This window comes from Mustela erminea, chromosome 5 (assembly GCF_009829155.1).
Source record: "Mustela erminea isolate mMusErm1 chromosome 5, mMusErm1.Pri, whole genome shotgun sequence".
Taxonomy (NCBI): domain Eukaryota; kingdom Metazoa; phylum Chordata; class Mammalia; order Carnivora; family Mustelidae; genus Mustela; species Mustela erminea.
The window spans coordinates 52,892,957-52,965,045 of record NC_045618.1 but is presented as its reverse complement, the minus strand read 5'-3'; the positions used below and the strand labels follow the sequence as shown (position 1 = coordinate 52,965,045).

At 35.7% G+C, this 72,089-nt stretch overlaps 3 protein-coding genes and 1 pseudogene across 3 annotated transcripts; all 4 read right to left on the bottom strand.

The window, feature by feature from the left end:
• Positions 1 to 10,591: 10,591 nt before the first annotated feature.
• On the bottom strand, positions 10,592 to 11,293 carry LOC116589948 (annotated as a pseudogene).
• Positions 11,294 to 25,080: 13,787 nt separating this feature from the next.
• LOC116589947 (olfactory receptor 4K1-like) lies at positions 25,081 to 26,016 on the bottom strand. Its single transcript, XM_032341681.1, has one exon. The coding sequence runs from the start codon at positions 26,014 to 26,016 to the stop codon at positions 25,081 to 25,083; it is 936 nt and encodes a 311-aa protein (XP_032197572.1).
• Positions 26,017 to 37,353: 11,337 nt separating this feature from the next.
• LOC116589946 (olfactory receptor 4K5-like) lies at positions 37,354 to 38,321 on the bottom strand. The gene is given in 3 exon segments (XM_032341680.1): positions 37,354 to 37,708; positions 37,710 to 37,792; positions 37,794 to 38,321. Coding segments are annotated over 3 exon segments (966 nt in total).
• A 13,114-nt stretch (positions 38,322 to 51,435) lies between these two features.
• Positions 51,436 to 52,362, bottom strand: LOC116589945 (olfactory receptor 4K15-like). The gene has a single exon (XM_032341679.1). It carries the CDS (start codon positions 52,360 to 52,362, stop codon positions 51,436 to 51,438), a length of 927 nt encoding a protein of 308 aa, XP_032197570.1.
• Between the last annotated feature and the right edge of the window lie 19,727 nt (positions 52,363 to 72,089).

The window sequence follows — 72,089 nt, the reverse complement described above, 5'->3', positions numbered from 1 at the left end:
GGCTTAATATCTAATTTCTCTGATATAAGGATTGCCACTCCTGCTTTCTTCTGATGTCCATTAGCATGGTAAATTCTTTTCCACCCCCTCACTTTAAATCTGGAGGTGTCTTCGGGCTTAAAATGAGTTTCTTGGAGGCAACATATAGATGGGTTTTGTTTTTTTATCTATTCTGATACCCTGTTTCTTTTGACAGGGGCATTTAGCCCATTAACATTCAGGGTAACTATTGAGAGATATGAATTTAGTGCCATTGTATTGCCTGTAAGGTGAGTGTTACTGTATATGGTCTCTGTTCCTTTCTGATCTACCACTTGTAGGCTCTCTCTTTGCTTAGAGGACCCCTTTCAATATTTCCTGTAGAGCTGGTTTGGTGTTTGCAAATTCTTTCAGTTTTTGTTTGTCCTGGAAGCTTTTAATCTCTCCTTCTATTTTCAATGATAGTCTAGCTGGATATACTATTCTTGGCTGCATGTTTTTCTCGTTTAGTGCTCTGAAAATATCATGCCAGCTCTTTCTGGCCTGCCAGGTCTCTGTGGATAAGTCAGCTGCCAATCTAATATTTTTACCATTGTATGTTACAGACTTCTTTTCCCGGGCTGCTTTCAGGATTTTCTCTTTGTCACTGAGACTTGTAAATTTTACTATTAGGTGACGGGGTGTGGGCCTATTCTTATTGATTTTGAGGGGCATTCTCTGAACCTCCTGAATTTTGATGCTCGTTCCCTTTGCCATATTGGGGAAATTCTCCCCAATAATTCTCTCCAGTATACCTTCTGCTCCCCTCTCTCTTTCTTCTTCTTCTGGAATCCCAATTATTCTAATGTTGTTTCATTTTATGGTGTCACTTATCTCTCGAATTCTCCCCTCATGGTCCAGTAGCTGTTTGTCCCTCTTTTGATCAGCTTCTTTATTCTCTGTCATTTGGTCTTCTATATCACTAATTCTTTCTTCTGCCTCATTTATCCTAGCAGTGAGAGCCTCCATTTTTTATTGCATCTCATTAATAGCTTTTTGATTTCAACTTGGTTAGATTTTAGTTCTTTTATTTCTCCAGAAAGGGCTTTTATATCTCCTGAGAGGTTTTCTCTAATATCTTCCATGCCTTTTTCGAGCCCCGCTAGAACCTTGAGAATTGTCATTCTGAACTCTAGATCTGACATATTACCAATGTCTGTATTGATTAAGTCCCTAGCCTTCAGTACTGCCTCTTGTTCTTTTTTTTGTGGTGAATTTTTCCGTCTTGTCATTTTGTCCAGATAAGAGTATATGAAGGAGCAAGTAAAATACTAAAAGGGTGGCAACAACCCTAGGAAAATATTCTTTAACCAAATCAGAAGAGATCCCAAATTTTGAGGGGGGAGAAAGGGCATAAAAAGAGGTTCAAAAAGGAAGAACAAAAAAAAAAAAAAGAAAATAAAGGAAAAGAATTTTAAAAAAAAGAAAATGAATAAAGAAAAATATAAAAAAGAAAATATATATATATTAGATAAACTAGTTAAAAAACGTTAAAAAGGAAAAGGGTAAAAGTTAAAAAAAATTTAGCAGAAGAAGAAAAAAAATGAAAAAGAAAAAAATTAAATTAACTGCAATAAAAAAAATCACAGGGAGAAATCCATGAGTTCCGTGCTTTGCTTTCACCTCCTCTGGAATTCTGCTGCTCTCTTTAGTATTGAAACCGCACTCCTTGGTAGGTGAACCAGGTCTTGGCTGTATTTCTTGTTGATCTTCTGGGGGAGGGGCCTGGTGTAGTGATTCTCAAGAGTCTTTGCCCCAGGCGGATATGCACCTCCCTTACCAGGGGCCGGGCTGAGTAATCCGCTCGGGTTTGCTTTCAGGAGGTTTTGTTCCCTGAGCACTTTCCTTAGAGTTCCGGAGGACGGGAAGGAGGACGGGAATACAAATGGTGGCCTCCTGGTCTCCGGCCCGGAGGAGCCGAGAGCCCGGACCCCACTCCTCAGTGTGCCCTCAGAGAACAGCGCCCAGTTACTCCCATCTGCCTGACCTCCAGCCGTGTTCCGAGCTCACCGAGCCTGTGGCTGGTTCAAGGTAACCCCGAGCTGTGATTTCACTGTCGGCTCTGTCTCTGTAGCCAGTTTTCCTGTTCCAATATCCGCAAGCTCTGCGACACTCAGACACCCCTGATCCTTCTGTGACCCTGCGGGACCTGAGGCCACGCTGACCTCACGTGGGCTTCGCCCCGGTTTAGCCTCTGGAGCGATGTCTCTCAGTGGAATAGACTTTTAAAAGTCCTGATTTTGTGCTCTGTTGCTCCGCAGCTTGCCGGGAGCCAGCCCCTCCCCCCGGGGTCTATCTTCCCGTCCCTTTGGATTCACGTCTCCGCCAGTCCTACCTTTCAGAAAGTGGTTGTTTTTCTTTTTCCAGAATTGCTGTTCTTCTCTTCGATCTGCTGATGCATTTGCAGGTGTTTACAATCTTTAGATAAGCTATCTAGCTGATCTCCTGCTAGCTGAAGTAGTCTCAGCCTGCTACTTCTCTGCCATCTTGACTCCTCCGTGATACCTCCAGTCTTGTTCTTCTTTTTCAATGCTTTGGCTATTTGGGGTCTTTAGTGGTTCCATCGAAATTATAGGGTCATTTGTTCTACTTCTGTGAAAAATAATGTTGGTAATTTGATAAGGGTTGCATTAAATATGTGGATTGCTTTGAGTAGTATAGACATTTTAACAATATTTGTTCTTCCAACCTATGAACGTGTAATGTCTTTCCATTTCTTTGTGTTGTCTTCAGTGTCTATCATCAGTGTTTTATAGCTTTCATAGTACCGGTATTTCACCTGTGTGGTTAAGTTTATTCCTAAGTATTTTATTTTGGGGGGGTTCAATTATAAATGGGACTCGTTTCTTAATTTCTCTTTCTGTTGCTTCATTATTATGTATAGGGATGCTAAAGATTTCTGTACATAGTTTTGTATCATTTAACCTTACTGAATTTATTTATCAGTTTTAGTAGTTTTCTTTTGTTTTTGGTGCCTTTCAGGTTTTCTATATATATTTACCAGCTCATCTGCAAAGAGTTAAAGTTTTACTTCTTCCTTACCAGTTTGGGTGCCTTTTATTTCTTTTCCTTATCTGATTGCTGGGGTTAGGACTTCCTGTGTCATGTTGAATAAAAGTGGTGAGTGGACATCCCTGCCATGTTTCTGACTATAGAGAAAAAACTCTTGGTGTTTCCCCTTTGTGGGGTTTTTGTATATGATGTTTATGATGTTGAGCTATATTCTCTCCAACCCTACTTTTTGAGCATTTTTGTAATGAATGGATGTTGTACCTTGTCAATGCATTATTGATTTATGAATATTTAAACCATCCTTATTGTGATGGTTTAAACCTCACATCATATTGGGAATATTAAACATCCCAGGAATAAATCCCAATTGATTGTGGTGAATTGTTTTTTTAGTGTATTGTTGCATTTGGTTTGTTAATATATATATATATTTTTAAAGATATTATTTATTTATTTGACAGAGAGAGAGAGAGATCACAAGTAGGCAGAGAGGCAGGCAGAGAGAGAAGGAAGCAGGCTCCCTGCTGAGCAGAGAGCCCGATGCGGGACTCGATCCCAGGACCCTGAGATCATGACCTGAGCCGAAGGCAGCAGCTTAACCCACTGAGCCACCCAGGTGCCCCTGGTTTGTTAATATTTTATTGAGAATTTCTGCATCTAACTTCATCAGGGATATTGGTCTTTAGTTCTTTTTCTGGTAGGGGAACTTTATCTGATTTTGGTAATCCTAGCTCATAGAATGAATATGGAAAATTTGCTTTCTCTTCTGTTTTTTTAATGTTTTAAGGAGAATAGGTATTAACTCTTTTTAAATGTTTGGTAAAATTCACCTGTGAATCCATCTGGTCCTGGACTTTTGTTTTTTGTGAGTTTTTAAATTACTGATTCAATTTCATTGCTAGTAATTGGTCTGTTCAGAATTTCTTTTTTTTTTTCCTGATTCAGTTTTGAGAGGTTATATGTTTCTAAGAATTTGTATGTTTATTCTGGGTGGTCCAGTTTTTTGGCATATAATTTTTCATAATATTCTTTTATAATCCTTTGTCTGTGGTGTCATTTCTGATCTGTCATTTCTGATCTTATTTATGTGGGTTCTCCCTCCCCTTCCCTCTGTGTCTCTCTGTCTCTCTGCCTCTTTTCTGAATGAGTTTGACTAATACTTTACCAGTTTGGTTGACCTCTTCAGAAAACTAGTTCCTGCCTTTATTTACTAATCCTTTTTTTTTTTTTTTTTTTGGTCTTTGATTTACTTGTTTCTGCTTTAACCTTTCCTTCCTTCTACTCTTTGGGCTTTGTTCTTCTTTTTCTAGCTCCTCTAGATGTATATATCCTCTAGATGTATACATCCTCTAGATGTATAGTTAGCTTGTTTATTTAAGACTTTTCTTGCTTTTTGATGTAGGCTTCTATTGCTATAATATAATCTTCCCTTTTAGAATAGCTTTTGCTGCATCCCTAAGATATTAGACCATTGTGGTTTGATTTTTATTTTTCTCCATGTCTTTTCTGATATCTCTTTTGATTTTCTGGTTTATCCATTCATTGTTTAGTATTATGTTTTTTAACCTTCATGTATTTGTGTTCTATCCATATGTTTTCTTATGATTAATTTCTAATTTCAAAGGTTGTGGTCACAAAATATCCGTGATATGAGTTCACTCATTTTGAATTTTTTTGAGACTTGTTTTGTGGCTTAATATGTGATCTTCTGGAGGCTGTTCTCTGTGCACTTGAAAAGAATACATATTTCACTGTTTTTGTATAGAATGTTCTGAATATTTCTATTATATCCATTTGGTCCAAGGTGGCATTCCAAGTCCACTGTTTCATTATTGATTTTCTGCCTGGATGATGTAAATGGAGTTTTAAAGTGCCGTGTTATTATTGTATTACTAGTGATTTCTTCCTTTATGTCTGTTAATAATTGCTTTATGTATTTGGGTGCTCCCATGTTTGATGTATAAATATTCACAATTGTATCTTCTTCTTGGGTTGTTCTGTTATGATTCTGTAGTGTCCTTCCTTGTCTCATTACATTCTTTGTTTTAGTCTATTTTATTCTATATAAATTTTCTTCTTGGTTTCATTTGCGTGTTTTTATATCCCTTCAATTTCTGTATGCATGTCTCTTTAAATTGTAGTTGAATCTTTCATAAGCAACACATACATATGTGTTTTCCTTTTCTAACTATTCAGTCTCCTTGTCTTTTGATTCGAATATTTAGTCCATTATATTCCAAATGACTATTGATAGATATATACTTATTTCCATTTCATAACTTATTTTTGCAATTGTTTTTGTAGCTCGTCTCTGTTTCTTTCTTCTCTTGCTCTTTTTCCTTGTGGTGTGCTGGCTTTCTTTAGTGATCTACTTGGATTCCTTTCTCTTTATTTTTTGCATATTTGTTAGAGGTTTTGATTTGTACTTACCATGAGGCTGATACATAATATCCTATGTCTATAATAGTCTGTATTAGGGTCAAGTTTTGCTTAAATTCAAATCCTTTCTGAAAGTACTAAATTTTATTCCCGCTGCCATGTTTTATATGTATGACATCAGACTTTACATCCCTTTATTTTGTCAATTCCTTGACTGATTTTTTTGGATATAGTTGATTTTATACCTTTCATGCTTTAACCTCTGTATTAGTTTTATAGTGATTAATCTATATTTTTTATATTTTATATGTACTTGTGAAATTATTTTCCTTTTCTTATGTTCTTACTCAAGATTATGGCTTTTTCTTTCCTTCCCTAGGATTCAATTTAATATTTCTCATAAGACTGAGACATTCCTTTAACTTATGTTTGTCTGGGAAACTGTATCTCTCCTATTCTGAATGGCAGCCTTGCTACATAGAATATTCTCTGTTTCAAGGTGTTTTGGTTTTTTTTTTGTTTGTTTGTTTTTGTTTTTGTTTTTCTTTGTTTGTTTTTGTTGTTGTTGTTTTCTTTTTACCACTTTGAATCTGTTATGCCACTGCCTCTGGCCTTCAAAGTTTTTGCTGGAAAATTAGCTGATAGCTTTATGGGCATTCTCTTCTATGTAACTGTTTTCTTTTCTTTACTGCTTTTCCTCAAATTCTCTTTTTATCAGTATTTTTCTGTTATTTTAAGTGTCTTGATGTGGACCTCCTTGGGTTGATTTTTATGGGTTCTCTGTACCTCTTGGATGGATGTCTGTTCTTTCTATGGATTAGGAAGTTTTCAGCTATCATTTCTTCAAACAAATTTTCTTCCCCCTTTTCTCTCTCTTCTTCTGGAATCTCTGTAATGTGAATGTTATTACTTTTGACACTATCATTGAGTTCTCTTAATCTTGTTTTTTACTTTTTCTTGTTGAGCTTGGTTGCTTACCATTACTCTGTCCTCTAGCTCACCTCTTCTACTTCCTCTAGTTTACTGTTTATTCCTTCCAGTATATTTATGATTTCAGTTATTGAGTTCTTTATCTCTAGCTGGTACTTTTTAGATATATTCTATCTCTTTGTTGAAGGTCTTGCTAAAATCCTCTACTTTTTCCTCAATTCTAGTAAGTAGCTTTACATCAGGCATATCATTTATCTCTGTTTAATTTAGTTCTTTTGCTGACGTTTTGTCCTTGTCTTTCATTTTGGACATATTTCTCTCTTTTTATTCTTCTTTTGTCTCACTCTCTGCATTAAGAAAATGTACTCTGTATTAGGAAAATTAACTATATTTCCTAATCTTCAGCATAGTGGCCCTATATAGAAGTCCTAGAGTGCCTTATAGTCCATTGTATCCTGTTCACCAGAACCTGGTGCTTCAGGTTTGCCTACTATATGTTTTGTATGCTATGCTCTCCTATTGTGGTTGAGCCACATTTGCCTTCAGTCCCATTGACTACAGTGGTCCAGTTTGCCTGTTATGGCCTGGATTTCTTTCTGTGCTGTTAAGGGACCAGTCTGAGGCTGCCTTGGGCTTGCAGTTGGGTCAGACCAGGTGCCTTCCTTCAGCCCCTTTGTGGAACTGTGGTAGCACTCAACTGCAGGGCACTCTACCTATGTTATCTCCTGAGAAACTTTTATTGGTAGATGGGGCCTGCAGTCAGGACCAATGTCTGCCCCTATTTTGTCTGTTAGGGCTACAGTAACCCCTAACTGTAAGGCTCTCTTCTAATGCTACTTCCTGTGAGATTTTTCTTGGTGGATGAGGCTGGCAGTCAGATCAAATATCTTCTCCAAACCCGCTCCTGGGCCAGCAGTCAAACTTGTATCTATGGTTATCTTCCCCTCTTCCCAGGGCCTGAGTCACTTTGGAGTGGTCCTGGCCACTGCTGGGGTTGCTCACAGAGCCATAAGGGGCCACTTTGGATGGACTCCTGCTGAACAGAATGAGTTCAAAGGGCCACATATAGGAGAAATGGTAGTTCAGTTCTCAATGTCAGCAAGGTATGTGCCATTGCCTAGTAGGGCTGCTTGAAGGATGAGGGCTGGCCAGAGTCACTTGCAGGGGCTTCTGTGAGTGGGTGTGTTGAATGAGGTGGATCTGCAAAAGAATAAGAAGGTGGGGCACATGGTATTAACAAGTTTCATGGGAAGTGTTTTTTCTAATCTCAGCAGGTGTCTGGGTCTAGGCTGGGGGAATGGGAAAGAGAAATGGCACCCTTTAGCTCTTTTCTTCTTGGAGAAGACGTCTAAAGATCCCTGCCGCTCTAGCATAGTTTCTGAGATTAGTAAATAAATAACCTTCCCTATATCCCAGGTACTTTTCAAACTACTACTTCTATGCTGTACCTTGGAGGCATTGTTTGGTATATACTGACTCTTTAAGGACATGGACATAGTTTCCTATCATCCTCTGGCTCTCCCAGAGCCAGGCCTACTGATTTTTAAAGTTCTTTCTGTTAAGCCCTATTGATTGTAGTAACGTGCAAAGTTAAGCGTCTGGTTTTCAAAGCCAAAAGTTATGAGGACTAGTCTTCTCAATGCAGGTCACCCATGTCTAGGGTGCTTGGTGTTGAGTCTTTTCCTCTGTCTTCTATATCCTTGTGGTGTCCCTCTCTCTCATAGTTAGTCTCACTGTTGAGTTTGGTTCCTGACCAGGGCTCTGCCCTTCCTAGAATTTTTAGATGTGACCACCTCTCTGTGAACTGTGAAGTGTCTGTTCTAGCAGTCTTCGGTTCATTTTCTGGATTAGTTACACTGATGTGGCTTCTACTTAAGTGTATCTGTGGGAGGAGGTAAGCTTAGGATCCTCTTACTCTGCCATTTCCCCAGGATCCTCCCTGTAACTTTGTTTTTGAGTGACATTGGACTAAATTTTCCCTTATTATATCATACTTGTAAAATTTTAGAAACGAGGTTATTCTGGCTTCATTGAATGAGTGGAGGAATGTTCTTCCAGTAAGGGCAAAAGGAGCTGACTCTGTTTTCAGATGGCACTCTTATGCATGAGAGGAGTTACAAATTATCTTCTTATTTATGACTTGCCTTAACAAAGTCTTCATGGGGATTCTATTTCCTAGAGTTCATGAAGCCCAACATAAACATATCAAATTTTGTGCTTGAGAATAAGGAGATAAATTACTCAAGAGAAGGACCCCCTAGAAGTAAAACTACTGGATCTTGAATATAAGCATATCTTGGTAAACATACCAAATTGTTTTCTAAAATTGTTCAGTAATTTTTGACCAAACAGAACTTCCATATTTCCGAATTTTCAGTCCTGTTTAGTATTATTCTTTTATCTTTACCAGTGTAATAGGGGATATGGCACATCTTTCTTGTCTTAATTCATATTTTATTACCTGTTAGATTGAGTATTTTTTCTGTTTTTGTTTGCCATTTGTATATATATTTTTTAAAGATTGTATTTATTTATTTGAGAGAGAAAGAGAGCATGAGTGGGGGGACTGTGACAGAGGGGGAGAGAGAAAAGCAGACTCCCCACTGAACAAGGAGCCTGATGGGGGGCTTGATCCCAGGATCATGACCTGAGCCAAAAGCAGACATTTAACTGACTGAGCCACCCAGGCACCCCTGTGTATTTTTCTTTAAATTTGCTTGTGATATTTGACTCTTAACCTTTTAGATAATGAAATAAGGTTGTCATTTGAGAGTTAAGTTCTCTAAGCACACATAATGGATAGGAAAACATATGCCAGCTCTTGATTAGAATGATTCCTGGAATGGTATGTCTTAATTTTAAACTGGTGAGAAACATTAACACACCTACAAAAAGATTGTATGTAGTCCTGAATGTATAGATAAATAAGAGGAGCCACTGAGACAATTCATTAAGTTAATGTCAATTATGAGGTGTTTTTGTGACTGGCCAGCTAAATCTCCTATCCTAGCTGTATCATTCTATAACCTTTATACAGAATAAGTCCTTTGTCATTCAAAACTTCTGTGGATCTCTGCTTTGTTAATATTCAGTAATTTCCATGAGGCTGGAAATATTCCTTAATCTTTATGTGTCTATAATACCTGGCATACTTAATTTAAAAAATTGCAGGGGGATGTTTTAAGTTAAACAAAACTGAACTGAACTTTAACACACTGAGATTAACTCAGTATATGTTTTATGTCTATTATATCCTACTTGCCTTTATTATCTAATTGCTAACATTTTTATACCTATCTTGATTGATTTGAAAGCTTTTATTGAACATGGGATTATGACTTTTGCCTCTTTTGTAATACCTGTAACCACTTATTTTAATATTCTTACAAACTGTTTTTGATCAGTGTCAGTTTATTTAGGTAACATCCAATGAAGTAACCTCAAACATGGAAAACTAAATATGAAAACTACAGAGTACAAGGACTCATAAAAATCTGAGACCTAGATCTGGACCATCTAGTTTTCCACTGGCTTCCTATTCTATCCTCCAAATTGCCTTCTTTGTATGAAACAACAGTAGAATTTACCTGGAGATTAATGCTCTGTGTGCTTGTATTCTCCTTAGGGCACTTACTGCATATGCTAGCCTGTTAAATTTTTGGCAAATGGACACATATGGTAAGAACTAGAACAATAATGGTCTGTTACAATCTGTTCTAAGTCGTAAAAACAAAACCATAATCATATCTTCACTTCAAAAACCACAGATTTGAACTTAAAGCTGACATAAATTGAGTAAACTCCTCATGGCATGTAATCAGTGATGCAGTGATGATTCTGTGACTAATAATGGACTGAATCAATCATGCTCACCTTCCTTCTCCTATTCTTTCCATGATATGGTAGGATCCTCCTCAAGTTGCATTTAAAATTTGAGAAAAATAAATGCTACAGGATGCTTTTTAAAACAATGCCTATATAAGGGGGAAAAAACTACTTAGGAATTTTAATATATATAGTTGATTGTTTTAGGGAAAATGAGATGAACCTTAGAGTATTAGAACTAGTATCATATGAGATTTTGCACTGCATTTACCAGCTTTAGATCACCAGATGAAGGTCCTCTAGTAGCAAAAGACTAATTGTGACAGAAACACAATAATAAAAGCATACACGCTTTGCAAAGGACATTAAGTATGCATTTGTGTTACAGCTTCACAGTTGTCTAAAAGACTTCCTTGGAACCCACAGGTCAGTTCCTTAGCTTTTTCATGGCTTCCTTTACATCTTTATTCCTCAATGTGTAGATCATGGGGTTAAGGATAGGAGTAAAGACAGTAAAAAAACACAGAAATAAATTTATCAATTGGGAAGCTCTCAAAGGGCCAAATATAAATGAAGATTAATGGACCAAAGAACAGAACCAAAACAGTAATGTGGGCAGAAAGGGTGAAAAACATCTTGGACATGCCACCAGAGGCTTGGTGGTGGACAGTAGCAAGGATAATAATGTAAGAAATGAGCAAAAGGAGGAAGCAGATAAGCGAGAGCAGACCACTATTGGTGAGCACCAGGATCTCTAAAACATATGTGTCTAAGCAGGCAAGCTTGATCACAAGGGGAAGGTCACAAAAGAAATTATCTACCTTATTGGGTCCACAGAAAGGAAGATTGACAGTGAATGCCAGTGGTCCAGGAGATCCCCATTAAAATAGTGCGCACCCTTTGGCTCATGATGGTCATGTAGTGCAGAGATTTGCATATAGCAATGTATCTATCATAGGCCATGGCAACAAGAAGCACCATCTCACTACCCCCAAAAACATGCAAGAAAAATATTTGTGACATGCATCCCTGGAAGGTGATGGTCTTGTGTTCATTGAGGAAGTCTGCAATCATTTTGGGAGTGGCAAATGTAGCCTGACACGCAAATAAAGGAGAGATTGCTAAGAAGAAAATACGTTGTGGGGGGCGGGGCGCCTGGGTGGCTCAGTGGGTTAAGCCTCTGCCTTCAGCTCAGGTCGAGATCTCAGGGTCCTGGGATCGAGCCCCACATCGGGCTCTCTGCTCGGGAGCCTTCTTCCGCCTCTCTCTGCCTGCCTGTCTGCCTACTTGTGATCTCTGTCTGTCAAATAAATAAATAAAATCTTTTACAAAAAAATACATTGGGGAATGTAAGTGAGAGTCTATAATTACTGTGAGGATGATAAGGATGTTTCCCAACACTGCAGCTCCATAAAACACCGAAAAGTTAAAGAAAAGGAAGAGTTGGATGTCCCAAGAACTAGAAAGCCCCAACAAAATGAATTCAGTAACCAATGATTTATTGCTCCATCCATTAACTGACTCTGGGTTGCTGAAATTATCTGAAAGAAACACAGATAATTAAAAAGGATAAGGAAACCAGGAGATTCACAGACCAGTACCCCTGGGGCTAAAAATACATCATGTGATATTAAAAATTTTTAAAAAATTAAACAAAAAGGATAAGGATAAGCATTTTACCACTTTGCAAATGGAGTAGATGCTTCAGTTCTAATAATTATAAAAATAATATAGTGAGACTATAGGACAATGATTATTCACATTACTATTAGGAATTGTTATTTTCCCTGTGATTATTTACATAGTATATGAATTGTTCTTTACTTTTGCACTTAATGAACTGGCATGAGGGGTAGAGAGAGAGGAAGAAGGAGGGAGGATAAAACAGAGATGGTTATCTAACACATAAGTCAATATGGAAGGAAGGAGGAAGTTGAGTATTTGCCTTTGTGTTGTAAAGTGTTTTTGTAGAAGTGTGCAAGACCCCTGTAATACCTTTAAAGACACAAGCATTGTACTTACGCATTCAGATTATAAATTGCAGAAAATGAGCCTGGTGCCCTTTACAGAATCTTGAAGGGAGAGAAAAGTTAAACCAAGTACAAAGAGGCAGAAATCAGCCCAGTTACTTTAGTAAATAACAGAGAAAGGAGTGTGATGTGGCCATGTATTTGAGATATCTGCAGTTATAAGAGAGAAAAAAGTTAATTTGTAACAAGTCAAATTAGTGTGAGCAACAGATTGCATTCACTATTCTATATTAAAACAATTAAATTTTATAGCAATGAACTTTGTGATTTAGCAGTGAAAAATTATCTTCCCAGAACCTCAGAAGCATATATTTTTCTAAATCAAAAATTATTAATTTTTGAAAATGGGAAATGGATGCAAACAAGTATCACAGAAGGAGAACAACAAATAGCCAATAGGCATTTGAAACAATGATCAACCTCACTGGTAACCAAAGAATAAAATTTCAGTGAAAGCATTATCCATCAACAGAAAAATTGATAAAGAAGATGATACACACACAAACACACACACACACCCCACACACACAATGGACTATTACTCAGCCACAAATAGGATGAGATCTTGCCATTTGTGACAATATGCATGGGCATAAGAGGGAATTAGGCTATGTGAAATAAATCAGACTGAGAAAAACAAAACAAATGGATAAACAGGCAAACCAATAGTCTTTTCGTATCACAGCTGTACTATTTACTTGTTTCAATGTGATTTTTCTTTTAGAATAATTTAATTCAGTACTAAAAATAGTCTGACTAGCTACCTGCTCATCAAATATGAGACTGAAAGCAATTTTAATTAGCATGTTTGCTGATTATATTTGTACTATTTATGTTTGCTGCTGATTTTATAACCTCTTCTTTCTCTAATGATGTTACTATCACAATAACAGAAGTATTTTTCCAAAGCCTACCTAATAGAGTAATTGATGTAATTAATTCATTCAACAAATTCTATAGGTTGCCTTCTCTGTACCGTGAACTTTTATAGACTCTGGAGACAAAGAAATGGAAAAAAAGAAAAGAAAAGAAAAAGTGTTCAACCTTCATGTAGCTGGTGTTCTAAAGGGGGTAGAAGGGATGAGAGAAGCTATTAAAAATAAATAACATATACATTTATGTCAGTTAGTGACAAGTACTAGGGAAAAAATTAAGCAGAACAAAGATATATGGACTAACCAGGTGGTCAGAAAAAGCTTCACTAGGTGGGTTATATTTTCTCAAAGATTGTGGGAAACTAAGAGCAAGCCTTGATACTAAGAGCAGGATAGCTAGCATGTGCAAGAAATTATTTAGATGAAATAAGCATTCTCTTGGGAAATGTCAGTATAATTTTGTCAGTTTTATTAGAAATTAAATGAATGGGACATTGGCTTTTAGCCTTATTATGGAATTGACAAATGTATAATTATCTTTTCTGAACAATATTCTACCTCATAGGCTTAAATACATCTACAGTTTTCAGGAACTATAAATTCAGTCTTACAATAAGGACATGCATTTTAAACTAACCTTTTTATTTTCTAGAATAAAATGTGGATATTACAAAAATTGCTTTACAAATTTTATATCTTCATATATATGTAATCTATAAGCAGATTTGAAAGGCAATTTTATATAGTCTTGTATTAATATGCTAATTTTATCATTCAAAAGAAAATTGAAATGATCTGTGATTTCCAGGACAAATCCTTTGAAATGAAACTCATACCCAGATATCTAGCTGGGAAGACCTCCCTGTGTAACACTTAGTGACAACAAGATTAGATTATTTATTTACTTATTTATGGTATGACTTTCAAATATTGAGTCTATTTAAAATATAAATATAAAAAATAATATAAAACTTGTTAATTACTGTTTTAATAATACCCCCATAGACTCAGACCCCCATAGACTCTTATGCCTATTGAAACTTTTCTGTATCATTTCTCTGTGTATAAACACCTGACAAGAATTTGCTAAGTGAGAAATGTATTAAAATAAAGGGATGCCTGGGTGGCTCCGTTGGTTACGTGGCTGCTTTTGGCTCAGGTCATGATCCCAGGGTCCTGGGATCAAGACTGGCATCATGTTCTCTGCTTGGCGGGGAACCTCCTTCTCTCTCTGCCTCTGCCTGTCACTCTGCCTGCTTGTGCTCTCTCTCTCTCTCTATCTCTTTCTCTCCCTACCAATAAATAAATAAAATCTTTATAAATGTATTAAAACAAAGTTTTCTGATCTTAAGCCATCCTTGTTTATGTCTCGTTAGTTGTATTGAATTGACTTGGTTTAGTTCTAGATTTATAGGCAGAATTTCTCTAAAATCATCTTAAAAGGATTTTTCCATATTAAGTGATAATCATATTTTTATTCACGGTTATGATATCAGCCAGTCTTCATAGGAAGACAGAGTGTGAAAATTTCTACAGTAAAATATTAATAGCACTTGTTTGAGATCAGAAAATCTGGACTTAGTTCCAGATTAGTGTTTGCTCATTAATTCTCACTTATGAGCACCTGCTATGATACATGTCAAGCATTCTATAGGCCTGCAGATATAATAATGATCACAACAGAGAGGATTCATGCCTTTGTGCTGTTCACCACAACTCTTTGAACTTTGTTGCAGCATACATTTGAAAGACATTTATATATACTATAAAGTGATAACTTTTAGTTGAGTGAGCATACTATTGTACTAAAAATCAGATAATAAAGTTTTACCTCTACTTGGTAAAGCCAATCTAAACAGAAAAATACCTGCTTCTGAGCAGATTGATAATCTAGGAGATTTTAAAAGACCAAAGAATAATGAGGCATATATCATCATGTGAGATATGAAAGAGCTGATGAAAGACACAGAGGAGAAAGAAGATAACTTCACAATAAATATAACCATATTTATATAAGGAAATTATCATCTTGTCTCCGTATATAAGTAATTAAATTGGATAAAGGCTTTTGGATATGTCGGACTTGATTTAGTTGCCTTACCTTATTACATGACTAATAATTCCATAAATATATACCATATAAGAGAGTGCAAAAGAATAGAAGCTGGAAAATGTTCTCTCTCTCTCTCTCTCTATATATATATATATATATATAAATATATATATATAGCATTCTGTACTTGTAAAATGCTGGGAAGAAAGAGCATCTGTTAATCATATCAACCAGAATTTTCTTAGTCAACTTCATACAAAGCACCATGCTAAGCACTTCATCCATTATCTCATTTCTTCTTACAACAGTGCTCCAAAGGAAGTACTATTATTATCCTACACAGTAGAAACAGCTAAATCCTAGCAGTAAAGTTAGTGTCACAGGGCATAGCCAGACAGCAGGGGTTTGTGTATTCAAAACACACCTGTATGTGACTTAATTAGAGGCCTGATCACTGAGAATCTATCAGAGGAAGTCTACCTGGTCGTTACAATGACAGTTTTGTGTCCCATTCTATTCTCTATCCTCATCTCTATTCTTTCAGATTTATGTATCAGTATGCTCACCTTACCTGGGCGTCTCAATCCATCACCTGTGTTACTAGTAAAAATAATCAGATGGTTCGATACTGTGTTTGATTTAGAATCTCATAAACAGACTCCAAATTCTTATGCTCAAGAGCCCATGTTGTCTTAATTCTAGTGATAACTTTAACCCAGAATCCATTTAACTTTCTGAATGATGACATGTGAACTTAATTTTTTACCTGATGTGATTAACTTCCACACACCAATTATGAGAGAAATTCTAGGGGAGTAATAACAGGTTGAAGAAGGGAAACCTCCAAACATTTTCATAAAGACTGAGTCACAAAGCCCCCCCCAAAAAAATGTTTAAGTATCATACCACACACCCATACATCTTGGATAACCACTACCATGGATTGCAATAGGTAATTAAAGAACTTTCTTTGTGAAATGAAGTCATCTTGCTGTGGGAGTTATTAACACAATTTCAGTTGCTTTTCCCAAAAACAAGATGGAACGGATTTTTAAAATGTTGCCCATAATTACACATGAGGCATATATCACAAGGGGGACATTTAGTGACCCAGAAGCTTGCAGCAGCTACATTCACTCTCATTTAATAATCTTTCTCCCTCCATGTGGCTTCCTTTTTCTATACTTTTTTTTTTTTAAGGGAAAGAGGGGGTGGGAGTGGGGCAGAGAGAGGAGGAGAGTGAAAGAGAGAATCAAGAGCAGATTCCACCTCAGCATGGAGCTCCCAACACAGCTTGACAGACATGACCTGACCTGAGACCAGGAGTTGGACACTTAACCAACTGAGCCACGTAGGCTCCCCTCTTCATGTGGTTTTCCACTGTTTAGAGTGACTGTGCCCATAAGTACTAGGTCACAAGTTCCGGAAAATGTAAATCTGGCAATGGGCCTAAGAGAATTGGAATTTTGTTTTCTCTAATCCTTCACTTCTTTCTTTTCACAGAAATATTTATGATAAAGTTTTTTAAACTGCATGCTATACAGTATGCCACCAAAACCCCAAAATTTTTTAGTTGTCATTGATCAGTACCTAACCATACAATAGAATCAGAAAGAAAGCTTAGTTGGACATAAGTGGGTAGAACACCTGTCTTCCTTTTGGACACTGGAAAGATACCTAAGAGCAGTTAGAAGGGCTGAAAAGGTCTACAGAGAAGAGCAGGTGACAGAAAGAAAATAGTTAATGCTGAGAAACAGAATAAATGCCCAGAAAATATGGTGAGTCTGAAGAGCCTTGACTTCTCTGAGTTCTTGACTAGTAGACTAAATTCCTTCGTTAGCTCCTTCCTTTTCCTTATTCCCTTTCTAAACCCTGCTTTACCTTACCTCCAAATATTCCCAATTTATCAAATTATTTCCATCTTAACTCCCTGTCTAAATCTTTATTTTCTTTTCCCATTAAGTGTCTCAAAGGGCTTCTAATAGTCTCTGCCTTGTACCATTGATATTTTCCATTCATTCCTCTAGAGTGATCTTTAAAAATAAGAACATAATTGGTCATACAACTTTAAAATGGTGAATGCATTCCATTGCCATAGAAATAAAATCAGTGCCCTTGCCGAGTGCGTGTCATTTTACATTTCACATGTTAACCTCAACCTCATGTTTTCTCACTCTGCTCAGTCACTAAACCTATGCTTTCATTTCCTGGAATACTCCTTTTCATATCAGTGAGTTTTGCTTTCTCTTTTTTCTATCTAAATATTTTTTCTCTGGCTTTCATGTTCTATATCCTCATTTTTTTTAAATGTGTATTTATTAGAGAACGTGAGCAAGAGAGCACAAGCAGGGGGGGCAGCAGAGGGAGAGGGGGAAGCAGGCTCCCCACTGAGCAGGGAGCCTGATATGAGACTCAGTTTCAGGACCCTGAGATCATGATCTGAGTTGAACGCAGACACTTAGCTAACTGAGCCACCCAGGTACCGCTGTGTCCTCATTTTTAAAGTATCAGATGAAATATCATTCTACAGAGCAGATTTATCTGCATACCCTTCCCTCTATATATACTCCTCCTAACTTTGAATTTTTTTTCATCTTGCAACATTATTTGCTACCCTCATAACACTTATTACAGTTTTAATTTTCACTTATGTTTGTTTGTGTACATGTTGTTATTTGTTTGTCCTCTCGACCCCAAGATTATAGGCTCCATGTGTGCAAGAACCAAATCTCTCAGACCACTGTTAATCTTGGCACATAATTTAGCAAATGGTAAATGCCCAAATAATCGTATTGATTCAGTGAATAGCTGAATAGGTAATTGCCCATGAGATGGTTACTTTTTATTTTTAAGAACTGCTATAAAGCTTTGTTGTTTTGAGAATATCACATAAATGGGATCATATGTGTTTCCTCTATATGCTGTTTTTTTTTAAACCAACATAATGCCTTTGAGATTCATTCCTAAGTCAATAGTTGCTTCCTTTTTATTCTGAGTACTATTCTAAACCAATTCTGGACTTGGCCATGTGTCTTATTCTGTCCAGGAGGCTGCATTGCATCTCACAAATGAGAGGCCATGTAGAGAAAACTGAGGTGCCTTTGGCTGATAGTCAGCTAGCTCCTACTGCCAACTTGCCAACCACCGAATGTGTGAGTGAGGTCATTGTTGATCTTCCAATTTCCAGACTTACCAGACAACATAGCAGAGATTATATATGCTGACGCACACCAGAGAAAGAACCCACTGGGTTTGTGAACTAATATAAAATGCTTGCTGTTTCATTTGTTTATTTTTAAAATGCTTGTTATTTTCAATCAATAAATTTTGGAACGGTTTGATACCATTTTCTTCTACTTCTTCTTGCCACATCACTAAAATTCTAGCAGTAGTTATATCCTTGACTACTCAATATCCTATTGTCCCCTTTATGGCTCCAGCTCTTACTAGTTTCATCCCCCTCTTTTGTGCTTCAGGCTAAGGGTGGCAGAAGTTCCTGCTGCTAGTTCCTGAATTCCTCATTTAATTCTGCCAGGACTTCTCTATATTGTATGTTATATTAAAAATCTCTGCCAAGTGTGCTTTCTATTTCCTTTTGTGACCTTAATTTGTATACTTCTTGACGTATTCTAAAATTATCTCAGATTTCTTCATTCCATTAAAACTATTGCCATTTATCTTTTATTTTAGCTGCCTGCTCAAAACTTAGAAAAACTTGCAGAAAAGTGGCCTACCAAGGTACTTCACTAAATAAAAGGTCTTTGGTATTTATATCATCCCAATGTGAGAAGAAGGTGCTGGAAATAGTTATGATATTAAATAGGATGTTTTCTCTGTATTGCATATCCAATTACATACTGAATATATCCACTTCAAGTCCATTATGTACAATACTTAATCATCATCTTCCCCATATTTTATACATAATGAATATTTTAAAAATTAGTGAATAAACTCCTCTTGAAGTATATATCTTCCTGCTAGTTCCCTAAGCAAGAAATCTGAGAGTCAATGTTGATTCTCCCTTACCTTCAAATGCGGCCAATTGATAGGCTTATCTTTAAATACCTCTGAATCTGTTCAGTTATATATGCCCAACCCTCATCTCCCATTTCAGGGAATCCATTTTCTCTCTTAAAAAGCAGCATCCTTTACGAGTTTCATTGATATTTCCAAAGATAATTTATAGATAGATAGAGATAATTTATAAAAAACATAAATATATAACATCTCCTACATTTATATCATTAAACACAAATGGTAACACTCTTTGTACGTGACTCTACATGCTGATTTTTCTGATAAATAATACTTTGTGGAGGTATTTCCTATTTGTACATATATAATGCTGTAGTACTTTCTTTTTCTGAAAAAACTATTGTCATTTGCAACAACATGGATGGATGTAGAGGGTATTGTGCTAAGTGCAATAAAAGAAAGACAAATACTATATGATTTCACTTACATGTGGAGTCTAAAAAAGTAAATGATTAAACAAAAAGCAGAAACATATTAATGAATACAAAGAACAAACTGATTTTCAGTTTACACAAGAAGGAAAAAACACAAAAACTGATGGTTGCCAGAGGCGGATGAGGTGAGGCGATGTGCATAATGAGTGAAGCGGTGTAGGAGGTACAGGATTCTGGTTATGGAAAGAGTAAGTCATGGGGATAAAAGGGGTACAGCATCTGTAGTATAGTAAATAGTATTGTAATAACACTGTATGGTTATAGGGGGTAGCTACACTACTAGTGAGCGTACCATAACAGAGTTGTTGACCATGTTGTACACCTGAAGTTAATGTAATATTTTGTGCCAGTTATATTTCAATTAAAAAAAAACTTATTATCTTTTATGGTTTCTGTGTGCTAAGAATTCAGTAATGGTTTGACTGGGCAGTTCCAGCTTAGGATGTCTCATTCTCATAAAGCTACAATGAAAGGCTTGGCTGGGACTGAATGATACACTTCTCTGGCTGGGAGTTGGTGCTGGAGCTTGGAAAGAGGCCTCCATTCCTCTCCATAGACTTACTTGAGTGTCCCCATGATATAGTAAGTGACTTCCTCCAGAGTAAGCAGTGTAAAAAGAAAAAAGTTTTCTGTGATCAGATCTCAGAAATACCTCCTTGTGGTCACTTTTACCATATTCTGTGTGACACACAAGTCGTCTCTAACTTGCTATGGAAGGGACAAAAGAAAACATGAAAGCCAGGATATTCAGATCATTGGAGATTGGTTATCACAACTTCAGTATTTAATTTTGGCAGGAATGGGAGGCAATGGGTGCCTTCATATGCTACTGCTGGGTGTATAAATTGGTGTACTTCATTGAGGGGGTGATTTGATAGTGGCTAGTAAGATTTAAAATGCACATATCTTTGAATATATTCTATGTCCACTGTAGCAGTGTTTGCAATGACAAAAAGAAAAGGAAAAAATAAATGTCTGTAAATAAGGGAGTAGATCAATAAATTATAGAATACTTTGGAGGATTTAAAAAGATGTGTGAAGATCTATAATTGGCCATAGAAAGATTTTTAAGGCACATTGTTAAGCAACAAACAGAAAGAAAATACTCTTCCATTTACACAAGAAGGAAAAAACACAAAAACTGATTTTGTATGTTGCATATAAATGAATGGACACAAAAATCCATGGTAAACCTCTTGAAGGATAGTGTAAAAATTTTGGCAGTTACTTCTGAAAATGGTATGGAGTGGAGTGGAGGCAGTACCTTTGCTTTGTAATATTTTGTCTTACTTGAATTTTTAACAAAATGTCTTTAACAATTTAAATATTTAAACTTGGTAACAGACTGACAACTTAAGATAGCCTCTTCTAGTAAAGAATATAGTGTTTAGACTTTATGATATCTATTTTAATTTTCAGAGCCCCTTTCTGGTTTATAGATTTCTAATTGCTACTACAATTTTGTTGATCTCAGATCAAGTCTTCAGAAATAATTAAGGGAAGAGGGCAAGGTCTCAACTTCAAGCCTTTTACTTATGTTGTTATAATGCATAGGAAGTGGCTGTTAGGTATACAGATATTAAAATATTGCCTCCCACTTAGCCTCAGTTTTATCATCTATAAAGTATAGATAAAATATAACACTGCCTACCATATAATACTACTGTGATCAAATGTGACACTGACAGTTGTTGGCACTTACTAGACATGCAAAACGTAGCCACTGTTAGTTTAGATCCATTCTATATTTCTTATCAAAACTAAAGCATTGTTTTGGTCATAATGGAGGATGTGATTGAATATATGCTAAGGAGAATGAAACCAATCATGATGGGTGTTGGTTGACTCTTATTCTTCCCCCAAGAGTATTTAAGGGAGGAATACCACCTGGATCAGAGCTATATTAGCTTATGAGAGTGTATTTTTCTTGGACTATACAATCTAAGCACAAAACACAATCTATTGCATTACAAGGGGAAAAAGTCATTAAACAATCATTACATAAATACTTATGCATCCATATCTAGATATCTGTTATTAAATTGTTTGGAGGTCATTTATATTCTCTGGGCTTGAATTTCCTTAGTGAAAAAATAATGAGTCTGGGTTAAATTATCTCTAACAACACTTCCTATGCCAAAAGTCCATGATGAGGTGCTCTCTAGCCCTCCTTTAATCTGGGCCACTCCTTCCTTTTCCTTACAACTAGAATACAGCATAAGATGGTCTCTAGTTATTTTTAATAGCTGGGCAGCATTCTATTTTATTGATGTACCAATAATATATTTTAGAAGTCTACCTTGATTGAAATTTAGATTTTTATATTTTGATTTTTGAAATATTTTGTTCTTGGGGCACCTGGGTGGCTCAGTGGGTTAAGCCTCTGCCTTCGGCTCAGGTCGTGATCCCAGGGTTCTGGGCTCCAGCCCTACATCAGGCTCTCTGCTCATTGGGGAGCCTGCTTCCCCCTCTCCCTCTCTCTCTGCCTGCCTCTCTGCCTGCTTGTGATCTCTCTCTTTCAAATAAATAAATAAAATCTAAAAAAAATAAAAAATAAAATCTTTTGTTCTTAAAATCAGTGCTTGCAATACATACTAAGTCCATATTTGCTTTTACATGTGTGTGTGTATATCTGTAAGATAAAATGCTGGAAGTATAATTCCAATTCAGTTTTAAATTTTAATAGATATTTATATTTTCCTTCATATATTTTACCAATTTAGAGATTTAATAACAATATTTGAGGTTTCTTTTTTCTTGGGAGGGTTTGAGATTTGAGGTTCATGTTTTATCGGTCTTGTCAACATGTTATACTATCAGACTCTTGGATCTTTGCCAATCACATAGGTAAATAAAAGAATTTTGCTATACTTACACTTGTATTTTTTCATAAAATAGTTTTACTGTTTATTTGTTGATTAATACGTCCAAGAATCACTTTCATTACATTAGTAATTAATTCCCTATTCATATACTTTGCTAATTTTTCTCCTGCCTTATAGGCACTTATTTACTGGCTTCAAAGAGTTCTTTTCAAATTAAAGATATAACCACTACAAATAATCCTGCTTTTCACATAATTTTATTTTTAATTTTATCATAGGCTTTTAAAACAACAACAACAAAACAAAACAAAACCTCTGTGGAAAATTATGTTGTCAGATTTATCAATTTTTTTTTAACTTTATGACTTTAGGGTTTTTTGGTCAAACTTGATGTGATAGGTTATGCCTGATCACTCAAAACCCAAGTAGATCTAATAGCGAAGATTCTGAAAGTGGAAGAATGTGTCTCTGGCAGTACAAAGAATTGAGCAAGTCAAATAGTCACTCATTAAATTCTAATTTCCCTCCTCCTGCTGCTGCTGTTCTTATTCCCCCTCTTCTCCATTTTCCCCTTGTGCCATAGCCTTTCTCCCCTGGTTGAAGATCAGAGCAGAAAAATGAGTTGAATTTTTAAGAGTGCTATCAGTACCCTCCATTTTCACCAGCAAAAAAAAATGGTATCAAGAACGTCATGACTGCATTAAATTTTATTGTGTATTTTTAAAGTTTTTGACACTGTGTAAAAATATATAAAAAGTAGTCAAGTATAAAAGATCATTATCATATTTGACATTGTATGAATGAATCAAAAAGTCTGAATTTCTAAAAAACCTAAAGTTTATAAGCATTATCATGGAAAAAGACTGTGTGTCTATCTCTGAAACTCTGCACGAGGATTTAGCATGCAGAGTTAAAGTCTATGCATATAGCCACTAACTTATGTATTACAAGTGAAATACTGAATCCAGAATGAAGACAATTACAAACTTTCTTTTTTATGTTAAGCAATTATTTTCTTCAGTCCTGTTACAAGGCCTTTTTCATGATGTAAATCACAGGGAGAAGTACATAAGAAAAAATTGGCTAACGAATGAAATACTAATAATAGAATTTTAAATATTTATTATTATACACAAATTTTAATTTCCCTCTTCTGGTTTACAAAAAATATGAAAGGATAGATTTCAGATTTGGTCATCAAATAATTTTGGTCACTTTGTGTATCAGCATACTTTAGGTACACATGGAATATTAAACTCTTTCTGTGAATAATGAAAAATTCATTATAACCAATTATTTCTACTTAAAATAAGTAAACTTGGAAAAAAGATACATAGACATTTCTCAACTTATAATGGTTTGACTTACTTTTTTGACTTTTTGATGATGTGAAAGTGATAAGCATTCAGTAGAAACTGTACTTTGAATTTTGAATTTTGATCATGTCCTTGGCTAATAATACGTGGTATGATACTGTTGCATGACGCTGGGCACCCACAGTTCCCAGTCAGCCAAATAATATGAGGATAAACAGCCAATATACTTACTACCATTTGGTATCCATAAAAGCATTCTATTGTTCACTTTCAGTAGAGTATTCAATAAATTACTTGAGATTTGAATACTTTATTATGAAATGGGCTTTGTGTTAGATGATTTTGCCCAGTTGTAGGCTAATCCTAAAATATGCTTTCTGTTAGATGTTTTTTCACAGTTGTAGACTAATGTAAGTGTTCTAAGCATATTTAAGGTAGTCTAGGCTAAGCTATGATGTTCAATAGGTTAGATGTATTAAATTCCTTTTCAGCTTACAGTGGGTTTGTCAGGAAGCAACTCCATTGTACTTCAAGGAAGGCTTGCAGATGCTGCTGATAACAGTAAATATCTAGAAAATGCTTTATAATGAGTATAAATGCATATTAAACCATCTAGAGGAAAAACAGAAAAATTGAGATAAGAAAGATGATACATAACCAAATACACTTGATCCTTGAACAATGAAGGTGTTAGAGACACCAACTCCCCACAAAGTAGAAAATCCAAGTATAAATTTCAGCTGTCCCCAAATTTAACTAATAGCCTACTGTTGACTGGAAGCCTTACTGAGAACATGAACAATCAATTAGCACATATTTTTATGTTATATAGATTGTATACTATATTCTTACAATAAAGTAAGGTCAAGAAAAATATTAAGAAAATCATTAGGAAGAGAAAAATACACTTACAGTATTATACTGTATTTATTTTTAAAAAAATCCACATATAAGTGGACCCATACAGTTTAAACCCATGTTGTTCAGGCATCAACTGTATATATAACCAAATTATAAATTACCAAAATATTCAATACAGAAAGAAAAGATAAGCTAACAAATATACATTAATGAGGTAAAATCTATGTTGCAGGACACATTTGTTTTTACTATGTCAATATATGGAAAAGTATAATTAAGTTGAACATACCAAAAGCTCAGTTTGCTTATACATTTTGAGTGCAAGGTATAACAATGCCATGTGTTCAGTTGAAGAGAATCACAAGTTTAGTAACATGAGTAGCATTTTATGTAGATTAGAATATCATTAGCAAAAGTAATTGGAATGGTGTTGTGATCCAGTAGAAGCTCTTTATTCCCATTCAGGATTACCTCATGGTGATCTCTAGTTTTTCCAGGAGTTCACATGACGGTTTCTCAGTTTTCGCATGGCTGATTTAACATCTTCATTCCTTAGAGAGTAGATGATGGGGTTCAGCAGGGGTGTACAAACAGTGTAGAACAGAGAAAGGAACTTATCCACAGAGAGTCTGCTAAAAGGCCATATATAGAAGTAAATACAAGGCCCAAAGAAAAGAATCACTACTGTAATGTGAGCAGTTAATGTAGAAAGTGCCTTGGATGACCTGCTGGAGGACCGGCGACGAACTGTGATCAAAATGATGGTGTAGGAAATAATTAAAGCCAGAAAACAACCTAGTGATATCAGGCCACTGTTAGTTAGGGTCATAATTTCCATTTCATAAGTATTCATACAAACCAGCTCTATCACCAGGGGAAGGTCACAAAAGAAGCTGTCTACCTCATTGGGGCCACAGAATGGCAGATCCACTGTAAAAGCCAAGTGACTCACAGAATGAAGAATACCCACAGACCAGGAAATAAACACAAAAATTATACATAGTCTCCGATTCATAATTGTGCTATAGTGTAGGGGCTTACAGATAGCTATAAATCTGTCATATGCCATAGCTACAAGCAACATCATCTCACTCCCAACAAAACTATGAAGAAGGAATATCTGGGCCATGCAGCCCTCAAAGGAGATAGTCTTGTGTTCAACAAAGAAGTCCAAAAGCATCTTGGGAGTGGCAAAATTAGATTGGCAGATATCAATGAAGGAAAGGTTACTGAGCAGGAAGTACATAGGTGAGTTCAAATGGGAGTCAGAGGAAATTATAACAATAATCATGATGTTGCCCAGAACTGATGTCACATATACTAAAGAGAAGATGGCAAAAAAGAAAAGCTGAAGTTCCCAAGATTTAGAAAGTCCCAGAAGCACAAACTCAGATACCACTGATTCATTTGTGTTAGCCATGAAGCCACTCTCCTGTTACCTAAATAAAGGCAAATCAGGAAAGATCACAATGGTAGTACTATATCCAGTATATATACAAAAGAAATATGGTAAGATTTCAATTAAAAGTCAGTTTAGTTTAATGAAATTATATAAGTAATCAATTGTCTAACATCTGTGACTGCAATGAAAAGTAGAAATATGGAAAAAAGGGTATGATATGGATGGTTTCATAATTTAGTAGATATACATATAAAAAATTAAAATATATATATATTAAATCCAAAACAAGCAAATGTGATACATTAACACCACAAATATTAGTAAGATGAAAGAAATTATGGCAAAATGGTGAGGTAAGGTATCATGGGATAGCTATTACTTAAGCTAAAACTTCTTAAAAGTTTTGAATTTGCCAGCCAAAACCGAATAGAAAAGTCCATTTCAAGCAAAGGGAATAGTGGGAAGAAAGATATAAAGGTGGAATGGAAAGACATTTTCACAAAGCCATTAATTGAAAGGCCTGGCTGGAGGAGGGTATACTAAGGAACAATAAAAATCAAGATGGTAATGACAGATCAGAAGCAAAGCATGGAAGAGTTATTAATGTCTTGAGAAAGAAGGCTAAGTAGATTAATATTCTTGGAATTGACAATCATAAATTGCTTGACATTGTTTTAAGAGGCTTAATGGAAGCAATTTGCCATATTATGAAAAGAAGAGCCAATGTTGATGCTCTGAATTTTCTTTAAAAATCAAAAATGTTTCTTTCATCCATGTAAGTCGTTTACCAGAGTCTACCATCTGTTACATAAAGATCAATTTTGAATGAGCCACCCATGTATTTTCAGTGTATTCTCTCTACCTTTTATCTCTTCCTAAACACATCTGATGCACCAGTATTTATCAAAATCTGTGACACCTTTCAGATATCATCCTTTTGGAAATGCTCCATATAGTTGGTACATTTTGAATGCATGACAGATTTTCAGAAGAGTGAAGCTTAGAGCTTAAATTGCCTCTTGAATGTTTTTGTTTGTTTGTTTTGTCACTGTGACCATTTGATCCCAGAAAAAAAAAAAATCCTACATGACCTCTGGTTGTTCAGGAATCATTTTTGCCTCTAGTCCTAGATACCCAACAATATACAGTAGGAATTTATCATTATACTGATTGATTCTGTATGCTGTATTTGGCCATGATTAATATAACTGATATAATAAATATTTTAAACTTTTAAGGTAAAATTGTAAGGTAAACATAAATCAATTAAAAAATGTTATAAGCTTTCATTGTGCTTGTTGAAGCACTAAGTCCTACTCTTTCAAGGGTTCCCATCTTTGCATGTGAATTATGATATCTAGTTTTAAGAAGAGTGACAAAACTTAAGTGACTAAAGAATATAAACAGATCAGTAAGGCATGAACTGACCTCCATATAAACTTCTATCATGGAATTCTTATCTCCATGAGGAAGAGTTGAGCCAATGCTTGAATGTCTGATCACATATTTACAATGCAAAGGGGAGAGGAGGAGGCAAATAAACATTGAAAAGGAAAATGATTCCTATTTCTAAGGTCTAAAGTGCTAAAGGACTACAGTTATGAATTTTTAAAAAGGTAAGATTAAACTTTCAAATTTAAGAAGATGCCATGAGGGACTACTTACAGTGTTCAATTTATTGTAAAGCCTGCCAACTGTGATCACCTAGTAAGATAACACTGAAGAGTGAGAGGAAGAAGAGAAGGAGGAAGAGAAGGGGAAGCATAATGGTTAAAACATGTTCCAAACTATGGAAAGAACCAAGATGCCCTTCAACGGACGAATGGATAAGGAAGATGTGGTCCATATACACGATGGAGTATTATGCCTCCATCAGAAAGGATGGAGTATTATGCCTCCATCAGAAATACCCAACTTTTGTGCAACATGGACGGGATTGGAAGAGATTATGCTGAGTGAAATAAGTCAAGCAGAGAGAGTCAATTATCATATGATTTCACTTATTTGTGGAGCATAACAAATATCATGGAGGACAAGGGGTGTTAGGAGAAGGGAGTTGGGGTAAATTGGAAGGGGAGGTGACTCATGAGAGACTATGGACTCTGAAAAACAATCTGAGGGGTTTGAAGTGGCGGGGGGTGGGAGGTTGGAGTACCAGGTGGTGGGTATTATAGAGGGCACGGATTGCATGGAGCACTGGGTGTGGTGAAAAAATAATGAATACTGTTTTTCTGAAAATAAATTAATTAATTTAAAAATTAAAAAAAAAAAAACCATGTTAGATAAAGTTAGTGGTATTAATACAATTTCAAACAATCATTTTATCTTTGAAAAAAGGATACCCTAAAAATAAAATTTTCTACAAATTCCATCTTTCTAATACCTAATGAATGTTAAGGTTTGTCAGTTTCATTTTTCAAAATACTTGAAGTAACTAGAAAATCCTTTCCACACTGAATTTCCTGTGATCTCTTAATCCAAGGAGAGTATACCAGGTTTGGTGTTAGAGCTCATTTTTTTTTTCAATACTTAAGGTATTATATTAAGGTATTATACCCAATAGAAGAGATACATAATATATACCATTTAGCAGTTATGTGACTGACCTTGGGAGATAGAACTACATTATTTCCAAGGCTGTTTTCATCTCTAAAATTCTAAAAGCAGAGGCTGTTATATTATGGAAACATGTGAAGTTTATACAAGTCACTCAATTCCTTGGTCTATGCACAGAACACCCAGAAGCTTCTCCATTAATGGGTCACTTGTGTGTTCATCACTAGACTACTTAGAGATAACAAATGTTTTCAGATCAGAAAATATACTGTAAGAAAATTTCCTCTTCCCAATGTAAGACCAAGTCTGATACGTAAAAGTTGATGTTATCTCAGTACCCATCTAAAGTATTGCAATAGAACTCCAAAACCATAAACATGCATATTTTTTTCTTTTCATTATTTCATCTTATAATAGTTGATTACCTATAAGCATAGCAATAAAAAACAAAGATACCCTTTTTGACCTACTTTGTGTAGCTACTCCTTCTTTATTCCAGGGAAATAAATGGTCAACAAATATTTGCTTAACAAATGGCTAAATATTCTCGAATAGAAAGCATGAAGGAAGCAAAGAAGGGACAGATGATGGTTATAGCATACTTCCCTTTGTTTATCAGATGCTGATCCTATTATATCAGAGCTGCCCTAAACCAGTATAGTGGGAAATCAACAGAGAAGTAGAGAGCCAGTTATTTGCCTCTTTTAGGTAGAGCTTCCAGCTTGACTGAGACAATAGTGGCTGTTCCTTTTCGATCTTCTAGTTGCTGATTTTGCATCTAGACGACAGTTTACAAATTATCTAGTCCAAACACAGTGGTCAAATGCATGTATAATGTTTACACTTTTAATGATTTCTCCCAGTCCTTCAGTTCTTCCTTATTTTCTCCAAATACGGTGTCCCACAGTTTCTAAGCTCCTCACTTTTGCTGTGAGTCTTCATGCCTAAAATATTTGTGATATATTCTTGACTTGATGCATTTTAAGTTGGTCTCTGCACGAAGCTGTGCAGAAGCAAGCACCTCAGGTAGTGAGGATCCTCCTTTTCTCCTTACTATACAAGTGCAGTATCCTAACGTAAGGCAATATAAAGCCTTCATCCTTGTTCTATGGAACAGATTTCACTGGGGAAGTGAGAAATCACTCACTGGAGATCTGATGTCACCCTGCAGTGGGAGTAATTATGTTTTACAGAATTTTCTTTCCAGGAATGGAAAAGAAAAAAGGTTTTTTTACCAACTAGTTGGTACATAGGAAAGCAAAATATTACTAGATTTTCACTGACTTCCACTCAGCAAATACTTTTTCAACCACTAACTTTTTGTTAAAATAATGAAACCATCCTGAAAAGGATCACCTAGCCTCAAGGTGGTTTCCTCCATTTGCAGGGAGCTCAGTATTTCCAGAGATAGTTCCATCTATTATTAAATTGCACAACTGATTCTACCATTAATAGTTTAGTAGAACAAATATGTTCTCACTTCAGCATGAAAGGTTTTCAAATACTTGAAGGTGCTCTACATTTCTTTTCCATGAAAAATCTTTTATTTCTCTAAACATATGTCAGCAGTTCTTCCAATACATTATACATAGTAAGTTTTCTGTATTTCCAAAGCTGGTGATATAGATGTGAGTTTCAAATGGTCATCTTTAAAAAAGGAAATTGAAAGTAAGTTTCCTTGTATATGCTCTGTAGAAAATATTTAATATTTATTTTTAAGAAGGTGTCAAAATTAGAGGCCTAGGATAATGGAGGGGGACAGCAGACAAGGAAGGAAAACCCATATCTGGAGTAGGAGTCCATCCCAATAAGGATAAATCACTACCCCCCACATGGAAGAAGGGGTGTGATATATTTGACATGCCACTGAATGGATGTGGTCTCACTGCGGAATGGCAGCATATCAGGTTTTCAGGTGCAGTTCCTTCTGCTGATCAAGTGTTCATTAGGACACTTGTTTTAAAGGTTCAAGTTTTAAAGGTTTGAATATTCTGGGGTATGATACCGAATCCCCTCATGATGGGGGGGATCCCAGAACTTAGGAGACTAATCTTAATAAAAGGTATTCCATGCTTTGGTCTCAGATGGACACTGATGTGAGGTATAAAAATCCACACACTTTGTGCCTACCCACATAGACCTGTCCTCATTTTTCTCTGCCACATATTCCAATTTTGATCTTTTAAGACATCTATTAAACCAATAAAACTGTATTTCACTGTCCAGGAATTTATATTTACTTCCACATAGGACCAATTTTCCATCCCAAATTTGATAACTGAGTGAAATATTTATGGCTTTTCCCAGTAATAGAATTTTCCCTCACCAGTTTCCATTAGTCATCTGAGTGGACAAGAATGCAGCAGTTGTCCATTTTGTGCTTGCATCAAGACAATCAGATCATTTATAGAAACCCTTCTATGAGACCATAAAATTGATCTGAAGTAAGGGTATTAATGCAACAAAAGTAGGTAATATAGAATTCTGGACTACTTCAGGGTGCTGATTACTTGTGATTTTATACCTGCTTCAGCCTGGTCCCAGAGTTGGCTTACTGCTGTGACAGCTAGAAATTGTGACTTGTTGATACTTGGTTCATAATGAGCAGTGCTAGTCACATAGTCACTTGAAAACCCACTTTCTTTCTGACACTAGAAAACTCAGTCTCTGGTAGGGCCCTGCAGCATCCTAGGATTTGCTTTTCAACCACAGTGTAGTTCTCTGCTGCAGGATGCAGGGCTTCTTTTCTAGGATCCGAGGAACTAGCATTGTCATTCTTCTAAGTGGCTTTGCTAAAGAATCTGTGCAGTATTCTTATTTATCATCCCTACCTCTATTTGACTGGTTTTCCTGGTTTGTATAGCATGAGTAGTAAGGGCAGCTTGCACTCAAGACTGGACTAAGTACAAAAGATTCATTGGAAATCGGAAATCCTGTGTGACTTAACCCAAAATGGCATCAAAGCCATGTTTGCAAGGCAGCTTTATGCTGCCTCCAAGATTCAGTGAGCCTGTAAGTACTGTGTCTCTTTCTCAGTGGTAAGAAGCACAAAACAAAATTACATTTTTGTATGTTCTGAGGGGATTCGGTATCATACCTCAGAATATTCAAACCTTTAGAACTTGAATGACTTAATAGATCCTGAAATGTTAGGGATTATCTTCTACCTCTTTTATGTCATTTCTGCTCAAAGGTCCAATCACTATGTGCTTTCAATGTAGTGGACTAGTATGATGATGTATAGATTACCAGGACCATTAAGTTTACTAAGGACTATATTGTGACAAACTAGGAGAACCAATATAGAAATGGGTCAACAGCAAATGTTTCAGAGGTAAGGGAGTGACTGATGTCTTTTTTTTTTTTTTCTTTCTTTAATTGTGAAAACTCTGTCACAAAATAGAGTTGAGAGGTTTTCTTCATTGGTGTTTCAGTTACTTTGTGGCATCCTTCATGTATTTAGTTCTGATGTAGTCTAGGGAATTTCAACATACTGGAAATACAGCATATTATATGTCAAGGATCTTCTCCAACGGGGAGTATTTATGATGAAATATAATTTTGTCAAAAAAAAAGTAAAAATACCTATGATGAAATACTGAATCTTGATGTTATCAGATTCTTCTCTCCCTTTTCAGTCTTCTAAAGACCATCATGATGTGCCTTGTAGTCAATGTGTTTCTCCTGGAGGTTTCTGTTACTGTGCACTTTTGGAAATTATACTGCTAATGCTTTGCTTTTACCCTATGGTGAACATGAATCAAATTATTTCCAGTAATTTTTATTTTAATGGAACTAAAAAGCTTCGCTTTTTACCCTGAGCTAGCATCTTGAGGTACACTTACCACTGGCCATATTGTCTCATCTCTCTAGAGTCTGTTCCATCACTTCAGCTCCTCTATTCTCTGAGCTATGCATTGAGTTTCTATTCCTTGTCTGAAGTGTTACTCGTCCACTTAGCTCATACACATAGCAGAAGTAGTTTACATTCTGAGAGCAGAAGGAACAAACAAGTCTGCCCTGGCTTTTGACTCCATATTTTCTACAAAAAGTCACATTATGAAAAACACTTTCAGGATATGTTCACCTGCCATAGACAAAGTCCCTGTTTTTGTGGAGTTTACTTCCATCAGGGAGAACCATATTACTTAAAAGAGGATGTGGGTTAATGTGGTGATATGAATAGAGAGCCAAGGGCCTTATTAATCATATTAGTGAGGATTGCTTTTCTTTTGCCCTAAGAGGAATGCATAGGAATTGGAAGATTTTAGGGAGGTGACCTGATCAAAAGCAAGTAATCTGCTCAAGAGCACATAATAATAATATGGTCTGAGCTTGGATTTGACAAGTCTTATGAGAAAAGTTATTTTCAGATTTCTAAAATGTACTTTTATTTCCCCATTTTTCTGCAGTTAAATTTATGTCTCTGTCAGTTTCTCAGGGGTATAAGAAAAGTCCACAGAGATCTGTAAACTGGACAAAAAAAAAAAGGAGTATTTCAAATTAACATTTTAAAATACCTCCATTAAAAAATGTATTACCAAATTATATTAAGATTTGTCTTAAACAAAATATAACATGGGATTCTACTGCTCTTAGTGTCTCAATTCCAGGTGAAATGTATTGCTAGTTACCTTGAATAGTTGGCAGTAAACTAAAAAAGCGTTTGTTTTAGTATTAATGTCTCTCTTTGTTTTACTGGAACTAAAGTAATTTGAAATATTTTATGAAAAAGTTTGTTAAAGTCTCTCTTGAACTTTTGGCTTTATATTTTGTTTGTTTTTATCATTGCATGTATGACACAAAAATGCATTAACACAGAGTGGTGCTGCCTCTGTCTTGGTGATCGTCTTGACCTGCAGGGTAAAGATAACAAGCAGATTTATCTTTTCAAATGGAAAGCTCTTCAGTAGGGTCTTCTCAGGAAAAGCAGACTGATGATTAAAACTTTAATACAAACTTTAAGGATTCAGTGTTACATACACTTGAATGCTCCATTTTCCCTCATTAAAGAGCACTATACAAGGTTTCCTATCACATTAAAATGAAATCCATGAATGACTGGGGAAAAACGAATGAGCAAAACCCAAACCAAACCTTTGCTATGAAAATAGTCACACTGGCTTGGAGCAGAGAGTGAAATTTTATTTTATTTTTTTTTAAGTTAGTAAATACCTGATTTGTTGTCTTAGGAGAAAAAAAAAATAAACAGTTGACAAAGGATATCATACACTATGAGTATATAAATAGATGAAAACGCTAACATTTTTTGGTTCAGCCAGCTCTTGAGTTTCCTCATTACGTGTCATATTTTATGAACCACTTTTAGATGCTTCTGGCTTTTCAATATCTTGTAAATACTTAAATGTTTCGGTATCTGTCAGAGTGCCATCAGGAGACAAAAACTACACTGGTATTTTGAACAAGGAATGTTGAACATGGAGACTTAGCAACTGGTAGTAGTACAAAAAAGGGATGAAAGAGAGCTCCAAATAATGTTCTAGGGCTGAAGGACAGAACCAGGGAAGGAACAGACTTTGAAGGGGGACCCCCTCCCCAAGGGTGAGTTTCAGAACTCTCTGGAGAGCTTATGAATAGGCCTTTGGACAAAGCTGGTCCCCAAATGGAGTGATGAGGAGCAGGAAATGAAAGGCTGAGACTGGCAACAAAACTTGCTGGAGGGTGAGTGCCACTGGGTAGCCCATGGCAGCTGCAGTGTAAAAGAAAGAAATTAAGGACACTGGAAGCGGGAAGAAAGGCCTCTCTCTTCTGTAGTGTTCATCCAACATCCTTTCATGACAAAGGTGAAAGGTTTGAGTCCAGGTCAGATACCACAAACATGTCAATGAAGGGTGGACTTCATGTCAAGAGACAACAAATTGATAATTTATAGAGCTTCCTTGTCAAGAAATACACAAAGGAAAAAAAACAAAACAAAACATGATTCTTCTCTATTAAATAGAGTATTTTATTTTCAGCAGCTTACCTGCTTTTGTTACTCTTTTGATAAGAGGAAATTCCACACATTATTTTAATTATTGCTCTCTTCCCTGCCATGCATTAGTAGAAATTCTTTTAACAGCTCTGAAATTGTGTCTAAGAAAGCTGTCAACTTTGTCAACATTCAAAATGTAGGACTTTGAATATCCAGCTTGTCAAGGGATTATACCAATAATTGAGAATAAAATGTGTGTGTGTGTGCGTTTTTTATTTCTTTTCAGCGTAACAGAATTCATTGTTTTTTGCACCACACCCAGTGCTCCATGCAATACATGCCCTCCATAATACCCACCACCTACCTCTCCCCAACCTCCCACTCCCCGCCCCTTCAAAAAAAAAAAAAAAAATGTGTGTTTTTCTCTATTACGAGAAAACTTGCTGGCTTTCCAGGCATTCTTTGGAAGAACTTCACTGAAGTATAAATACCACTTCATCTTTTCTTGAATGAGAACTTGCAAAAATAGTTTGTAAAGAACATAAATCATGCCATGTGAAAAAAATCCAAAGAGTTTGGGAAAATTTGAAGTTCTTTCACTCAAGCATTTCCTCTTCTGTAAATATTAGCTATGAAAGTTCAGACTCCATTTTTTTTAACAGATTTATTTATATGAGAGAAGGGGAGAGAGAGAGAGCACATGTGATTAGGGAGATGGAGAGAAGCAGACTCCAGGCTGAGCTGGATCTCATCACTCTGAGATGATGACCTGAGCCAAAATCAAGAAACATGTAATGCTTAACCAGCTGAGCTACCCAAATGTTGCCAGACTCCTTAATACTTACTTTATCTCAAGGATTCCAGTAAATGTTTAAGATTAATTCAGTATCAGAGACAGCATATACTTTCCTCTGTTAAAGATCACTCTACAGTCATTTTTTTAACTGAAAACCAGAAATCAGTTACTAAAGTAAAATATTAATGTATATCCAGTCTTATGTTTAAGTGTTATGCTGTTGTTTGGGAAGGAGAGCTATGATATTTATCATATTTTCAAAAGAATCTCATAGTCACAAAATGTTATGAGTGCCTGATTAGCTAATAACTGGTCCAGTTAAGCAGATTACATACTTTCTGAATTTCTTAACACATTTATTCTCATTGTTTACCATGGTTAACAAAACATTTTTATAAAATACCTAACAAGAAGGATCTGTTTCATATAATCTAGCATCAAATCATCTATCATTGAAAAAAAGAATGAAATTAATAAGCTTTCTAATGAGTTCTGCTACCCTAATACTTTGGTACTATAGGCTGATTAAAAGAAAATCATACAGTACATATAGTCTTTTATTCAAGAAAAAGGGGAATCATAAGGCTGGACCTCATTCCCTGAATAGAAAAACAAAGCAGCCTGCATGGTTTAGAGTTAGAAAACATTGGTAAGACCTCTTCTTTCTGCCACTGTTTCAGATCTAAGCTGCTGACTTTCCCCTCTCACTACTGATGGAATGATATCCTAAAATTAGAAAGAAATCAATGTGTACATATTCCTGGAAGAAGTAGCTGATGTATTTAAATTTACACTGAAGTGTAAATTACTTTTAAACTACCCTTACTGGAAGGTAGGCTTTGAGAGTAGAAAAGAGCAAAGAATATCAGTTCTCAGAAGAACTAGAAAGCTATGGAGAGAGTAAAAATTGAGTGGGATGGGAGAAGAGGAAATTCCCAAGGTTTTTTCAATATTTTACTTAATGATGCTTTATTACAGTTGGGTTCAGAAAAGATGAGATGGAATTGGGAAGATAAGTAGGCAAATAACAAAAAGCAAAACTCATGTTTTCATCCTTGGAGAGACTAATATTTATGTTTGTCTAATTACCTTTTATGAATTGAGGAGTGTTGGGGGGGAAAGCTTAAAAACTACTAATGAATCATTGAACACTGCATCAAAAACTAATGATGTACTATCTGTTGGATAATTTAAAAAATAAAAATAAAATAAACTTTGAGAAGCATCCAAGAAAGCCCTTAAAAACAATTATCAACATTAATAAATCTGATAATGGTCCTGAGAGGTTCAGAGTAGAAATCCAGAGGTCTTTCAGGATCCAGGTTGCAGTTAGATTGTATGTTTATCATTGATTCAGTGTCACTAAGAACTCTGTATTTTGTCTAAATGTAAAGACTGTTGCGTAGCTACTTATAGCATAGACAAAAACGTCAGTGTTTTCAGAGAAAACTGAAATTATCTTAACTGATTATAGAAAGACCATTAATCAAAAGATTTGAAATGCAAGCTCCTGATTCATTTAAAAGCATTGTTATTGGAAAACAATATGGGATAGGCATAATTGATGTTAGGGGAGGGGTTTCATAATTTAAAAATCTCCACTTAAGTCTACACACTTGAATCAGTGGAAAGGCTATCTTCTGGTTGGGAAAATTGATTTTCACTATCTTGAAAACATTATTCATCTACATAGATTTTTCAGCATACAAATTAGGAAACTGCTAGGACCACAAAAAATGCCTGAATTTATGCCCACCAAAGAATCAGGTACTCCCTTTTTTTTCCCTATCATACTCATGCTGCAACTAAAGCAGCGAAAGCATTAATACTATCCACATATTGTCATTCTGTTCATTTCCAGAACAAGTAATCATGATATATTTTCCCCTATTTTTTTATATTTAGCTTTTTCTTAGGTGATACCTGGGAAGGGGCTAGTTAATATCCATTAGATACTCTCTATATCATCTTCCTCATCACTTCCACCATAACTGAGATATGCCCCAAGAACACATTGAAAATATTTATAGACAGAGTATCAATTTGAGGAAGTTGAAGGAATTGTGTCTTAATAAAGGGAATTCCTTGCTACTAGTGGAATTTCAGAAATTTTCTTGGGCCTCAGGTAATAGGTCATAATCTTCCTCATGGCAGCCTTCATATCCCTGTTTCTTAGTGTGTAAATAATGGGGTTTAGAATGGGGGTGAAAACGGTGTAAAATATGGCAAGAAGTTTATCCACAGGGTAAGTGGTAAAGGGCCACACATAGATAAAGATGCAAGGTCCAAAGAACAATATTACTACAGTGATATGGGCAGCCAGTGTAGAAAAAGCCTTGGCCATTGCAGCAGAAGACTTAAACCAGAAAGTGACAAGAATAATGATGTAAGAGCTAACCAAGAAAGAGAAAGTACTTAAGGATTCCACTATTGATTACAATTAGTATTTCAATTATGTAAGAGTCCAGACAGGCAAGTTTGGTCACTCGAGGAAGGTTACAAAAAAAAGCTGTCTACTACATTGGGTCCACAAAAAGGCAGGTTCACGGTAAATGATAACTGGCTTAATGTGTGCACCAAGCCCACAGCCCAGGAGACCATTACCAGGACAGTGCACGTCCTTCGACTCATGATGGCTACATAGTGTAGGGGTTTGCATATGGCTACGTATCTGTCATATGCCATGGAGACAAGTAGTACCATCTCTCCTCCAGTAAAAAGGTGGATGAAGAATATCTGGGCAATGCAGCCACTGAAGGAGATGGTCTTATGTTCACTCAGAAAGTCAGCAATCATTTTAGGGGTAGCAAAAGAAGCCTGACAGATGTCCACAAACGAGAGATTTCCCAGGAGGAAGTACATGGGGGAGTGCAGTCTGTTATCAGAAGTTACTGTGACGATAATGAGAAGGTTTCCCAGCACAATGACCACATATAACACAGAGAAGAAAACAAAAAAGAAAAGCTGGAGCTCCTGAGAACTAGAGAGTCCCAACAATACAAATTCAGACACCACTGAAGAATTGACCTTATCCATGGATCCAGGCTGCAGATGGTCTCTGCAGCAATCCTAAAGGAGGGGAAATAGTAAGGGATCAGAATTCTGAACCACAGACTTTCAAAGCAAAGGATTCTGAGATCCCAGATATAACGTGTACTTCCTGAATAAGAAATGTGGAAGAGATCATGATAATATATGTGGAGGGTAGGAAGGAGCTTAGAACAATATCTAAATAAATAATTTTATCTTCTCATTAGAACCCCTTGAGTTTTGGATAGTCTTAATAATCTATTACATAGTAGTAAACAGGCTAATCCATGAACTTACTTATGATCACAAGGCAAGAGGAATGACTTAAAGCCAGCGCCACAGGCTTTGTAGATTGACAAAAATGATTTACATCTGTTGTTCTTCTGGTCATTTTCCATCATTAATTGTAATATATCTTGAAGTGTAACATTCTCTTTAACTCTCCAAGTGATATACATGGCTTAATATGTGATGTCAAGTCACACTGACTGTTTGACTTTAGACTACTTTTTCTGAGCTTTAATTCCACATTTCAAAAAAGATGGGAAGTGAAAAATGCCTACTTATAGAAGGCTTTGAAGTTTAAAAAAGTTGATGAAATTCTTCTATCAAAGTAATTCTAACACAATAAATGTTCTTAATATATTAAATATTCCCATATTAACAAAACTTTACCTTACTGCTTTTGGAGGAATCCTACACAATTTAGACAATCCCTACTAAAGAGATACTGTTATATATTATCTGGGTCTATAGTCAGACAATCCAGTTTGTCAATTATTCATCTGTATAATTTCTTAAAATACATATTATAACTTTAATTATCTAAAAGTCATTTCTGCTTGATTATTTAGGAAGAGTACCTAAATTTTCTTTATGCATTTTGTTTGCAGATCACATTTAGTTTTAGGCTGTAAAATTGTTCAGAGAATAGATCCTAAAAGTTCTCATCACAAAATGAATTTTTTTCTTTTTATTGTATCTGTATAAGATGTTGGTATTAACTAAACCCATAGTGATAATTATTTCAAAATATATTTAAATCAAACCATCATGCTGTAAAATTACACAGTGATACATGTCAGCTATTTCTCAGTAAAACTGGAAAAAATTATATTTATTAATTTAATTAAATTATATTTAGGCCAATTTATGCTTCCCTGCTTTACTATTATCAATGGCCTTATTAATACACCTTTATAACTGATGAAAGAATAGTTGTTGTAGGGGTTTTTGCATAAATAAATAAAAATGATGAGTTATAAATGTCTCATGCTCCTAAAATTATTTTTCAGGGGAACCAGAATAATCTTAATAATCTTAAAAAATAATCCAGCATCAGGGAATCTGGGTGGCTCAGTGGGTTAAAGCTTCTGCCTTCAGCTCAGGTCATGATCCCAGGGCCCTGGGATCAAGCCCTGCATTGGCTCTCTGCTCAGCGGGGAGCCTGCTTCCTCCTCTCTGTCTCTGCCTGCCTCTCTGCCTACTTGTGATCTCTGTCTGTCAAATAAATAAATAAAATATTTAAAAATAAATTAATCAAAAAATAAAAAAAAAATCTGGCATCTCATTATTTTTTTCTATAAGGATACAGTCCTGCTTTATAAGTCTAATTTGATTAGAAAAGCCTTCAAGAAGTTCTATTTTAGGAAATCATAACTAGTTCTGACAGTTAATTTGACCACAGTTTTAGGAAGGAACCTGAATGTGATGTAATTTCAACCCTGTGTAAGGGCACAAATATATCTTTCATTGCCTGTTTATTTCATACATGAAGCCAGTCTTCCCAAGTCCCTAGGATACACCCCCTAGTCTTTCATTTTCTCCTACTAGTTTTATAGAGTTATAACTGAAAAATAAATCAATGTGATGTTTTGATATACATATACATTGTGCAATGATTATGGTAGTCAAACTAAGTAACCTATTACCTCACATAGTTTCCTTCCTTCCTCCCTTCCTGCCTGCCTGTCTTCCTTTCTTGCTTCCAGTAAGAATAACTAAGATCCACTCTCTTAGCAAATTTCAAGTATATAATGTGGTATTATTAGCTAGTCACCATGCTGTACACTAGATCTGCAGAACTTACTCATCTTACATCTGAAACTTTATATCCTTTGATCAACACAGCCGTTCATTTAAATGGATGTTGAAGGGGAGCAGAAAATACTATCCCAAAATATACCACTTTGGCATATTGGTTATTTTGAATTAAAGCTACTTAAAAAACAGTGCAATACATTGGGGAGGGTATGTGCTTTGGTGAGTGCTGTGAAGTGTGTAAACCTGGTGATTCACAGAACTGTACCCCTGGGGATAAAAATATATGTTTATAAAAAATAAAAAAATAAAAATAAAAATAAAAATAATTAAAATAAAAAAAAAAAAGAATACTCTGAGCATCCTTTGTGCCCCTGAAAGCGGGAGGTAAATCTCCCAGGTGGAAGGTGCCCTCTCTGTACCAAGAGGGTGGAAGGCATTCTTATCACCAGATATAAAGAGTTTGGGAGTTTATAGAAGACTATATAAGCTACTATTATTATTTCTTCACTAATTTAATACCGCAAGCCCAAACCCCTCTATCTTGTCAGTTCTTCACAAACTTCCTGTTTCTTTGTCTAAAAGGTACAAAAACTTCCTGCTTTGGTCACTTCTTTGAGTCTCATTTTTTTTTTATGGGATTCCTGTGCAAACAAAATGAAATTCCTCTTTCTCTTATTAATCTGTCATATGTCAATTTAATTACTAGATTAGCTAAAGAACCCATAAGGGAAGAAGAGAAAACTAGAAAGTTTCTACCAAGACAACGTGATTACATTCCATACAGTGAAGCCCTCAAGTATGGAATCATTTCATGTACTCATTAAAATGTTCAAAGAAACACATTTAGTCCACATTTCAGATATACTTTTTATGGACTCTGGAGTCAGAGCAAAAAATGAAAATGATTCATAAAAATTAAGTGAATTCATTAGCAATAATGAATCAGTATTTATTATAATAGAGAATAATAATTGAGCAATAATTGAGAAGATTCTGAAATATACTGTAGGTTATATTATTTCCTTAATCTGTGTGATTCTTTCTGTTTCCCCATTTCTAAAATAAAGTTGTTCTTCCTCAGGTTTATGGATTTGTTATGTAAAATGAACTCTACCTAATGAAAATATTTATTGTATAGATATAATGTCTATAAATTAACAAATGAGGTAGATATTTTAGTGAGTGATAAATAATAATTTTAAAATATGGAAAAGAAAGCTTTCCAGGCAGCATCAATTGAGTTAGATGTTTGTGTTTATGTTGCATCAAGTGATGTGTACAACAGACCTGAGGGGAAGGTATTATTCCAGAGCTATAGAGGAGAAAAGCAAGGATCAGGTAAATTTAGTAATCTTCAAACAATTTATTAAAATTAATTGTCTTTCCCCATAATATTACATGGTAAACACAGACCCATTTTGCAGTAATAAATCAGAGTAACAGAGATGATAAGTAACTTCACTGGAGTTATATACCTGGAAAGTCAGTGAACTAGATCTTGAACTCAGACCTTTAAGTTCAGGGCTAGTTTTCTCTGAGACTACATTCTCATTTTAGATCTGAATGATGTGAAACCCATACCATTTATACTGGGCTACACTTGAATAGTTCCTCAATATATGCTCTTGGCTCTTATCTTTCCACCAACTATGAAGTATTAGTTCTTCATTTAAGCCAGGTTTCTCAACCTGGGCACTATTGACATTTGGGGTTGGACAATTCTTTGTTAGGAAGAAGTCTTGTGTACTGTAAAATGTTCAGTGGCATCCCTGTTCTTGCCTACTAGATGCCAATAGCACTTACCTCTCTCTTGTGATAATCAAAATGCTTCTAAGACACTGCAGAGTATCAAGGGTTACCTTGACTTTAAAATCTCTAAGTTAAGCTATCTTTAGCTTGCATTTTTAGTCTCTCCCACAGTCATTTAAACTTTGCATCTACTGAAAACGGACATAGTCTGACTCATTCAAGAAAGAAGCCAAAAAAAAAAAAAAACCCACGAAAAACAAACAAAAAACTCTTAATTCTTCTACCTTCTTAAGTTGCTTTCCCACTTACTCAGACCTTACCATACTCAATTATTCCCTTTGCCATCACAATAAGGAAAACTTTTTTGATCAAAAGTTTTCAAAGACCTGGTTATGATAGGTAATTTTGTTTTAAGTGAAACAACTCCTGGTATACCTCCTTGAAATTTTTATGTTATCTATTTTAATTAATATTATTAATTAATTATTTATATTATTATTCTTTCATCCACACACTGGCCCTTATGAATAGATTTCCACTGAGGACCTAGTCTAGGTTTCCAGATGTGTCCCTTCCCCTTCTGCATACCTTATACTCTTTCCCTCTTACGTTATGTTCTCATTAGTCTCTCTTCTTCTCTTTGTTCCCTTTCTTCCTTTGGGCATTCCATTCAGCACTGTGTGATGACCTCGAATTTTGCAGCACTACACTCCAGTAATCAAACATTCCATTCAGCACTGTGTGATGACCTCGAATTTTGCAGCACTACACTTCAGTAATCAAACATTCCATTCAGTACTGTGTGATGACCTCGAATTTTCTCACTACACTCCAGTAATCAAAATGTTTCTGTTCACATCCAGTTTACTGGATGTGAATATTACAGCCATCTTATCACATCATCATCTCATCACAATTTCTCTCCTCAGTTCAGCTCCTTTTTATCCCCTTTAAACTTTTCTTCACTGTGTAACTTTCCCTCTTATTCTTCCAGGTTATAAACTTATTTTTTCCTGGATCTCATTCTCCCACTTGTAACATCTCATCCCTCCTTGAAGTAAAATAGTAAAATTTAAAGTCCTTAGCATGACAGCGGAGTATATAATTTTTTATGGTTCTAATTATACCTCTTGCTATCCTCTAGACAAAACCAGACTATTCAACATTTTATTAAGCTAGGAGACCTTTTCTATTCATTTTCTGATGCCCTTCACAGATAATCTATTCCAGTGCAAATGCCATCTCTTCTAAAAGCCTTCCTAGAGGCTTAAGTTGATATTTCTCTTTTCTATTGCCACTGTACCACTTTGCTTGTATGTAGATTATGTGTTCTCCCAAAGTAAGAGTTTTAGTGTATATCTTCTTCCCCTGCCATGTTTGGTGTTCCTTGTACTCTCATGCTTTTAGTGTATATCTTTTAGTGTATGTAGATTATGTGTTCTCCCAAAGTAAGAATTTTAGTGTATATCTTCTTCCCCTGCCATGTTTGGTGCTCCTTGTACTCTCATGCTTTTATGTATCTTTCATAGGATTTAGTATATAGATGCACATGGAATATTTTTCACAAATGTGTTTTAGTGTTAACTGAAGTATATTCCACTTCATATATGTCATTTATTCAACTTCTCATATTATAATCTAACTGTGCACAGAGATCTTCCTAGTGATAGACCTCAAATTCTGCAAACCATAAGCCACTTGCATAAACTTCAGTTCTACATGGAACAAGAATATTTTATCTCATTAGTAATACAGGCTAATACTTAATCAAATTCAGTGCCAGGAATCAAACCAGCAACAGCAAAGGGGACAAAATAATCCTTTTGAATCATAGCAGAGAGAAAATGGATTATTTGTTGTATTAAAAGTAAACCATATTTTGTTTACCAGCTTTTTAAAGAGTAATAGAAATAAGGTAGTTAGAAGAAATTTTCACTCTAATTTTATAAAATTAAGTAAATTTTATCTAATCTACTTTAAATGCAGAGTAAGTAAAATAAATCATTAACGCAAAGATATACAACTACAAGCCTATGACCTGAGCTTGGTATTTAACATTCCCATGAATTTTTAAAATACCTTGACTGCATAGTCATATGTCCACAAAGAAATATATAGCCTTTATTTGCATTTTTATTTAGTTTCTTTAGGTGGTAAGTAAGCATGTCAAAATGCATTTTTTTAAGTACAGAGTTTGTCATAATCTCTAAAGGTAACTCCACCTCTGTACATAATTTCTCACAAATTCTCTAAATCATGCTAGACAATGGACATCCTCACCTTGGTTCACTTCCTTTGACTTCTAATACATTTTTCTCCCATTTATAGATCTTCTCTAAGGCACAGTATAATAATTGAATATGTAACTGGACACAGTCTATTTCTAATGTATATCTTTTTCAGATATAGCCTATCTGATATGATGCATGTCAGAGATGTAAATTGAATTCTTCAGTTTTTCTGTTGTGGGGTTAATTTCTTTCAAGTAGTGATATTTATAGATGCTTTTTTTCTTTTGTCAAATTGGAGTAGTACCATGGTTTTATCTAATTGATCAGCTGAAGCTTTGGTTAGTAATCTAGTAATAGATGTCCAAGTTTCATCTTCCAATACCTTCCACTACATATTCCTAATAGCACAAAGTAAGTAACAACCACATTATTGACAATTACAAAAAGGACCAAAGGCAAAAAAGCAGGATCATTTAACCCTTGGGCAGTGTGTAGAGTAAAATATGTTCTGTGAATTCCACAGAGTTGAACCAGCTACACTAAGGGGATGTATGGGAAAGTACATTCTTCTTGTCTAGATGAGAAATGCTTTGGCTTTAATAGAAAGACATGCTGTGTCCTTGCTGTTTGAACATGTGGTGGATACAGAGGGAAGGGTAACTAATTAGAACTTAGAGGACATGGATTCTTGTTCTCAATTCTGTCAAAAACCAAGAATAAGTTATTGGACAAAGACTTAACCTCTGAGTCTCAGTTTACTCATTTTTGAAATGATTTTAAATATTTCAAGTATATTGAAAATAAAGAAAACAACTAATTTAACGCCTTTGTTTATGGTATTCAACTTTGTAAAATTTTAATGTTTTCCCATATTTCCTTTATTTTTGTTAGGAATAAAACACTGTGAAAGGTATTAGAATATGCTACCCCAAAATATGCCAGTTTGTCATATGAATCATTTTGGGCTGAAGGCAACTGTGAAGAAGCAGATACAAGAAGAGTTCTCTACCTTCTACCTATTTGCCTAAGGGCAGGACATAAATTTGTAACAGTGTACCTCTGTCCCCTCTCTACCAGGAAGGACAGAAGTTAATCACCAGAGACAAGTTTAGATCCTTTTCAGTCCAGAGAGGGCACCAAAGGAATCAGTATAACAAAACTTACTAAAAGGCTAGTGACTTTATCTTTTATTAGTTCCTCCATATATTTGCCTTTCCACAGTTTTGCTGCCCGAGGAACTCAGAGACATTTCCTTTGTCTTGTCAGTTCTTTAAAATTTATAGTTCTAAACTGAGGGTTGATAGAGGCAGGTGGGCGGGAGATGGACTAAATGAGTGATGGGCATTAAGGAGGGCATTTGTTGTGCTGAGCATACATGCTGTACATAAGTGACAAATCACTGAATTCTACTCCTGAAAAAAATATTACACTAGAATTTAAATAAAAATTTGATTAAAAAAATAGAATATATAGACCTTTTAAAATGCGTTTTTAAAAAATTTCTTTTCAGTGTAACGGTATTCATTGTTAGCACCACACCCAGTGCTCCATGCAATACGTGCCCTCCCTAATACCCACCACCTGGTTTAAAATGTTTTTTAAGAACAAGTTCTAACGACCCTTTTGAGTTACTTCTTGTGTATGTGCAATGTATATGTTAAATAATAATAATAATAATAATTCTTGCATGATTTCTTTTATCTGTGTCTTGTTAGTTTAATGTACAGGGTAATTAACCTAGAATGGGGGGAGGAAAAAATGATTTTTTCCTCTCCTACGGTTGTTAGTTGAAGTATCTTATATAGCAGCACAAACCAGTTTTTTATTATTTTTTTTAAGATTTTATTTATTTATCAAAGAGAGAGGGCGAGAGAGCAAGCACAGGCAGAGAGAATGGCAGGCAGAGGCAGAGGGAGAAGCAGGCTGCCCACCGAGCAAGGAGCCCGATGCGGGACTCAATCCCAGGACACTGGGATCATGACCCGAGCCGAAGGCAGCTGCTTAACCAACTGAGCCACCCAGGCGTCCCCAAAGCAGTTTTTCTTAACCTGAATTTGATATTTAATCTTCCCATGACTTTTTTTTTTATAGTTTTACTCAAAAGGTTATATCCACAAAGAAATACATAATAGCCTATATTTGCATGTTTATTTAATTGTTTTGCAACTTGCTATTTTCCACTAAATCAGTTATTTGGGACAGTTATCAATAAGTCATGCATATAGTTTTAGTTCATTTTAATGCTATACTTTTCTTACTGTATAATACATTGCTTATCTGTCATTTTTTTGTGAATAGACCCACAGATTGTTTCCAGTTCTTGGTATTATAAACAATGTTAAAATGAACATTTGTGTGAATAAGTACAGGCTAGAGGTTCTCTAGAATGTATTCCTAGCAGAATAATTGCTAAGTCGTAAAGGATACAAATTTTCAACATTACTAGATGTTTCCAAATTATCCCACAAAATGGTTTTGCACATTTGCACTTAGTTTTATTTATCTGTATATTGCTTCTCACCTTTGAATTCATCCTTTTTTATATGTCCCATGATGAGAATTCCTTTAAGTATTTCTCCTTTAAAGGGATCATGACATTAACCTTTCTCAGAAGAGGGACCTAGAGGCACATTATAAGATGAAGGGACTCTCCTACCAGTTCAGGCATGGGCTGGGGTGAGTGGTGTGTGAGGACATCCAATGGAAATCCCAGACACTGACCCAAAATGCAGTCCCTCTCTGACCTTGCAGACCCCATCTGGTGATAACCATTCCACAGCACTCTCCACACAGAAACCAGGGTGATCCACTCTGAAAGGCTTTTGCCCATGCCAGAACCTAGAGGCCTTGTGTACACACACCCTACCAGTTACTGATTACCTGTTTCCCTGCTTGCACAATGGATGGACTAACATTGCCCAGCAGTTTGAATCACCTCTCACCTGGCCAAACCAGTGAACTTCTTTACTAAACTGTGAGAGAAACCAAACTTTCTCCTTGAGTTTGAGCCCTTTAGAGATTGTCCTTCTTTGGACATACATAAAATATATTAATTTTTCTCCAATTAGGTACATGTTCACAGGTGTATTTGTGTGCTTATTATTGGTTTTTCTGTGGTTATTAATGAGTTCTAACTTGTTTCACAAATTAATAATACATGTAGTTTTCTTCTGTGAAATGCCTATTTTTAACAGTGGTGAAAAGTGTCAGTAATGGTGTTTCTCATTCACAGAACCCAGATGAATTTGGTTCAGTCAGAAGTATGCCCATCAAAGGACGTGAAATAGATAATGTGTCTAAGGTAAATTAAGTCTCAATTCTCTCTCCTACTTTTATTTATTTTCACTACTATGCTTTGTTTTTACTATGTTTCTTTTCTATTTCATTATTGCCTTTTATTAAATTTTGTCTCATTTTTGTTTCCTTTATTAGTTTGAAAAATATATATTTTATTTTACTTTAGTAGCTGCCTCACAATTTTAGTATGCATAGCAAGTCAATATTAATATCTTTTCCCCATTCATTAAGGTAGGAAGAAGTATTTTCTATCTTGTTGAGAGTAGAATGATCTGTTTTGTCTATTACCTCTCTATTCTTCAAAATGAGGAATTTTTATTCTACATTTCAGTTCACTGATGCATTCCTTTGTCTCTTCCTTTCTGCTGGTGAGTCCATCCACTGAATTTGGATTGTTGTTGTTGTTGTTGTTTTTTAATTTACATTTGGCAATCATTAATAATCAATTATACTTTATTTAATTTACATTTTTTATTTACATTGGTTCATTTTTGTATCTTATATTTATTTGGTAAGACTTTGTGTTCTGTTCTTTGCTGAGATGTCAAATTTTTTATCATTTATTTTAAATGCATTCATAATTGCTCACTTTTAGGATAGCTTCTTTAAAATCTGGATAATTCTAACACTACTAATCCCCTTCTTCTTGACATCTATGGATTTTCTTTTTTTCATTCAAGTTGAGATTTTTCTACTCTGTTTGCCTAATGATTTTTAACTGAAATCTCAACATTATGTGTATTATATTTCGAAACACTGAACCTTCTTCAACTTTTTTGTTTTACTTGGCTTATTTTTATGTTTTCCTGATAGATGAAGACAAAGGAACACCACTTTGTTACTGCCAGGTGGGTATAGAAGTCCTGTTTCCCAACTCTGGTTCCATCAGCACCCAAAGGAAGGTAAGGACACTTCTTGTTACTGCTGGGAGGGAAGGAGAGCTCTGGACCCTTACTAGGCCTCCAGTGATTTCCCTGGCTGGAAGGGATAGGATCGCCTATGCTACTGTCACTGCTACTCATTTACACCGTGGGAAGAGGTGCTGATTCCCGTCTGACAGAGATGAAAGTTCAGGTTCCATACTTGGCCTTCTCTGACACCTCCTCAGGTGTATGGGGGTGACTGGGGTAGCTTGCTACATCTTGGCCAGCAGTACGAACCTTAGGCTACCCATTTGGCCTTTGCTGGTGTAGGTGAGGTGGGACCAAAAATTCTTTTGTGGTGTTTGGCTGAAGTAGAGAAGTTGTTGTATAAAATATTTTATCATGGTAGGCAGCCCCTTTCCTGGTTGTTTGGTTAGAATGAACCAGCTTTTGTTGAGGCCTTTTTTGGTCTATTTTCTTCAGTGTTCCTGAGTTGTTGGTGTCTTCTCACATGTCATGTAATTTCTTGGGTCCCTATGCAGTCTGCCTCCTTCTCTCCAACTTTCAGAGTGTTAACAGTGTTTGTCTTATATATAAATCAGTTTATATCCATCAGTGATTGTAATTATATTTAACAGGAAGAACATAGAAAATTGTGTCTACACTTCTTCCCTAAGAAAAGAAGTTACTGGCTTTTCTTTTATGATAGCAATATTTTCTCCTTTTATATTTGTTTTGTATGTTTAGTCATTTTGAATATATTTGCTTCATAATGTGCATCCAATAGATTTATTACTGATTTGAGAGGAGAATGAGAAGTTAGTCTGTTATTTGCTCAACTGACTGCTGTCATTTTAGATAGTCTCTGTGTGTGTTTGTGAATTTGACTCAATTCAGTAAAGTTCAGCTGAACTTCATTTATCTAAACCCTGTGTGGCCAGTTTCAAGGATGCAGCCATTCAAAAAGTTTTTGGTCTGTGCTTTTTCGAATGACCCCCAAATTTCAATGACCCATGGGGTTCCCAATAGCTAAAGTTGATTTTTCAGGTTAAAGCTCTTCTGACTTTGCAGAGTATAAATACAAACTCCAAACTCCTCTATTTCCGAAAGGAATTAATTTTTCTATCCATAGGCTAGACCAGCGAGAAAAATTTGGTCTTTTCCTTGTGCTTTATAGTATCCTCTTCTGTATAAACTTTTAAGAGTCCTGGATCGAAAAGATCCAATTATACTTCACACTCTTGCAAGACAATATTTTCCACTAATGGGCAAGTGCACCGCCTATCATTTTCGTGACCCGCAATCACTTTCCACCAGTTTTTCCACTCTCAAATCACCTGTTTGAGATGCTATGAGGTCATTTATTTATTTCAAAGAATGTGTCTAGAATTCATAAGTATTTTTGTAATTGTTTCAGAATTACCTAAATTTCAGTATTGTCAGTAATAGAAGTAGGATCTTATTTTTCTAATCTACAGATATTTTGTGAGAATCAAATGAGATGATATAATGGTACAATTTACATATTACATTGTGATCATTAAGTATGTTTGGCTTTCTCATTATCATCATAACCATCATCAAATCACACAGTCCTATATTAGTTTATTTTTTTAATTCTATGTTTCACAAAGGAATCAACAAAGCATTGTGGAGTGGTAAAGTCATGAAGGGAAAAATTAGTCAAAAGTAGTTTAAAGCATACTTGGTACTAAATCGTATTCATACTGCTGTTTATTCTACACCCTCTGTTTCAAAAACATAATTTTTCTTTGGGGAATGGCTTTCCTTTCAAATATTAGAAGTCAGAAATTGGGGAGTTTTATATCATTTCTTCTATTTGCTGATTATGATTGTGCTCGATTCACTTATATGATGCATGACTTTCAGTCTTCTAAGACTTATTAGTGAAAGAGGTGTTAGACTATAAGAATTAAATATTAAATTTAATAATGAAAGTATAGTCTTCCTTTAAAAAGTCAAGATAATTCTCTATTTTTAGAGAGCCTTGGAAAAATGTATTCTGAATTATGTTTTGTTGGTTGCTATGGATTAGAGAGCATGAATGATGTAGAGATAGGTGATAATATATAGAGCAATGTTGATGAAACTGCCTACTTATATAGGGAGGATATCCATTTTTATGTGTAGTCTTTGAACTTTGAATGTCAATTCTGAACTTTAATACAGTGATATAGAGGAACACTGTGGGCTCAAGTTTTATTATTTGTAGCACGGTTAATGTAAACTTATGAATCTTACTTGGTTTCTGAGTTCGGATGATGAGTTCTGCAACATAATCTGTTGGCTCTTTGGTCCCTATGTTTGTATACTTTGTAGTGAGAGTTCACATTGCAAAAAAATACCATCCATGCATACAAAAAAAAGTGTTAATCTATTTAGTTTCTTAGTTCAGATAGAAATAGTTGGAATAGCAAAGAATATAAGTGTGGGTTTTGTATACATTTACAGAGAGAAAGAGACAGAATGAGATTTATAACCAGAAATGGTGAAAACATGGTAAAATTTATGATAATACCTACCTCTCATTTGTGATACCAGGTAAATGATGACTGGATAATAATTGCAAATCAGTTGCTATACTGAAACTTTAAAATGATTTAAATATTTTACATTACTTTAATATTTTGTACATTTTTATATTAAATTTATTAGAAAAAGCATGGATTTGACAGACACATTTTATAGTTAAAGAAAAGACTTACTATAAATAATTTTAGTCTGAAATAAAAATTATTTCATAAGTAAAAAATAGGAAGTCCAATTCTTTTATCTAAAATTGTTTACTATTAGAAAATGGCAGAAAGAGAAAAAAAAATGGGTGCTATGATATTTCAGAGCCGTAGTTGACAGAGTAAGGTACACTAACCTAGCTTTTATTAGTGTTACTTATCACAAGGAATAGCTGGGAAACTTTCAGAAACACACTTGTCGACTCCTTAGCTTTTGCATTGCTGATATCACCTCCTTGTTTCTTAAGGTATAGATCAGGGGGTTTAAAAGAGGGGTGAAAACAGTATAAAATATGGAGAGAACCTTATCCACTGGAAGACTGCTAAACGGCCAGGCATAAATAAAGATGCAGGGCGCAAAGAAGAGGGTCACCACAGTGATATGGGCAGTCAGGGTGGCCCTTGCCTTGGCCATGCCTGTTGAGGAATGCCGCCGCACGGTAACCAGGATGACTGTGTAGGAGATCAGCAAGAGCACAAAGGAGCTCATGGCTATTAGACCACTGTCTGAAAGCATCAGTACCTCAAGAGTAAAGGTATTGGTGCAGGCAAGTTTGATCACCAAGGGAAGATCACAGAAAAAACTGTCCACTTTATTGGGGCCACAAAACGGAAGGTTTACTGTGAATATTAACTGACTCACTGAGTGGAAAACCCCAATGAGCCAGGAGCCCACCACAAGGCTTGTGCACTTGCGCAGACTCATAATGGACGCATAGTACAGGGGTCGACATATGGCGACATATCTATCATATGCCATGGCCACAAGGAGCATCATTTCACCAGCAGCAAAGACATGCAGAAAGAATATCTGGGCCATGCAGCCCTCAAAAGAGATGGTCTTGTGCTCCATAAGGAAATCAATAATCATTTTGGGTGTGGCAAAGGTGGAGAGACACACATCAATGAAGGAGAGGTTACTAAGTAGGAAGTACATGGGTGTGTGTAGTGCAGGTTCGGAGATGACAGTGAGCACAATGAGGAGGTTCCCCAGCACAATGGAGAAATAGAAAAGTGTAAAAAACACAAAATAGAACAGTTGTAGCTCTTGAGAACCCGGAAGACCGTGCAATATAAATTCAGTCACTCCTGATTTATTTCCTTGGTCCATGATTTCAAACTTCTGAGATGGGATCAGAAATGTTCCTGTCAAGTGAAATAGAGAAAACATCATCATATTGTGCCAGTGAATGAGCAAAGCTAAGCCTGGGCTATCAGATTCCATTCAGCATACTTATCTATTTAGATCCTCGTAAGCACACAGATAAATGTTATATGCAGTCATTTATTTTGTAATGACTTTCTAACCTTGGCTTTCAACTCTGAGTCCCAACCTGATAGTCAAGTTTCAAAACACAAGTTTACGTGCCACTTCCATAACTAAAGGCATACTGATAATAGTGTCCTCTCCCTCCCATAGCTTCTATCTCATTTTAAATCACTCCCTATAGGTAATAAAACCAACTTATTTCTGTTTTTTTCCCTCCTGTTTGTATATTTGAAAAAATAAACAAGTACTTATTAAATAATTAAACAAATAAGTAAAATTCCTGATAAATGGGAAACTTACAGTCTGAGTCATACTGACAGGTTTCAAATGCTATTTCTTATGATTCATAGTGCTATGACCTTGGGGAAGTTAATTAAAATCTCTGTGCTTTAGTTTTTGCCTCTGTGAATTAGGAGAAATAATAGTATATGCCTGAAAGGATTATTGTAAGGATGAAGAAAACTATAATAGATGAACTACTTAGAACAGTACCTGGCCCATGAGAGATGTTCAGTAGATGTTAGGTACTATGCTTTTGTTCCCTCAATGATGAAAATGTTTTCAGGTATAAACTAACATACTACATAAATTATTAAAGTATGTACTTGTCCTACTTAAGAGAACAACTACTTCATGTGTGTTGATGGTGTCTGTTTACATGTAAGTGTGTGAATATTTGAGTTAATAATTGATATCATACTTTTAGCTTTTTAATTAGTTCCTAATTTAGATTCTTTGTAAATGTGTAATGGCTTTTTTCTACCCAGTGACTCTGAATTTCTGTGAATTTAATATATGATCCTCAGCATCAAATACAGAAAAGGATACCGCATTTGCTGATATTATCAATCTATATCTTCTCTCTCAATTTATATAAATACATTTTAGGATTCTGAAGGAAATTACATTTTATTAATTCTTTGATTTTTTTAAAAGTACATTACTCATAGATAGTATTCAATAATGCTTGTTGATCCCACTATACAAAAAATAAAATTTTTAGTTTCACATCAGTTAAGAGAGAACTACTTTTATTTTCTTCTGTTTTTTTCTTTTTTTTTCATTTTCTTTTTTTTATTTTCTGTTTTTATTTTCTTTTATTTTCTTCTGCTAATTATGCCTATGTGGTTTGTAGGAAACTAAAAAAAAAATTCTTTTTAAGAGGCTTTGATCCTTGGTCATCTGGGTGACTCCATTCATTAAGCGTCTGGCTCTTAATGTCAGCTCACATCATGATCCCAGGGTCACAAGATTAAACCCTATCTCAGGCTCCCTGCTCAGCGGAGAGTCTGCTTGAGATTCTCTCTCTCCCTCTCACCCTACCCCTAACTCATGCTCACTCTCTCTTTTTGTCTCTGTCTCAAATAAATATTTAGAAATGGCTTTGATTCCTTTCTTTGAAAAATAGTTCTGTTCTGTTTCTCAGAGTCCGCAGACTCTCATGGTTTGGTGGGAGGTTGAGTGAGCCTGGTGGTGGGTATTAAGGAGGGCACATATTGCATGGAGCATTAGGTGTGGTGTATAAACAATGACTTCTGGAACACTGAAAGGAAATTTAAAAAAAAAAAACTGCTATTAAATATACAAACCACAAAAAAAAGAAAAATAGCTCTATTTTGATAACTTATGAAGTTGGAATGATGATGGAGGGGAGGGAAGCAAGAGGGTGGGTGAGCCGGGTGGTGGGTATTAAGGAGGGCACATATTGCATGGCGCACTGGGTGTGGTGCATAAACAATGAATCTTGGAACAGGAAAAAAAAATAAAGTTAAGGTATTAAAAAATTAATTTATTAAAGAATATTCTGCAGATAGCAAGTAGGATGCATAACAAAGAATACCTGAGGGACACCTGGGTAACTCAGTGGGTTAAACCTCTGCCTTCTGCTCAGGTCATGAGCTCAGGGTCCTGGGATTGAGCCCCACATCAGACTCTCTGCTCAGGGGGAGCCTGCTTCCCCCTCTCTCTCTGCCTGCCTCTCTGCCTACTTGTGATCTCTCTCTCTGTCAAATTAATAAATAAAATCTTAAAGAAAAAAAAAAAAAAGAAAAAAGAATACCTGAATGTCGCAACATAAGAACACTTACCTTTAGAAAGGTTGGTGTCCCTGTGTTTTTCATTATACTCCTCTAATAGCAATAGTTATGACCAGGTATATTTATTTACCTGTAAATTATATGCATACATCGCTATGCTAATATATTACATACATTATAAAATATAACTAAATTTAAGAAAGAATGATATTTTGTAAATGTGGAGAACTCTAAATATTTTTTCCCAAACTCAAGCAGCTTACTTAATTGGATATGTACCCTATTTTAGATCCAAGTAATTAAGAAAAGTAGGTGGCTCTTTCTCTGGAGTGAAATTTCTTAAAATCCTGTCTTATGAAAGGTACACAGTAAACTTGTTATATGTGGAACTCCCATTTCTGGAAGAGAAGCCAAGAAGCCTTTGCAGAGCAGGAAGAAGCTTCTTCCCCTTGGGCAAAATGGTCACAGTGGTAAAATACTTGTCTTTGGTACCTGTCTCTATGTACTTTTCTTCACCAACTCCATGGTCTCTCTCCTTTTGACTTTGTTTTTTTTAACAACATCTTAAGAATACAAGTTCATCATGTTCCTTTGTGGAGGCATCTAATGAAACTTACAGTAGACAAAATAATATTCTTGAGTGTCCAAACCTGTAACTTTATCTGGTATTAAGGAAAAGTACAATAGGGGTCTAAAACACATTTGCTAAAATCAACTATATGACCTCTTATTACTGTCATGTACCTAGAAAAGCTTATAAAGACCTATTGTAAGTTATTAAAAGTGGTTATCTCTGGGTAAGAGAGTATAGTGTTCTATTCGTTATTCATTTATGTATTTGCTGAGTTTTCTTTCTTGCAATAAGCATATAATCTTTTTAAACTGAAGAAACAGCAAAGCTCTTTTTAATTTACAAGTTTCTATTTTTGATTTAGAAAATTTAGTAACAAGATGAAATAAGATTATCTTTAATGAGAACACACAGGGTTAATAACTGTTAATATAAATCCTTATATATATACAGTGCATATCATTTTATAACCAACCACTAATAATAAATACTTCCCATGTCAATACAGTAGTTATATAACAGTTTTTTAATGTACTTGTGGTATTTTTATTTTATAGAAGTTTTTAATTTTCCCTGTTATTAACATGTAATAACCTTGCTTTTTATTTCACTAAAACTTTATGATTATGCATAACCATTTAGGATATATTATTATTAATTTTAGAACTCATAAATATTTTACTTATTGAACCAAAACTTAATATCACTAAAATGTTCATGAGAAAGACTATTATTCACCTCGCCCTTTATTGACAAGATGGTATATTAAAACTTTTATTTTTACTTATTGCCACAGGAAAATGCATCTTACTGATGTTTCAGGGCATTTAATGAACATTAGTGGAATTGACACTTATTCATGAATTGGTCCTTTGTATATTTTTACTCCTCAATTGCCTATCCATATTATTGCCCATTTTACTATTGAGCTCTTCATCTTCCTAATATATATATGTAAAGATATTTTTGCTTTAAGGTATTGCCATTTTTTTATAAATATTCCACAAATATTTTAGTTCACTCTTTTCATTTTATTTTTATTTAATTTTCAATGAAATTAGTTAAAATATATGAATAAACTAAGATCTACAATTTTTCCCAAATATTTTTGCCCTTAATGTCTTGCTTAAAAAGTTTTTATATAATATTATATATTGTTTTTAACACTTATCAAAAGGCATACTAATTGTTTAATTCAGTAGCTAAACAAAAATTTGAAACATTTATGGCTATGGCAGAAGTAAATTCATTGAGTGATCAAGAGTTAAAGTTTGGGGGGGTTGAGTCAAGATGGCAGAGAAGAAGCATGCTGAGGTAGCAGCTGAGGTAGCAGGAGATCAAATAGATAGCTTATCTAAACTTTGTAAACACCTACAAATCCAATGGGAGATTGAAGAGAAGAAGAACAGCAATTCTAGAAACAGAAAATCAATCACTTTCTGAAAGGTTTGACTAGCGGAGAGTGAATCCAAAGTGAAGGGAAGATAGACCGTGGGGGGAGGGGCCGGCTCCTGGTAAGTGGCGGAGCAACAGAGCACAAAATCGGCACTTTTAAAAGTCTGTTATGCTAAGGGACATCGCTCCAGAGGCTAAACCGGGGTGAAGCCCTCACGGGATCAGCATGGCCCCAGGTCCTGCAGGATCACGGAAAGATCGGGGGTGTCTGAGTGTCACAGAGCTTGCAGGTATTAGAACGGGGAAGCCGGCTACAGAGACAGAGCCGAGGAGTGAGCTCTCAGCTCGGAATTACCTTGAACTGTTCGCAGGCTGGGTGACATCGGAGCACAGCCGGAGGCTAGGGAGACAGGAGTGATTGGGTGCTATTCTCTCAGCGCGCACTGAAGAGTAGGGCCCGGAGCCCTCAGCTCCTCTGGGAGTCTGGGAGGCTGGGAGGCTGCCATTTTCATTCCTGTCCTCTAGAACTCTACAGAAAGCATTCAGGGAACAAAAGCTGCTGAAAGCAAACCCGAGCGGATTAATCACCCTGGCCCCTGGTAAAGGTGGTGCAATTCCACCTGGGGGAAAAGACGCTTGGGAATCACTACAACAGGCCCCTCCCCCAGAAGATCAACAAGAAATCCAGCCAGGACCAAGTTCACCTACCAAGGAGTGCAGGTTCGATACCAAGGAGAGCAGCAGAATTCAAGAGGAGGAGAAAGCAAATCACAAACTCATGGCTTTCTCCCCATGATTCTTTAGTCTTGCAGTTAACTTAATTTTTTTTCTTCTTCTGCTAAATTATTTTTTAACTTTTACCCCTTTCTTTTTAACTAGTCTATTATATATATATATATATTTTTCGTTTCTATATTTTTTTCTTTATTTTTCTTTTTTTAATTGTTTTTTTTTTTCTTTTTCTGAACCTCTTCTTATACCCTTTCTCATGCCCCCCCCCTCACGATTTGAGGTCTCTTCTGATTAGGTTAAAGCACATTTTCCTGGTGTCTTTGCCACCCTTTTAATATTTTACTTGCTCCTTCATATACTCTTAACTGGACAAAATGATAAGGCAGAAAAATTCACCACAAAAAAAAAAAAAAAAAAAACAAGAGGCAGTACCAAAGGCTAGGGACCTAATCAAACATTGGTAATATGTCAGATCTAGAGTTCAGAATGATGATTCTCAAGGTTCTAGCCAGGATCGAAAAAGGCAAGGAAGATATTAGAGAAACCCTCTCGGGAGATATAAAAGCCCTCCTTGGAGAAATAAAAGAACTAAAAATCTAACCAAGTTGAAATCAAAAAAGCTATTAATGAGTTGCAATAAAAAATGGAGGCTCTCGCTGCTAGGATAAATGAGGCAGAAGAAAGAATTAGTGATCTAGAAGACCAAATGACAGAGAATAAAGAAGCTGAGAAAAAGAGGGACAAACAGCTACTGGACCACGAGGGGAGAATTCAAGAGATAAGTGATACCATAAGACAAAACAGAATTAGAATAATTGGGATTCCAGATGAAGAAGAAAGAGGGGAGCAAAAGGTATATTGGAGAGAATTATTGGAGGGAATTTTGCTAATATGGCAAAGGAAACAAGCATCAAAATCCAGGAGGTGCAGAGAACCCCCCTCAAAATCAACAAGAATAGGTCCACACCCTGTCACCTAATAGTAAAATTTACAAGTCTTAGTGACAAAGAGAAAATCCTGAGAGCAGCCCGGGAAAAGAAGTTTGTAACATACAATGGAAAAATATTAGATGGGCAGCAGACTTATCCACAGAGACCTGGCAGGCCAGAAAGAGCTGGCATGATATATTCAGAGCACTAAACAAGAAAAACATGCAGCCAAGAATACTATATCCAGCTAGGCTATCATTGAAAATAGAAGGAGAGATAAAAAGCTTCCAGTACAAACAAAAACTAAAAGAATTTGCAAACACCAAACCACCTCTACAGTAAATATTTAAAGGGGTCCTCTAAGCAAAGAGAGAGCCTAAAAGTAATAGAACAGAAAGGAACAGAGACAATATACAGTAACAGTCACCTTACAGGCAATACAATGACACTAAATTCATATTTCTCAATAGTTACCCTGAATGTTAATGGGCTAAATGCCCCAATCAAAAGACACAGTGTATCAGAATGGATAAAAAAAACAAAACCCATCAATATGTTACCTACAAGACTTTCATTTTAGACCCGAATACACCTCCAGATTTAAAGTGAGAGGGTGGTAAAGAATTTACCATGCTAATTGACATCAGAAGAAAGCTGGGGTGGCAATCCTTATATCATATCAAATAGATTTTATGCCAAAGACTATAATAAGAGATGAGGAAGGACACTGTATCATACTCAAATGGTCTGTCCAAAAAGAAGATCTAACAATTTTAAATATCTATGCCCCAAATGTGGGAGCAGCCAACTATAGAAACCAGTTAATAACAAAATCAAAGAAACACATCTACAATTATACAATAATAGTAGGGGATTTTAACACGCCCCTCAATGAAATGGACACATCTAAGCAAAAGAACAACAAGGAAATAACGGCCTTAAATGACACACTGGACCAGATGGACATCACAGATATATTCAGAACATTTCATCCCAAAGCAACAGAATACATATTCTTCTCTATTGTACATGGAACATTCTCCAGAATAGATCACATCCTGGGTCCTAAATCATGTCTCAACCCGTATCAAAAGATTGGGATCATTCCCTGCATATTTTCAGATCACAATGCTCTGAAGCTACAAATCAATCACAAGAGGAAATTTGGAAAGAACCCAAATACGTGGAGACTAACCAGAATCCTTCTAAAGAATGAATGGGTCAACCAGGAAATTAAAGAATTGAAAATTCATGGAAACAAATGATAATGAGAACACAACAGTTCAAAATCTGTGGGACAAAAAAAGGCAGTCCTGAGAGGAAAATATATAGTGGTACAAGCCTTTCTCAAGAAACAAGAAAGGTCTCAAGTACACAACCTAACCCTACACCTAAAGAAGCTGGAGAAAGAACAAGAAAGAAACCCTAAACCCAGCAGGAGAAGAGAAATCATAAAGATCAGAGCAGAAATTGATGAAATAGAAACCAAAAAAAAAAAAAAAAAATAGAACAAATCAATGAAACTAGGAGCTGGTTATTTGAATGAATTAATAGCATTAATAAACCCCTGGCCAGACTTATCAAAAAGAAAATAGAAAGGACCCTAATAACTAAAATCATGAATAAAAGAGGAGAGATCACAACTAACACCAAAGAAATACAGACAATTATAAGAACATACTATGAGCAGCTCTATGCCAACAAATTTGACAATGTGGAAGAAATGGAAGCATTCCTACAGACATATAAACTACCACGACTGAACCAGGAAGAAATAGAAAGCCTAAACAGACCCATAACCAGTAAGGAGATTGAAACAGTCATTAAAAATCTCCAAACAAACAAAAGCCCAGGGCCAGACGGCTTCCCGGGGGAATTCTATCAAATATTTATCTATCTATTTATTTATTTATTTTTAAAAAATTTATTTATTTATTTGACAGACAAAGAACACAAGTAGACAGAGGCAGGCAGATAGAGAGGAAGGGAAGCAGGACCTCTGCTGAGCAGAGCGCCAATGTGTGACTCGATCCCAGGACCCTGAGATCATGACCTGAGCCAAAGGCAGCGGCTTAACCCACTAAGCCACCCAGGCGCCCCTCTATCAAACATTTAAAGAAGAACTAGTTCCTATTCTCCTGAAACTGTTCCAAAAAATAGAAATGGAAGGAAAACTTCCAAACTCATTTTATGAGGCCAGCATCACCTTGATCCCCAAACGAGACAAGGATCCCATCAAAAAAGAGAATTAAAGACCAATATCCTTGATGAACACAGATATGAAAATTCTCACCAAATACTAGCCAATAGGATTCAACAATACATTAAAAGAATTATTCACCATGACCAAGTGGGATTTATTCCCGGACTGCAAGTTTGGTTCAACATCCACAAATCAATCAATGTGATACAACACATCAATAAAAGAAAGAACAAGAACCCCATGATACTCTCAATAGATGCTGAAAAAGCATTTTACAAAGTACAGCATCCCTTTCTGATCAAAACTCTTCAAAGTGTAAGGATAGAGGACACATACCTCAATGTTATCAAAGTCATCTATGAAAAACCCATCGCAAATATCATTCTCAATGGAGAAAAACTGAAAGCTTTTCCGCTAAGGTCAGGAACACGGCAGGGATGTCCATTATCACCACTGCTATTCAACATAGTACTAGAAGTCCTAGCCTCAGCAATCAGACAACAAAAGGAAATTAAAGGCATCCAAATCGGCAAAGAAGAAGTCAAACTATCATTATTCGCAGATGATATGATACAATATGTGGAAAACCCAAAAGACTCCACTCCAAAACTGATAGAACTTGTACAGGGATTCAGTAAAGTGTCAGGATATAAAATCAATGCACAGAAATCAGTTGCATTTCTCTACACCAGCAACAAGACAGAAGAAAGAGAAATTAGGGAGTCAATCCCATTTACAATTGCACCCAAAACCATAAGATACCTAGGAATAAACCTAACCAAGGAGGCTAAGAATCTATACTCAGAAAACTATAAAGTACTCATGAAAGAAATTGAGGAAGACACAAAGAAATGGAAAAATGTTCCATGCTCCTGGATTGGAAGAACAAATATTGTGAAAATATCTATGCTACCTAAAGCAGTCTACACATTTAATGCAATTCCTATCAAAATATCATCCATTTTCCTTATCCATTCATCCATTGAAGGGCATCTTGGTTCGTTCCACAGTTTGGCGACCATGGCCATTGCTGCTATAAACATTGGGGTAGAGATGGCCCTTCTTTTCACTACATTTGTATCATTGGGGTAAATACCCAGGAGTGCAATGGCAGGGTCATAGGGAAGTTCTATTTTTAATTTCTTGAGGAATCTCCACACTTTTCTCAAAGTGGCTGCACCAACTTGCATTCCCACCAACAGTGTAAGAGGGTTCCCTATTCTCCACATCCTCTCCAACACATGTTGTTTCCTGTTTTGTTAATTTTGGCCATTCTAACTGGTGTAAGGTGATATCTCAATGTAGTTTTAATTTGAATCTCCCTGAGGGCTAGTGATGGTGAACATTTTTTCATGTGTCTGATAGCCATTGTATGTCTTTATTGGAGAAGTGTCTCTCCATATCTTCTGCCCATTTTTTGATATGATTGTCTGTTTTGTGTGTGTTGAGTTTGAGGAGTTCATTATAGAACCTGGATATCAACCTTTTGTCTGTACTGTCATTTGCAAATATCTTCTCCCATTCCGTGGGTTGCCTCTTTGTTTTCTTGACTGTTTCCTTTGCTGTGCAGAAGCTTTTGATTGGATGAATGGATAAGAAAATGTGGTCCATATACCCTATGGAGTATTATGCTTCCATCAGAAAGGACGAATACCCAACTTTTGTAGCAACATAGACAGGACTGGAAGAGATTTTGCTGAGTGAAATAAGTCAAGCAGAGAGAGTCAATTATCATATGGTTTCACTTATTTGTGGAGCATAACAAAAAGCATGGAGGACATGGGGAGTTAGAGAGAAGGGGGTTGGGGTAAATTGGAAGGGGAGGAGAATCAGGAGAGACTATGGACTCTGAAAAACAATCTGAGGGTTTGAAGTGGCGGGGGCGTGGGAGGTCGAGGTACCAGGTGGTGGGAATTATAGAGGGCACAGATTGCTTGGAGCACTGGGTGTGGTGTAAAAAGAATGATACTATTATGCTGAAAATAAATAATAAATAAATGAAAAAAAATCATCCATTTTTTTCAAAGAAATTGAACAAATAATCCTAAAATTTATATGGAACCAGAAAAGACCTCGAATAGCCAAAGGAATATTGAAAAAGAAAACCAACGTTGGTGGCATCACAATTCCAGACTTCAAGCTCTATTAAAAAGCTGTCATCATCAAGACAGCATGGTACTGGCACAAAAACAGACACATAGATCAATGGAACAGAATGGAAAGCTCAGAAATAGACCCTCAACTCTATGGTCAACTAATCTTCGACAAAGCAGGAAAGAATGTCCAATGGAAAAAGCCTTTTCAAGAAATGTTGTTGGGAAAATTGGACAGCCACATGCAGAAAAATGAAATTGGACCATTTCCTTATATCACACATGAAAATAGACTCAAAATGGACGAAGGACCTCAATGTGATAAAGGAATCCATCAAAATCCTTGAGGAGAACACAGTCAGCAACCTCTTCGACCTCAGCCACAGCAACATCTTCCTAGGAACATCACCAAAGGCTAGGGAAGCAAGGGCAAAAATGAACTTTTGGGATTTCATCAAGATCAAAAACTTTTGCACAGCAGAGGAAACAGTTAACAAAATCAAAAGACAACTCACAGAATGGGAGAAGATATTTGCAAATGACATATCAGATAAAGGGCTAGTGTCCAAAATCTATAAAGAACTTAGCAAACTCAACACCCAAGGAACAATCAAGAAATGGGCAGAAGACATGAACAGACATTTCTGCAAAGAAGACATCCAGATGGCCAATAGACAAATGAAAAAGTGCTCTGCATCACTGGGCATCAGAGAAATACAAATCAAAACCACAATGAGATATCACCTCACACCAGTCAGAATGGCTAAAATTAATAAGTCAGGAAATGACAGATGCTGGCAAGGATCTGGAGAAAGGGAAACACTCCTACACTGTTGGTGGGAATGAAAGCTGGTGGAACCACTCTGGAGAATAGCATGGAGGTTCCTCAAAATGTTGAAAATAGAACTACCCTATGACCCAGCAATTGTACTACTGGGTATTTCCCCTAAAGATACAAATCTAGTGATCCGAAGGGCACATGAACCCAAATGTTTATCGCAGCAGTGTCCGCAATAGCCAAACTATGGAAAGAACTTAGATGTCCATCAACAGATGAATGGATCAAGAAGATGTGGTATATATACTCAATGGAATACTATGCACCCATCAAAAGAAATGAAATCTTGCCATTTGTGATGACTTGGATGGAACTAGAGGGTATCATGCTTAGCGAAATAAGTCAATCAGAGAAAGACAACTATCATATGATCTCCCTGATATGAGGAAGTGGAGATGCAATATGGGGCGGTTAAGGGGGTAGGAGAAGAATAAATGAAACAAGATGGGACTGGGAGGGAGACAAACCATTAGTGACTCTTAATCTCACAAAACAAACTGAGGTTTGCTGGGGGTAGGGGGGTTGGGGGGTTTATGGACATTGGGGAGGGTATGTGCTATGGTGAGTGTTGTGAAGTGTGTAAACCTGGCGATTAACAGACTTGTGCCCCTGGGGATAAAAATACATAATATGTTTATTAAAAATTAATTAATTAATTAATTAATTTTTTTAAAAAGTTAAAGTTTGGGGTCACCTGGTTGGCTCAGCGGGATAAGTCTCTGCCTTTGGCTCAGGACATGAACTCAGGGTCCTGGGAATAAGCCCTGCATCGGGCTCTCTGCTCAGTGGGGAGCCTTCTTCCCCCTCTCTCTCTGCCTGTCTCTCTGCCTACTTGTGATCTCTCTGTCATATAAATAAATAAAATCTTAAAAAAAAAAGAGTTAAAGTTTGAAAGATCTCATCTGCAAATGCTGCCTATTATTGGACAAAAGGGAGTGCCACTGTTGGGTCAGGTAGTTGTGAAGGATGGCATTTCTATGGATATCAAAGCCTTATACTGAAGAACATTAAATTCTGTCATAGAAGTTACAACTATCACTAAACGGTTAAAGGAAGGTACAGATGGGGTTTCTCAGCATGCCTCTGAATTCCTTGAAATTTCTGTCTCATCTAGCTGGTCTTTTTTCTTAATACCAAGTTATGGAGCCTTGTAAATAAGCTAATCTCATTTGCAAATTCCTTGTAATTGGAAGTATATTACCCCTAACTTTAGTCTCTTAAAATAAACCCAGCCTTACTACAAAGACTTTCCACAGAACGATTAAAATCCCTGAAATCTGCTGATCACAGGAAACTCTCAGACATCAGGAAGGACCAAATATCCACCAACTCAAAATAAAAATTACTTTAATAAAAATTTGTTTTACTCCTCATTTAGCTAGCATTTATTTTAAGATAAGGAAGTTGGAATTATAACCTCTCCAGTGTTTGAATATGGTTGCAAACTCCAAAAGGAAAATAATCCAGCCTTTTTTTCTCCTCACAGTTAAACCTGTGTCTCACAAAGGGCCTGTTGTTTTTAAAAGCCCAGAAAAATAGTTCCTAAATTAATAAACATTTTAAAAATTATCATGTGAATAATTATATGCATGAATAAATGAACACATTACAGTTTTAGCAGGCAGAATAATGGCTGATTAAATATATTATCATTCTGTCCTCATTTATAGACAAACTAAGTCACAGAGGTAATTGAGTATAAGCAATTAATTGGTTATTTTGGACATTGAGACATAATAAATCCTTTAAAACTCCAACATACATTCTATCATCTTGAAACCATGACTTGGCTGAAAGAACAGAGGGAGACTGACAGAGAAAAGGAAGGAAGGGAGGGAGGGAAAGAAGAAGAAAAGAGGGAGAACATATTCACACTGCTTCTATTTCTTTCTCAATTTCTGCTAATTTGCTGAGCATTGATGGGGCCTCCAAGATCTAAGATAAAGCTCTCCATTTGATTCATTTGTCTTCATATCATGAGCACATTCTTCCTGTTTTGTAGTTAAGAAATAGTATGATAAAAATAGAGATACTGAAAATCTCTGGAGCTACGCCTAGCACTATTTACTTAATCCATTTTAAATGGAGAGCTTTATTCATCAGAAAAACTATTGTTATTAATTTCACAAATTTCATAAATAGTAAGGAACATGAGAATATTTTCATATAAATAGAATTCCTGGATCACTTAGTCCTATAATTTGTAAGAAAGACACACAGTGCTTAGGCTATAGAACTAGCAACCTGACGAAATTTTACTTCAAATCTCTGCCTTGACTATTTAATGTGGAGGAATTCCATAAACTCTGCACCCTATAAACTTAATAAGAATCTTACGGAAAAACAATGCATGTACCTTCTGCCCAAGTTATTGTAAGATAAATTAAAGGTAAAAGAAATGAAACAGACAAAAAAAATCCTTGAAGGGAAAAAAAAAAGTTTAATAAGAGGCATGCTAAAAGACATATGCAAGAAGATGGGCTCTCAAACTTCTCTTAGTGCATGTAAGTTAGATTGAGATTTCTTTGTGCATTAATTTCTTTCTGAGCAATAAATTTTGGATACTTTACTCCACTTTACTTTACTCCACTAGCTGAGTCACTGAAGCCTGTATATAAATAGCATAGGATCTCTAAAAGAAAGAGCCTGAAATAATATCTATAGTTCACTCTAAACTAAGAATGGCACAGAGCACACTCAGTTTTTTTAAGTTGTTCATCAATAATTTTTAATTACAGTAACCAAAAATACCATTAAAATAACTGAAATAAACATTTAAATGTATACAGAAATATGAAGTATATCCTATGCATGTAGACACAATGTATTGTATATACATTGTATAGATACATATAGATATCTATACGTTATATAGATACAATGTAATGTATATAGATTATACATGTAGACACAATCTTCAGAAAATAAAGTTTATATGTTATATGTATATATAAAATCTAAAATGCACACAATAACCTTTCAAGTATAAACCCCTATCCTTATACTGCCAAACCTCAAGTCAAATAATATAGCAAGCAAGTGACAAAGCCAAAATTTTCATCATAAAAATTGTATGGTAAGCATTCTAATAATAGTATGTTGGCATAATTATTTGCATGGAAATCAGTGCAACAACTAAAAAAAAATGTATGTGCCTATGTGTGTAAAGAAGCAATTTAATTTAAGCAAATATATTGACCATTAACTGGGTCACTGCATTATGTACCATATAACTGGAAGTAAGCTTAGAGATAACAGTGGCTGAGTCTGTTGAAGAGGGTCTGAAGTTTCCATACAGAAAAATGAACTCAGGGTGCCTGGGTGGCTCAGTGGGTTAAGCCTCTGCCTTCAGCTCAGGTTATGGTCTCAGGGTCCTGGGATCAAGCCCCACATCAGGCTTTCTGCTCAGCAGGGAGCCTTTTCCCCCTCTCTCTCTGCCTGACTCTCTGCCAACTTGTGATCTGTCTGTCAAATAAATAAATAAAATCTTAAAAAAAAGAAAAAATAGAAAAATGAACTCATTCAGAGCATTCAGAGGGAGCTCAAACATGAAGATACAGTCAGTCTTATTTCAATATATTTAGAAAATTATTTAAAAATAGGTCATTTGCAGAGACCTATTTGAAGTGGCAGAAGTATTAAAACTTACATGACTCATTCCTCAGTCACCATACAGACTCACTAAGAGACGATGGAATTTGTCCACTGTTTTTATTTCAGAAGTTCCACAGAAATACCTGGAGGTATCATGGTGATATGAGAAATAGGTTCTTTTCATATGGTTTGCAATGCTCCTTGTGCTTTATATATTTTATTTAAAAGGAACTAAAACTGAAAATGTGTTTCTCCTTGATGTGTAAATTTGTCCCATTGGGGCCATCGCTAACAAGCCTTTTTATTTTAGAGATTAGTAAATTTCATTTCTATCTAGGGATTCATATTGCTAGAAATCATGTTACCAATACATCTATACAGGAATTATTTTAATACCTTATTATAACTGGTATATAAGTCATTTTCTATGAAAATTTATCCAGGCAAGATTGCTGAGTGTTTTAATTGGACTATTCTTGTAAAGTAACTCATTCTCTCTGCAGTTTCAATTCTGTCCCAATCACTACTAACTTTTTTTGTGAAACACTTATTGTTTTAAGCCACATTGTAAGTACTATAAAGATAAGTGTAGCAAAATGCTACGATATTGCAGAACTATAAATCACTTAGGTCAAACAGAATATGTCTTGTTTTTATCTGTATTCTCCAAGTAAATATAATTCAGAAATTTAAAGAAAAATGAGTATCTATGGGGCTCCTATGTTGCTAAGTCAGTTGGGCTTATTCTGACTATTGTTTTCGGCTCAGGTCATGCATGATCTGATGGATTGTCGATCAACCTGATGTGGCGCTCCTTGCTCTGTGGGGATGCTTGAGGTTTCTCTCTCTCTGCCCCTCTTCCAAGTCATGTGTGTATGCATGCACCCTTGCTCACTCTTTCTGTCTTGAATTAATAAATAAATCCTTTTAACCAATAAGTACTACATGCAAAAACAAAAATAATTTAAAAATGCACAAGACAAAGTACTTATCTGTAAGTTGCTTACAATTTTGAAGGGCAATTAAAGAAAATTAAAAATGTAACATAAAATTCAAATAGAAGACCATACGTATTATAAATGTATGTACATATATACATATATATGTATTATAAATCTATATATACAATGCATAAAGTAGGAAAAGGGAGGGTGGAAGAGAAGGTGAGGAAAATAAAATGAGACAGAAGCAGACAAAAATATATATCTGTAAAGGACCTTAAATGAGAAATGATGTTGTGAAAGGCAGAGAGAGTGATGGAAGATTACACGGCACAAATAGTCTAACATAAACAAAAGCATGAATAAAGAAAATTAAAAGTAATTGAGGAACAGATGCTCTAACTTGGCTAAAGTATACCATATGTCAGAGTTTTATTGGACGATACATTGGAAGATTTTAAATATAGGTCTTAGGATCTGTAATTAATTTGTTGGAAAACGGAATGCTACTCACCATTTCAGTGAGGAATATGTTTTAGGAATATGATTCTGGCAGTGATTGGGAATTAACCAGAGTGTATAAAACACTGGAAGAGAATAGTGGCAGTTGGAAGCTACTTCAAGAGTTTCTTGTGTGGCTACTGAAGTCAAGAATGGGTATAGACAAAGAAGGATAAAGGGAATACAAATGTCAGGGATTGGACATTCAGACTTCATTGTCTGCAGGCAAGTACCAAGAGGGAGAGAGATATTTATTATATATACTTATATTATATTATATATATTTTTATAATATATACATATATTTTTATATATACATATATTTATGTGCATATTTTTTGAAGGTTTTTTTAATTTTTTATTTTTTATAAACATATATTTTTATCCCCAGGGGTACAGGTCTGTGAAACACCAGGTTACACACTTCACAGCACTCACCAAAGCACATACCCTCCCCAATGTCCATAATCCACTCCCTTTTCCCAACCCCCATCCCCCAGCAACCTCAGTTTGTTTTGTGAGATTAAGAGTCACTTATGGTTTGTCTCTCTCTCAATTCCATCTTGTTTCATTTATTCTTCTTCTACCCCCTTAAGCCCCCATGTTGCATCACCACTTCCTCATATCAGGGAGATCATATGATAGTTGTCTTCCTCTGCTTGACTTATTTTGCTAAGCATGATACACTCTAGTTCCATCCATGTTGTCGCAAATGGCAAGATTTCATTTCTTTTGATGGCTGCATAGTATTCCATTGTGTATACATACCACTTCTTTTTTATCCATTCATCTGTTGATGGACATATAGGTTCTTTCCATAGTTTGGCTATTGTGGACATTGCTGCTATAAACATTCGGGTGCACGTGCCCCTTCGGATCACTACGTTTGTATCTTTAGGGTAAATACTCAGTAGTGCAATTTCTGGGTCATAGGGTAGTTCTATTTTCAACATTTTGAGGAACCTCCATGCTGTTTTCCAGAGTGGTTGCACCAGCTTGCATTCCCACCAACAGTGTAGGAGGGTTCCCCTTTCTCCGCATCCTCACCAGCATCTGTCATTTCCTGACTTGTTGATTTTAGCCATTCTGACTGGTGCGAGGTGATATCTCATTGTGGTTTTGATTTGTATTTCCCTGATGCCGAGTGATATGGAGCACTTTTTCATGTGTCTGTTGGCCATCTGGATGTCTTCTTTGCAGAAATGTCTGTTCATGTCCTCTGCCCATTTCTTGATTGGATTATTTGTTCTTTGGGTGCTGAGTTTGCTAAGTTCTTTATAGATTTTGGACACTAGTTCTTTATCAGATATGTCGTTTGCAAATATCTTCTCCCATCCTGTCAGTTGTCTTTTGATTTTGTTAACTGTTGCCTTTGCTGTGCAAAAGATTTTGATCTTGATGAAATCCCAAAAGTTCATTTTTGCCCTTGCTTCCCTTGCCTTTGGCAATGTTCCTAGGAGGATGCTGCTGCAGCTGAGTTTGAAGAGGTTGCTGCCTGTGTTCTCCTCAAGGATTTTGATGGATTCCTTTTGCACATTGAGGTCCTTCATCCATTTAGAGTCTATTTTCGTGTGTGGTGTAAGGATATGGTCCAATTTCATTTTTCTGCATGTGGCTGTCCAATTTTCACAACACCATTTATTAAAGAGGCTGTCTTTTTTCCATTGGACATTCTTTCCTGCTTTGTCGAAGATTAGTTGACCATAGAGTTGAGGGTCTATTTCTGGGCTCTCTATTCTGTTCCATTGATCTATGTGTCTGTTTTTGTGCCAGTACCATGCTGTCTTGATGACGACAGCTTTGTAATAGAGCTTGAAGTCCGGAATTGTGATGCCACCAACGTTGGCTTTCTTTTTCAATATCCCTTTGGCTATTCGAGGTCTTTTCTGGTTCCATATAAATTTTAGCATTATTTGTTCCATTTCTTTGAAAAAGATGGATGGTACTTTGATAGGAATTGCATTAAATGTGTAGATTGCTTTAGGTAGCATAGACATTTTCACAATATTTATTCTTCCAATCCAGGAGCATGGAACATTTTTCCATTTCTTTGTGTCTTCCTCAATTTCTTTCATGAGTACTTTATAGTTTTCTGAGTATAGATTCTGTGCCTCTTTGGTTAGGTTTATTCCTAGGTATCTGATGGTTTTGGGTGCAATTGTAAATGGGATTGACTCCTTAATTTCTCTTTCTTCTGTCTTGCTGTTGGTGTAGAGAAATGCAACTGATTTCTGTGCATTGATTTTATATCCTGACACTTTACTGAATTCCTGTATAAGTTCTAGCAGTTTTGGAGTGGAGTCTTTTGGGTTTTCCACATATAGTATCATATCATCTGCAAAGAGTGATAATTTGACTTCTTCTTTGCCGATTTGGATGCCTTTAATTTCCTTTTGTTGTCTGATTGCTGAGGCTAGGACCTCTAGTACTATGTTGAATAGCAGTGGTGATAATGGACATTCCTGCCGTGTTCCTAACCTTAGCGGAAAAGCTTTCAGTTTTTCTCCATTGAGAATGATATTTGTGGTGGGTTTTTCATAGATGGCTTTGATGATATTGAGGTATGTGCCCTCTATCCCTACACTCTGAAGAGTTTTGATCAGGAAGGGATGCTGTACTTTGTCAAATGCTTTTTCAGCATCTATTGAGAGTATCATATGGTTCTTGTTCTTTCTTTTATTCATGTGTTGAATCACATTGACTGATTTGCAGATGTAGAACCAACCTTGCTGCCCTGGAATAAATCCCACTTGGTCGTGGTGAATACTCCTTTTAATGTACTGTTGGATCCTATTGGCTAGTATTTTGGTGAGAATTTTCGCATCTGTGTTCATCAAGGATATTGGTCTATAGCTCTCTTTTTGATGGGATCTTGTCTCGTTTGGGGATCAAGGTGATGCTGGCCTCATAAAATGAGTTTGTAAGTTTTCCTTCCATTTCTATTTTTTGGTACAGTTTCAGGAGAATAGGAATTAGTTCTTTTTTAAATGTTTGGTAGAATTCCCTCGGGAAGCCGTCTGGCCCTGGGCTTTTGTTTGTATGGAGATTTTTAATGACTGTTTCAATCTCCTTACTGGTTATGGGTCTGTTCAGGCTTTCTATTTCTTCCTTCTTCAGTTGTGGTAGTTTATATGTTTCTAGGAATGCATCCATTTCTTCCAGATTGTCAAATTTGTTGGCGTAGAGTTGCTCATAGTATGTTCTTATAATAGTTTGTGTTTCTTTGGTGTTAGTTGTGATCTCTCCTCTTTCATTCATGATTTTATTTATTTGGATCCTTTCTCTTTTCTTTTTGATAAGTCGGGCCAGGGGTTTATCAATCCTATTAATTCTTTCAAAGAACCAGCTCCTAGTTTTGTTGATTTGTTCTATTGTTTTTTTTGTTTCTGTTTCATTGATTTCTGCTCTGATCTTTATGATTTCTCTTCTCCTGCTGGGCTTAGGTTTTCTTTCTTGTTCTTTCTCCAGCTCCTTTAGGTGTAGGGTTAGGTAGTGTACCTGAGACCTTTCTTGTTTCTTGAGAAAGGCTTGTACCGCTATATATTTTCCTCTTAGGACTGCCTTTGTTGTGTCCCACAGATTTTGAACCGTTGTATTTTCATTATCATTTGTTTCCATGATTTTTTTCAATTCTTCTTTAATTTCCCCGTTGACCCATTCATTCTTTAGAAGGATGCTGTTTACTCTTCATGTATTTGGGTTCTTTCCAAACTTCCTTTTGTGGTTGAGTTCTAG

Bases quoted from the DNA above. Each gene is read 5' to 3' on its own strand.
- LOC116589947 (XM_032341681.1), bottom strand. From the start codon at position 26,016: ATGGCTAACACAAATGAATCAGTGGTATCTGAGTTTGTGCTTCTGGGA.
- LOC116589945 (XM_032341679.1), bottom strand. From the start codon at position 52,362: ATGGACCAAGGAAATAAATCAGGAGTGACTGAATTTATATTGCACGGT.